A 64763-nucleotide genomic window follows, 5' to 3' on the forward strand; every position below is an offset into this window, starting at 1 on the left:
CAGAGCACTTGTTAGATCTCTGTTTCATGTGGAAACGTGAGGCTGTGTGTCAGCTGCGCGGGGAAAGGTAGGCATTTTTAATCCACTGGCAACCCTCGTGATCCTCTCGTTTGAATAGTAAGCAGATCAATTAATGTTTCATTTAGACACAAGCAAAACATAAGCTTTTCCAGACACAAATTTTAGGTGTTAATATGACAGCGTTAATACCCTTACATAACTGCCAAAAAATGGAACAGGCTGATTTTCTGCAAAATGATGGTTTAAGTTGTCAACTCAGGCCCTGGAGCAGAAGCTAAAACCCTTCCCCTCTTCCCCAGTGTCAAAGCACTGAAACGTTTATGTGCAAGTCCAAACTTATAAGTAGGCATGGGACTGTAAGCCAAGACCTACTGGAATATTCAACAATTATCAGTCTGTCAGCTAAATGCACAAACGTCAGACAGAATCAGACGCTGCTCCCTCACAGCAGAGTCGAGCAGCTGTGAAACAGAAATTAATAGACGTGATCACTTGATTGTACCTGCCTGGTTAAGAATGACTCACACTTTGTCAGGTATATTAAATTAGCTTTAGATTTTTCTTGCCACAAGCCCTCTAGACGCTCACACACTTGCAAACACCCTTTGACCCAGGTCTGGAGGTGAGAAGCATGAAGATGACAGCCGGCAGCCGAATGTGCTCCACTTCTTTCTCTCACTTGCGATATCAGGCCTGATGTGCAACATCAAAGACAAAATCTTATCTGCCCCCTCTGTCCCCTTTTGACGTGGACATTAGTGCATCTGAGACATGTCCCTCCCCACTGTCAGCTTCTTTCTGTTCTGCGTACAAAGATTAGAAAGAAGCTGACGGGGGCAAAGGCAAAGGAGAGCGATGTGGAGAGACAGATTTGTGGAGACATGAATGGCTTGCAGGTGTTTTTTTTACTTTTATTTTGAGAGAGAGAGAGACGGACAGAGTGGGAGATGTGGAGTCGTGACTCCCCCCCCCCCCCAACACGCTGTCATTATGTTTTATGGCAGGCGAAGTGTTTGCGAAACCGGAGCGAGATGGGCCAAGTGAGAATGGGTGATAGTTTTACACCAAGAGTACGTGCAGCAGGAGTGCTGTCTGTTTACATGTAAGCTCACAGCCAACACATCTGAAAGTGGAGTGTGAGAGAAAGAGGCAGAGCATCGCTTTCAAGTAGTGCTCAAGAAAAACAAACAGAAGTGAGTGCAGGGTGAGTGAAGGTGAAGGAGTCGCTGCTGAGATAAAGAAAGGGCAGACAGAGGCGGACAGAGAAGGCTGCACCTTATTTATGTGCAAAGAAGCCTGTTGTGCATCTACAATCAAACACACACAAGTAAATTTGCAAAAAAGAGTTTAATTGCCATTGTTTTAATCATTCTTGGATCAATTTACAGTTTTTTTTTTAATCATTCTTGTCAAAGGTAAACACATTTCTTGTGGTTGTCCTCAACATCGGTAAATGCTTTTCGCCCGCTTTCCAAACCCCGTAACGTAAACTAACATGACAGAAGAGCACATTCTCTCATACACACTTGCATATTCAGATCCTACAAACGACTCCTTAACGGGTACGAAATTTCTAAATGCCACATACTCGAAAAGCGCGGACAAACACATTCTACATACATACGCACACAAATGTGCACACATATGTTATCCCCCCCCCCCCTTGCTCGCTCCCACGCACGCACACACGCAGAAAAGCAGGCAGATAAAGCACACACACGCTCATACACGCTTGTGCACACGCACGCACATTCCATAACCGGCATGTATTATAAATATACATTACAATGCAGACTCCTTCGTTTCGCAAGTGCAGCACTTGAGGAATGCTGCCCTTCCATCAGCATCTGCTCTGTCTGTGCATTCACAGTTGGTTTATGACATGCTCTGGTTAGCAGTATCTGTTACATGAGAGTAGAGTTACTCAGTGTATATCCCTACTGATTAGTCATAACCAAGAACCCTCTCCTTGCGTCAGGCTGAATTACATCTGACTATTTATCTACACAAGCAAAATGCTGCAGTAAAAATTCCACACTTTAAAAAAAAGAATAAAAAAATGGCACAATAGCTTATTGAGCAAAGGCCTACAAATGCACACTAATAAATTAGGTAGATAAATAATATACTTTAATGTTAAAATAAATACATTTGAAAAGTAAATAAATTAAGAAAGCACAACATTGTAATTTGATTAATGCCAGCCTACGTTGTCCTGTATTACAATATAAAAAAAGTGAACTTTATTTGCACATTCACACGTGTTTTCTTTTCTTTTTTCATTTTTTTTTTCTTTTTTTTAACAAAATGGCGGCAGCGTTACTTTGAGACTCAAAGCACAATTTCTCCTCAGGCACCTGCCGCGCTCTGGCGACTGTATGGGGTCGTTTCCATGGTGACCGTGACTGCTATAATGGCCATCAGCACTGATTGGCTGGGACCCTCTGAAGTGGAAAAGGAATAGATGGCGCTGTCTGGGATTAAAAGGGAACTTGCTGCTGAGAGAGGTTTTTAAGAACTGTAAATTAGTGGTGCTCTGAATGACTCTGCTGATTGCTGCGAGGAGAAAGGTTTGACATCCGGAAAATCTACGCGAAGTGCTGAAGGTAAATGCAGCGGAACAAAACACACATCTACCAAGTCTAAGTGCTATCAAATTACTAGTCCAGGGTCTGTATTTTTCTAGGGTTGTTACAGTGTGAAGGCAGGAAATGCAGACAAAGGACTAGTTCTGAGAGGGCACTCGCTATCTTCTAAGAAATGCAGGCTTTGCATCTGTACCTATCACAAAGCCAGGGGAGTTTTTGATGTCTGGCGAAAATGGATTTTTGAAAGGCTGGCGGATATCCTCACAAAGTCCTTCCCTTTTCTTAAGAACCACCTCAGGCTCTTATTACCAGCAGCTCTCACACCAGTGTGAAAACATTCCTCAGTGTCCGGGACAACGGCAGCAGTTCTCATCACTGACTGATTATATAATTATCCTGTATAGCACAGGTAAGATCAAAACAGTTCCAGAGTCCAGCTTGCTCTTTACTACATCTAAGATGAGTTTTATCCATCAGTCTGCTTGGTCCGTGGTCCAAGGCCTAAATATTCCACTGCAAAAGTCCTCCTTTGCCACCTTCTTCAAAGCGTACAGCTTCAAAAACCTTGCTTTCATCAGCTGAAGACGGTGCAGCTTAAATTCCTCAGGTGATTTGATGTCCATGCTACAATACGAGTGTGTAGTACATCCAGCTCATTACAGGTCCACCTTCTCACCCACCTCTCAGGCAAGCACAGAAGTCTGATTCGGAATATAGGTTGTGGTTGTGGTCTCCATATTGTGGCAAACACACCTGCATGAAATGCCGTGGTATTCATATGAGATATATGTCCAACAACACATGGAGCGTCAAAATACACTGGTGTAAATATGACAGCAAAAAGGCCTCTCCTTTTTTTTTTCAAGTCCGGGTAAGTTCAAGAATTTCTTTCTGTGTCTCTTTGATTGTGGTTCTGTTTCACCTCTACTTCTGTGTTTCTGCCAACTCTCACATCAACGACTTGGTGGAAACAAAGCCCTTAGGACGAGGCGGTCCAGCTACGCGTGAAGCGTCGCTCACGATGACAGTCGCTAGGACAAAAGGACGGCGGAGACGAGCAGCATCGCCACGGTGAGAAGAAGGCGGTCGCGTGATGGGCTGCTGCCACTGACGCTTTTCTCCAGTTTGGGAACTTCAGGGTTAAACTCGTCTGGAGAGAGAGAAGCGAGAAAAGAGAAGAACGTGAGTGTGAAAGCGTGTGTGGGAGAGCGCGTGTGCCAGACTGAAGGAAACGAACCATTACTACATTATTAATTCATCAATCTAAAGGCAATATGTGACGCATGCAAATTGTGCTTTAACATATGCAGAGAAAGAGACATGATGCAATTATCAACAAACCACCAATTATCATCAGCTCTGCTACATATGGCCATTCCCCCCTCGGGATGGAAAATTAAAAACACTTTTGTTTCTGATCTGTTTTTTTAATATATTCCTCTTTTCACACTAATGATGTTTTTATCCTAGAGGGATTTCAATCAAACCAAATTACTGTGGCCTTGCCATTGATTAGACACAACAGAACATTCGCTGGAGGGGAAAGACAGAGAAAGAGCTGGGAGAACACATTTTATAATATTCGGTAAAAAGTGGATTACACTGAGTCATTATGCTCTGTCTCGGCATAATTTTGCCTATTATTTCCAGAGGGTTGTTATACACTGAAATAAAGCAAAAGGAAGCAAACAGAGCTCTGGTGCTTACGCATCCATCACAAGTTTAAGGGCAACCTGGGCTTGCTGCATTGTGAGGAAAAAAATCATTTTTTTCTAGCAAGTAATCTAACTAAGTGCAGAAGAAAGCTGCAATTTCTTCCTGACGCTAGTCACATTAGCCCACATCCGACATAAAAGAGAGATGTAGGTGAAGGGGAGCCGTGATGGAAGAGTTTATAGCCTCGTGATGCGACATACTGATATTACGTTGTGTCATTAGGAAATGATTTGGGTCCAACAGGTGAAAATCACAGCGGAGAGATGAAAAATACTTGTTTTGATACAAGAAAGGATACATCCATTTGACAAATTGTAGCCCAAAACTGACAAAAAATGTGTTTGTCTACTAAAATCCCATTACTTTCACTTTATTATGTTGTCATCGTGATGCCTCAGTGTGTAAAAGTTCTAGGCAAATATCATCAAACCAAACAGGCTTTCAATAGGAAATGCATTAAACAAAGGGCGCAAGATGTCTTAAAAAGTGCTGTTTCACTGTGACGTTAGTCTCAAGTTCGCTAAATGAAAATGAGACAGCGATGGCTGCAAGTAAAAACAAGGGAGGTGATATGAGATAACAGACAGAGACAATAATCACATGTCAGCTGATGCCTGATGAATGTACGGAATTTTGTTTTTGCCGTCTGTGTCTGAGAGAAAACCATCCGACCACTCTGGTTCCTCCTGGTTGTGTGTGACGCTTGCCCACGTCAGAGTTGTTTTAAGGAACACAAAGGCGCCTGTCTGTGGCGTTGACACATGACAGCGACGGCGATGAACTCAAATAGAGAATAGGTGGGCGAGGCAGGCGGGAGAGTACACCAGGACTGCCTCAGGTCACAAAAGGTTGCCTCCAAAAGGTTTCACAGAGAGGCTCCAGCAGTAAGATGTAACACTCCAGAAGAAGAGACACCCTGTTCCTCCAGAAGCTAGCTCCCCTTCATCTTTTACATAAACCAGTGCAGGCAGACACAGCTCCGCTTCCACAGCTGCTTGGCGTGTGAACGGATTTAGTTCGCGCGTTCTTCCAGACTTGTTTGTGGGCGCGAGGAGCTTTGGCAATCACAAAGCAGCACAATATGCAGCTCTTCAAAACCCATGCTATTTAGGGAGGCCGCCCTTGGAAGATGAATGTGGGGGACGTCAGGTGCCTCGGGCCATAACAAGTTATCAAAGGTCCACAGTACGACACCTAACATCACAGCACAATGGTGGGATATAGCAATCAATTTCCGAGAGCACAATCTGGTGCGGTCTTGTCTGTGTGGGGTTTAACAACAGACGAGGACGCGGGGCAGCTCTCCTGTCCACGGTAAACCGCCCAAGGCGTTTACAGTGAGATAAGAAACATCAGCTCTAGACTGTCGATGAGCGGAAAAAGGTTGTCTGGTCCAATAAATCATCGCGCCAACTACGCCGCGACGATGGCACACTCGCAGTGGTGCGGAAACAACATGAGGCGATGGACCTTCAGCTCTATAGGTCAGTGGGGGAGGTGTAATAGTGTGGAGGGCATACAACTGGCTTACACTCTATTAATACTTGCAGATCGATGCCTTAATGCCAGAGCACACACGAACACTGTAGCAGCTTCCTGCATTCATAAGCGAGACCAGGACTTGTCCAGAATAACTTGAGGAGCGTTCAGGTGAAAACTGATATTGTTCTCAATAAAACCAGTGGAATGAAAGCAAGGATCCGAAGACAGGGGCACCTTTGTATTCAGCTGTACAAAGCACAGATGCTTTTGTGCTCTCAAAGCTCAAGATTTTAGCTTGAACTCTGCAAGGCAACTAGCTCGGTTTCAGACCTCTGCATCACCGCCCACACTTTTGGTGTCATGCCCACCGATGGCCGTTTCCACCTGTTGGAGGAGCAGAATGATGACGCCATCCTCCCTCATGAAAAAGAGCAGCAGAAAAATGGCAGCAAGCACGTGGATGAGACTGACGCAGCTGTGAGCTCTTGTGAGACCACAGACAGAATTAACAACTCTTTCATCTGCGAATGTCTTCCATCATCGTGAGCTTACTGGATGCATCATTTGACACTGATTGATTAGAAGTGACACAAAATGACGTTTCAGTCTGATTGTGAGGAGAAGAGGCCACATGTCCGTTGTTAAGTGGCTACTAAAGCTACGATCAGCACCAAAGGTGGTCCAACATGTTTCTGAACCAAAGGCTTCAGCTCTTCTGATCGCTGAGGGTTTGCTTGGTGCAACATAACAAGCAGCTCAGAACAGAAGAATCACGTGTGCCATTGCCTGCTGACACATCTTAAAACTGATCTGGTCACGGTTGCACTTTCTGGTCCACCACATAATTTATGCTTCAGCCTTCAGCCCTCTACTGCTGCTGCAGACACTCAATACAGGAGGAAAGTGTTTAAGGGCAAGCGTGTCACAGATGGAAGAATGCATTGTATGTTAAGCTCTGCTGCAGGAGACTATAAAGTTATGTTTAATTCAGGACATAAGCCACAACACTGATGCTGAATCCTTGTATCATGTTAGCAGCAATGAGCCTATAGCTGATCTCTGCGACAGAGATGTGCTGCTTTAGGAAATGAAAATCAGAAAAAAGGTGACTCCAGTCACACTAATTCTGGTTTATCACAACTTTTGTCTTTGCAGTTTGTGTTATGTAAAATTGCCCAGAGCTGGAAACACTTACTAATGTTGCAAGAAAGACAAGCGAGTCAGATGATCAGAGGGCTTGCAAAGCACTACTTACAGATTGCAAATTACAGCATCTTGTTTCACAAATGATAAACTGTGATGAATGTTTACAGCACACAGATTGGGTAATATTTTTACTGCTAGCCTTCATTTTTTCTTCCAAGTTAGTTTGTGTAACCCGTGGATTTGTTTAAAACCGGTATGAACATTTTAATGCTCATGATTCTGACTTTAGCAATTAGCTTGGTGAGAACAATCTCATTACAACCCATAGAAACGATGGCCGAAACTACAAAAAAGAGCCCCAAGTGGTAATAGACTGGAATTATCCTTAAAACACCACGTTAAATAAGGAAAATGTGACGTACAAGCAAAGCTAATAATAAAGTAACGAGGAAGACAGCAAGTCCAAACATATGTGGAGAGGGAGAGAGGGAGAGATGTGTTGATGCTAAGCCAGTCTGTGGGCTGGTCTGGTCCGGAGGGTGAGTCACAGAGTGGGTGTCCAGCGGTCAGCAGGGCCATCAGGGGTACGGGCTGTTTTTAAGTGTGTGTGTGTGTGTGTGTGTGTGTGTGTGTGTGTGCATACATCTGCGTGTCCTGATTTTGTTATTCTGCCAAATGTATTCAGCAAAATGCATCACAAAGCTAGAGGCTATGATTTTTTATGATTCTCTGCCAGTGAGCATTTTTTTATATTAAATTCTACGTAAGCTCGAGCCTGAGTTACTGCTGAGCAATTCGCCCACCACTGAGCTTTTCTTTCTTCCTCTGCCCCCCCCATCTCTGCCCCCACTCTGGTTTTATCTCTTTTCTGCCTGTTTCTCTCTCTCTCTGCCTTATCTGTCCCTCTCTCTGTCAGCTCTCCTGCTGCATTTCTCCTTCCTGACTTTCCCTCTCTCACTTTGTCTCTCTCCAGCCTCCGTCTGTCTCTTCTGTATCTCTCTTTTCTGCCTCCTCTCTCTCTCTGAAGGTACTCATTGCTGATGGCTCAAGAGCTCTTTTCACTCTGTGTCTGCCGGTCTCAGTTTCCATCTCAGGCAGGTCACACTCTCTTAGCCCTCGTCACAGACTGCCCACAGCTCCCAGAAACAAGCATACTAAATGATTCCCGGCAAGAGGCTTTTGTTTGAGATGAGGATGGAGAAAGAGAGAGAAAAATAGAGGGTTTATGTAACCACTCAGCTGCACAATTGACTTGGTCGCTGACATGCTTTTTCCTTAGGTAAACATCGACCTTTCATTCGTTACAAGACCCCTACTGACCCTGTGGATCTTGCTCTAGAGGAAAAGGCCTGTGTGGGGTACATTAGGTTAAGTTTTGTTGTTTTTTATATATATTGCATGTTGAGTTTAAACACATTACCTCTGATTAAACGCTGCCTGAGTCTTCTTTTCATAGTCTTGGCCATCATTCTTATTGGTATTACAGAAATTGTACTAACTTCATGTTAACACAGTGAAGTGGGGTATCACCAGCTGTTAGATGCAGGTTCAGGCTCAGTCGTTCACAAGCAAGGATGCAGCGATGGAGTGATTTCTTGGAACCGGAGCATTTAAGGATGCATCAATCTGACTTTTCTTCTCCTCGTTCTAATGCTAATGCTCGTCTGTTTCAGCGCTCCCCAGATTTGTAATCACTATGACTCACTGTGTGCTACTCATTAAAATAATTTATATGTAAGGCAACATGAGGCCAGAGATTACAGTGGCACTTAAAATGAGTTAGCGTTCTGTCATGACAGAATTAATGTAACTAATGAAACACTGAATTTTATAATGACATTGACAAATTTTCAGCATTTCGGCTCGGTGCTTCTGTATTACTTTGGTGATTATTATGTTATCATAACCGATAGAAATGATGGCCAAAACTATGAAAATAAGATACATTATTATTATCCTTTAATTGCATAATAGATGTCATGCGTCTACTGTTGGGTGAAGTGCGTTCATTGCTTTACATTCATATTTGCTTTCTCACACAGACGCCTGTAAATACAGTAAACAGTGTCACTGCTTGCAGTGTTTCATTGTCTAACCCTGATTACACAACTCTCAAGAGTAGAATCTAAAAGTTTTACTCATCAACCAGCTATGACATGTGGATTTTCTTTTCCCAACCACAGAATAAAAAAACTAACAAATGGTTGGTTCCTTTCCACAATGATCAGTACATAAATGAAGCTTTGCAGGCAGAGCCAAATACTGACCAGCATCTGGCAATCGGCTGCTGTTCATTTTCAGCAACTGAGAGTCACTCACCAATGTTGTGTATTTTGATGTTTGGCCTGACTGTGTAGTCGGGAGGAGTCTGACTGGAGTCATCATCTGCCTGGGAAACTGAGAAACACGCCACATATGTATACACAAGGACAGCGAGAAAGAGAGGAGAGAGAGACATAAAAAAGCAGAAGGGAGAAACAAAGATGGACAGAGGGAGACAGGGAGAGAAAACACACCATTAAAATGACAACACTGAGTAAAATGTGCATTTTAGACACGGCTGAATTGTATACAGATATAGCAGAGCAGTTGGTGTCCCCCTGCCGCTGAGGAAGCACCAAAAAAATCCTGGACCTCGACTCCGTCTTCCATCTGATGATTAAAAGCATTTGGAAGCGACGGACAGAAATCATTTTTACATTTACTGTTCGTCTAGACACAGAATTACATTCAGCCTGCATTGCCAAATTATTCACGAATGAATGATGTGTGGGTTTGTTGGTGTGCATGTGAATATGTCTTTGTTTGTTTTCCTCTTCTTTTTTTCAATGAAATGCGCGTGTCTGTGTGAGCCTGTGATTCTGATGCATGGTTAGGAGGATGAAACAACATTTTAAGACGATTTAAATAGACGCTGGTAGCAATCAATTTGCAGCTTTTCGCAGATGTAAAACATACACCATGAATATTCACATCTCTTTCTTATCTTTAAGGCTTTTAAGGGCGAAGGTGGGAGGCTCGCAGAGGGAATGAAAACGGTCTGGAGGCAGCTGAAATCAACAGCTTTTTGATAGCAAGCTGTTAAAATGACCTTGCTGAGTAAAGGTTGTGGATTGTAAACTGACTAAATGCACCAATGCACACATAGCCATTCATGCTCACACACACACGCACGCGCGCGCGTGTTAAAAAGATTTATGTCTGGCATACACCTATGTGCAGTGGCACACACATGCTCGGACTCTTGTACCCCCAAACACACACACGCAGAAGCAAATGGAGGCGTGGTAGACACATCAATAGATTAGCCGTGACACCGGGATGGGGGGGGTGGGTGTTAAGGTGATGTGTACACAGGGGCTGACACTGGCCTGAGTGTGGGATGTATTAGTGCTGACAAGGTTAGAGGAGAGGGGGAGGCTTTCAGCGCTGGGCTCCCTGATCAAAGGCCTGCAGGGGAGAGAGCAGGCTACCAGGGTAAAAATAACACACACACTATAGAGAGCAGCAGGCATCAGAGAGCCAGAAAAAGAGAAGAAGAGATAGACGGCGAGGGGGGGGTGGATGGTCAAGAGAGCTTGGAGGGGAGAGAGGGATGGAGAGTGACAGAGGGAGAAGGAGGGCAGGGAGCTGGATATTGCAGCTGAAACAGTTTTTTTTCCCTTTAACATCTTTTGTACGGCTTCACGAGAGCATGTCATTCACAGAGAGAGATAGAGCATTACTGTAATAGCACTGAGACAGAGAATAACATTAAGCCATCACTCTCAAAGCGCTGCTTCGAGGGAGAAGACGCCATCATCAAAACCTTGCCAAGACAGCGCGCAGCAGAAAAGCCTCTCTCTGAGACAAGACTGTCAGATCTCAGTTTTTCTCTTTCTCTCTGTCTGCGTCTCTCTGCCTCTTTGTCTCTGTTTCTCTGCGTGTTTGGGAGATAGAAAGACATGGGAGGGGAGAGGAAAGTGGAGATAAAGTGGCGCAGAAAGAGAGGAAATGGTGTAAAACAGGTGGGAGAGGGAGCTGTGGAGGTGAGACAGAAGGGGTCTCACCGGTGGAGCAGCAGACGTAGACCCTCAGTCTCAGGCAGCTGTGGCCGTGGTGGTGGGTGGGCGTGGCTGAAACGGAGAGCAAACACACATGTCAACCTTGTGCCCTCTGCAGGCCGCACCACCCTCGACAATCAGCTGTGCAAACTGCAGCGCTGCAACCGAGCAACCGCCTGTCCTCAGCTGAACTTCCAGAATCTATTAGCAACACCCACGCACCATCAACTCATGTGGGTGACGACAGCTGAAGAGATATTAAAATACTGGATGTGCACCATCCTCGGGCTTTTTCCATCCATCACAATAAACCGGCGCTGGTGTTCAGCGGCCTGACTCACAGATGTAGTAGTACTCTTGGCCCACGTTGAACTCGTAGCCCAGCGAGAAGGCGCTGTAGCGCTGGAACTTCTCGGAGAACTTGATGGGAGCGTGAGGCGCGTGGGGCCGGTTGCACTCCCAGCGCTTGAAGCCCAGCTGGGGGTCGCAGGTGCGGTAGCCGCGGTAGCTGACCATGTAGAGGATGTACTGCTCGGCCACGGTGCGCTCCAGCGTCCCCCGCTGGGTGGTGTTATAGTGTGGGCAGTAGATGTCCAGGTAGTCATTGACGCTGACCTGCACCGTGTATCCCTCCCTCCGTAGCCTGGATAGAAAACAGAGAGAGAGAGAGCAGAAGTGGAACAAAGACAGACAGAAATGTGGATTAGTAATGATGAATTGTGTTCATTATCTGTTAAAGGAATAAAATCTGACATTTGGGGGCTTGTCATCAGCGTCAGGCTGCCAGGCAACCAGACTCCAGAAAATCCCTTCTCCATACGACTACATACTACATACAACTGAAACCTGTCGTTGCTGCCCTTTACAAACAAGAAATAACATGTTGATTAGTGAGCTTCAGAGGTGTCTGAGGCCAGATTTCTGTACAGGTGGACAGAGCCAGGCTAGCTGCTTCCCCCTGTTTCCAGTGTTTATGCTAAGCTAAGCTAAGCTAAGCTAAGCTAAGCTAACCATCTCCTGTCTGTGGCTTCATATTGAACAGATATAAGTGTGTTATCTTCTCATCGAACTCCTGCCAAGAAAGCAAATCAGCATATTTCCCAAAATGCTGAACTAGTCTAGTTGAACTCTTAATTATCTTTATAATCAATCATTGATCGATTCTACACTCCATAAAATATCAGGAAATAGTGAAAAATGAGCCCAAGGCAAGAAACCTCAAGATACCTAATTTACAATGACACCAGAGTAATGCAGCAAATACCCACATCTGAGAAGCTAGTTGCAATAAATATTAAAAATTTTTACTTGATGAATTATTTAAATGATTAATCAAATGTCAAAATCATTGCCTATTGACTAATTGGTTAATCAACTGAACTTGTTAGCACAAAAGTTAATAAAAGCATCACAAAGAGGACAGAGAGCTATAGACTTTTCCCTCAGTGTACATTAACACCCTCTTTTCTTCAAGAGATAAACTATTACACCTATTTCCGCCCTCCCCACATAGAAAAATACACATTTTTTCAGTAAATGCCTCGTGGCGAGTGCTAAGAACAGTGATGAGCATGATAATCTGTACTCCTGTCTTCCCCCCTGAGCCAGCTACAGGCCGGGTCACTGAGGCGGAAGGATATCCTGTCAGTGGCGATGTATGCTCTGGCCGCGGGGGAACCGGCCTGCGCACAGTACATATGATGGACCGAGCTCCTTCTGCAGCCGCTGCTGATGGACGAAGAGGCTGCTAGCAGGTAAGGAAGGCCACTCTAAGGTTGAGCATGTGTGTGCGCGATGTACATGACGGTACAGTAACCCCTCAGTTGATTTAAGGCTCCTCACCAAACAACCGAGACAATGATGTGATATGATTTCACATTCGGCTGCCACGCTGTGATCTTCGCTGTTTATAATACTAAGTATACTTATTATGTAAATTACACAATCTGTAATTAGACAAAGTAGAAGTCATTAGAAGGGCTCCTGCAGGTGAGCTGATGAGATGGGAATTGTCCTTGGCTGCAGTGATGTGTAACCTACAGCTGTAATGACTCCCAGACACCACTAGGTGGAGGTATTGTGCTGTGAGTCCTTTAAGGAGCGAGCCTCCCCTCTTTCTCTGCACTCCTTTTTCTTCTCTGTTTGGTTCTCTCCTCTTTCTTACACATTTTCTGTCACACACATACAAAGGAGCACACACTTACACACACTCACAACCATCCCTCACTGTGTATACATTGTACCTACACACACACACACACACACACACACACACACACACACACACACACACAGCTGTGGACACGCTCACACAAACATGCACACGTGCATATGTTACTAGGTCAGGCCTCCAGAGAGATTATTATTCAATTACAAAATGTGGATCAGAAATGTCATAGCACCTCTCTCCCTCTCCTCTCTCTCTTTCTGCCTCGCCATCTTTTCTCATGGTGGGGTTGCAACTGTTCCTTTTTGTGGATCCTCTCCTCTCCTCCACTCCCATCCTCCTTTTCATCTCCACCCCTTGTCTTTCTTTACGCACACGCTGAGGCAGATGAATATCAATTCTCTTAACCAGTGTTTCTTTTTGGGCCATCAATCTTATCTGTGCTTTCTATCCCTGCTGCTCAGATGTGAGATGACAGACTTTTGTCTTGCGGGAAGAGACAACACAGCTATGCTTCAAAGGGACTATATTTAGAGAGGGGGGCTGGTGGTGGTGGTGGTGGTGGAGGAGGAGGAGGGGGAGAGTTTGAGATGGTGGGAGAGCAGAGGGGTAGAGATAGATAAAGAGGTACAATTGGTGCGGGATGGAGAGAATGGTAAGTAGATAGAGCAAAGATGAAAGTGAGAGAAAGAGAGCGCGCTGAATGTGGAAACATGCGATGAGGAGAATCCTGGATGCGCGCGGCGTGTAAAGAGTGATGCAGTCATTGAGAAACAGGTGAGAGACGGCGGCGTGCCAGAGGAGCTGGATGCAAGGAAGCGAGAGCAGGAGGAAGAGTGTGTGTGTGTCTGTGTTTAAGCGCTCAGTAGTCTTATTGTTTTAAGATTTAGATGAATCTATTGATCTGTTAGTCCATAAAATGTCAAGAAGTCATGAAAAATTACGATTAAAATTGGACAGCGGCCATGAAGACATCTTCAAATTGCTTGTCCGCAGTCCAAAATCCAAAGATATTCACTTTACAGTGACATATAACTGAAACAGTTTAAGAGTTTTTGGTATTTTTTTCTTAGTAAATAACTTAAATAATTGCCAGTAATCGATCATCATAATCATTGCTAATAAATTTTCTGCCATATGACTAATTATTTCAACACTAGATGAACATGTGATGGTGTTACTTTACTGTTTTGGTTCTCACTTAGCCTCACTAGGCATAACCACGCAGCGGGAGGTCCATTTGTTCCAAACGTAGAGACAGCAGCAGAAGAAGAAAGGAAGAGGAGGAGGGAAAAAAATGAGAAGGTAAGGTGGCGCAGAAGGGAAAAAGGAGTCTGAAAGGGTGGAGTGAGAAGAACAGGCTGGCTGGGTGAGAGGAGTCCCTCTAGGTGCACACCGTTATATAAGCAGTCCACTTAGTGGCACAAGACAGAAAGGTTGCAGGGCAGAGAGGAATGGAGGGAGGAGAGGAGAAACAGAAGAAGAGGGTGAGGGGAGATTTAATAACTTAGTGGGGGGGGGGATGCGTGAGGGAGAGAAATGCACAGGATGATGACAACAAAGAGGAAGGCGCAGAAAGGGAGGCAGAGGCCTAGACAGAGACATAGTGCTCCCCGAGGGAGAACATATATGTGGTAAAAGTGCATAAAAGAGACCGATGGCTCTCATTCTCTCGTTGTCTCTCGTCTCCTGCAGCCCGGTCCCTCTCTCCAACTCTCTTCCTCTCTTTCTGCCGTGCATTGTCTCTGTGGTGGTTTTGCTGTCTCATCATCATTTTCCTATGAGTGGGAGTGCGCAGCTAGTTAGTAAAGGCTGCACAAGCTGGGGGGGGGTGGAGGCGAGGAAGATGAGACAAAGATAGCACGACTGCACCTTTCACATCTGCGCTAAAAAGAGTCTTTGGAGAATACTGTCGCTATCAATAAATAACAATGGCGAGGTAGCGCTACAGCTAAAGACACTCAAAAACATACAGTGGACAGAAACAGAGCATCTCCCACAGCTACAGAAAATCTGAAATTCCTGCAGTGGAAAATAAACCAGGCAAACATCATAGAGAATAATGTGTCAGTAACAGAAAATGAGGAGAAATGTGAAACATTATCAGGAAAAATTCCCCTCACTTTCCACATGAGTGATGTCAATCATTTTTTGTTTTGCCTCGCCGAGCTAAAAAACTAAAACAAATCCATGTCCTCTGTCATTTTTTCTGAATAGTAATTTTTGCCAGATTGCATCAAAGTGAGAGCAGCAGCACGAGCGCTGCTGGCTTTCAAGGAAAACGATACCGCTGCCATTGTGTTTTTATTTTTTCTGCTGACATGAATGGATATGAAAAGTCTAAATCCACCAAGGTATTCTTCACAGTCTGAAGTTCGTGCTGTTTGTTGTGCTGCAGGTTCGCCCGACATTACTGCCAGAGGCTCCAACTGTTTCCAAAAATCCATTAAAAACAGCTGGAAGAGACAAGTTGTTGCTTTTGACAAACGTAGTCCAACCTTGCAGGAGAAATGACAGTAATGGCTTCTGAATGTGACAAAAAAAACACTTGTTGGTTTCAGCTCTTCATGGGTATTTATACTGATAGGTACAGTAGGAATAAAATACACGAGCATCAGCCTTTGCAAATGCACGGATCACATAACTGTTTGAGGCTTTTATGGAACATGAAATCTAAATTACAGCAAAGTGCTTTTATTTCTTCCCATACTAAGTTCTCTAAACCACAGTTTCCCTCCTGATTCTCGCAGCGATATCCAAAGATTTCCTCTCCAGCTTGCTTTATGTGCTCGCACTTCTGTGAAGCAATTATGAACAGAGCTTTTCTGAGTTAAAAACAGCAGCATGGGGTCAGTGTGACTCAATTCAAAGAATCGGCTTTTGCATAAAGGCTCTTGTCGCTGCACAGACTATCACACCCTCCACACGAACAGTAAGTAATCTCTGTCTAATTAACAGCACAAAGTTGTTTTTTTGTGACTGCATTGTCATTACTTTTGCTTTCCAATATGGCTGCCATGAAAAATTAGTTCATTAAACTTTTTATTAAAGTAATTATGTATAATCTTGTACTCGCTGTGTACCTCTGCAGCCTCACTGTCTAGCTGTCGTGGAAGCTTCTCTCAGTACAGATGAGGTCAGCGTGTCGTCGTCATTGATGACCTTAAAAACACCCTCTCTGGGGTAATCAACATCAGCCTCATCAGGAGGATAAACTACCGATGCGCGAAATGGCGTGACTTAAATGCCACTCACCGATCGTGTGTTTACCACCGACAAGACTCCTCCAATCGAGTCCCCTGGCAGGGACAAGCTGGGCTCGGCTGTTTTTCCCTGTACCTCAGCACCCAAACTCATTACTCGTGCACGCACACATGTGCACAAAGGACGCAGACAACCATCAGACACGCATGCAGGCGCGCACACGCGCGCACACAAGCCTGATGTCTCTCGTGAGTCGTCACTGATTGAGTTAGCGCCACAATTAACGGCCCGGTTTACAATGTTTCGATCCAAAATGGTGGATTGAGGGTGGAACAAGTGCTGAGCCAGTCTGTGGGAAGAGGCAAACGCTGCAACTCTCTTCTATCACTATTAGGCCACTGGGAGTCATCCAGCAGTTTCCTCCACAACCTCTGTCCACTCTGGCATCAGAGAAATTGAGGAACATTACCTTTTCATATTTACCCATTCCTGTACAAACCTCCCCACGGCTTATTCCCCGGCCTTCCACCTTTGCTTCCCTCATTCCAAAGAGCTCTGCCACATTTCTTTCCTGGCCTTTATTTAATTCAGAGAAGCTTTGCACTAGCGTTTTTTTAACATTTACAGACATCCACACCTTGGACATACACCGTAAAGCTGCAGCGTCGGTCATCACCCGCAGTATATAGCTCTGCTGAAGAAATTACAAGTCTTGCTCAAGGACACCTTGAGGGCAATTACCTTTTCAAGCTGACCACCTTAACAGCAGTTTATCAATTTGAACCAATCGCGGCTCAGCGTTCGTGTTCCCTGACTGACCTCGGTGTTGACGTGGCATGTTTTCTGCTGCTTCCTATACAGCAGCTTCACATCACCGCAAATCAGACTAGCTGTCATTAAATCCACAGTGTGCTCCGCTGCTAGGCGACACTCTGCTGCTGAGAAATGCCGAAGCTTTCAAATGAATTAATCACTTCGGTAATTAATACATTTGTGCTGATGTTTCCTGGTCACGACATTTACGCTGTACGCCAGCAACAATGACGTGGAACAACTTCATGAGTGCAACATTAAATGCTGCTGTGGTTTGGACATGCAGAAAGTTATGAATTTCGGCTTTAAAGTGATGCTTTATTGATCTGCTGTAAGCCAAATCTCTTTGCTTTCCCCTCTCTGTGGGGCATCACAGTGCAGCCTCAGCTAAAGAGCAGCATCCAGCAGCTCGCGGGGCCCATTCTTGCCGACGCAGGGGCTGAAAATGGATGTTTTAGTTAAAGGACACACTCTCTGCTAACTCCACCCTACAGTTCAGCTGCTTGGTGTCTCCGTCTCCCCCGGCCTTGCTCCGAGCATGCTTTTAGTAAAGTGGGTGGAGGCTCGTGGGACACGTTCAGAAATGTGAGGTATTGGCCAACTTAACTGAGGCGAACACACCTATGTGAGAGGGGCATGCAGTGTGTCACATATTAAGGAACACAGAATTTCTGGCAGCACCCGTGGATTTATAGTCCAGGCCGGTGGGGGAGATGATGCAGAGATGAGTCAGGACTCCAGCCCGGTGGTTAAACAACACAGACCAAAAATACACCCAAGCTGGGGGTTAGGGACACTCCAAAGGGGCCACAAGATGATAAACAAGATGGAAATTTAGAAAATCAAAATGCCTGACACAAGAGCTTCAGTTGTTCTTTTTTTTTTTTTTTTTTGAAATTCATGAATGCATCCTTTTGTCTCAAAAACATTAGAAAATGGTGAGAAATCCCTATCACAGTTCACACGATCCAAGGGAATGTCTTCGACAGCCAAAACCCAAATATATTCATTTTACAATGAGACAAAAGAGAAAGGAAAACACTTTCAAAAAATCATATTTGTTATTTATGTATGCACAAATAATTCTCTCAGCTTTTTTCTTGTGGAATACTGCATAGTTTTACCTCTTTAATGTGTTAAAATCTATTACAATGAAGCAGCATAAGAAGTGGTTGAACTGCTCACAACTTGTGCACAAAAGACATTGCTCCGTTTTAAGGAGCCATGAATAAAAAAGGCACGTAGTGAGACACTGGCCTAACGCAAAGGGCACTTCTTGTTTACTAGCTGGCTCAGTGGGCATCCTTATTTGAATTGTGGCAGTGAGGGAAACAAAACATGATCATGATCAACATAATAACGCCATTTCCACAGCTCCAGCCTCTGATTAAATCACTTGCAAAGCATCATGGGTTGCTGCCAGCTCATTCAGAGGAAATATGAAGCGGCATAAATTTCATTGATTAATCTATGTGGCTTAAGCTGCTCTTTACTTTCTAGACATCCACAGAGGAAGTTTAAATATCAAACAGAAATATGGATGACACAGTTGAATATTAAACTGTGGCTCTCCTCCAACTAGACTCTTTGCATAAAATACATGTAATAGAGGACATTGGGCAGCTTTTTTTCCTTTTATTACAGTGAAATGTTTCCAAGGACCACTTGGGAATGTTTTTCAGGCTATAATTGGCCACTCTGCTTTGGGCTTTGCATTGGTGTGGCAACTCGGACTATGGCTTACACTTTAGTGAGCTCTCAAATGCAGCAATAAACTCGCTGTTTTCCTGACTATGGTTTACTTTAATGCAGCTGAGATTTTGAGAGGCTAAGGTAGCAGTGTTGTATTCTGTGTTATATCCAAAATTGTCATGTTGACATTTTAATGATAAGAACATGATGGATGACACACAAAAGGCAAAATGGTGCAGTGGAAAAGCAGAATGGGAAATCCTCCTCTCCTAATAACAGAAAACCTTCAGAGGTACCGCGGGGTGATGTCAGACCGCGGTCCAGTCGTGAAAAGTCATTCATCCCGCTGAGTTCGTGGTGTGATTATATCCTGCGACAAGCCGCGATAACAAGGGTCCATCTCTCTCAAGGTGAGGCTCTAATTGCACCTCACTATTAAAGGCTTGATCGCCCACATCTGCTCTCTCGCTCTCTCCGCCGAGCTCAGTCCTCATTTGCTGTCTCACACCCGACACACTCGCGCCTCTCGTTCGCTTCTCATCCACTTTGCAGAATGATGGCATCAGATGATGAAGAGCACCGATCGCCGTCCCGTTTGCTTTCCCTCGCGTTCACCTGCAAAGGTCCCACATTCACACATGGATAATGGAGCGTGCTAACCCTGTGGAAAACCACTGTGTGTGCGTTCATGAATGTGTTCAGGTAAGGACGCAGGGTGCTCCGAACAAGGTTGAATCTGACGTGTTGTCAGGCCGTTGAATGGGGCGCTGGGTGCAAATAAGAATGATTTGGAGGAGATGGTGCAAGAAATGAATGCACGTAGTGATATTCAAAATAAAGGCAAGACTAGCTGTGACTGACATGAATTCACAGTTAATCATACAGGAGGAGCTGCTTTTTAAAGGGGAGACAGGGGAGGGCATGTTCCCTCACACAGGAGAGAGAACATGTGCATCAATGAAATAGGTTTTTTCTTCCATAATGTGTGCCTTTCATTGAATAAAAGCAGCGATCATTCAAAAATATAATGAAATCAGTGTCATTTCTTTCAAAACAGAACAGGAACATAATTCCAACGCCAGGTTTGATACACTCCGTACGTATACTCTGTTTGCTATCCTGCCAAACATCTGTTAAGTACCTTCACCTAATGGACCTGGTGGCCATATGGTGCCTGCTGCATTATGGAGCAGAAAACAGTCTAAATTCAGAAAACGATGAATCATGTGCAAATTAGACAATGAAATTGTGGGAAACTGACAAAAAAGTGAACATCTAAAATGTGCATTAAAAGAACACAACCTGCTCTGCTGTTGTTATGAAGCTGTTCTAACACATTGGTAGTTAAAATAACACTGAAGCTGTTTTATCAGCATCAACAATCAATACCTTTTCACCGGGAACTGATTGATCTCAGTGCTAAAACTGCTCCGAAGTCAAAATAAGAGCTGGAAAATTCAAGTTCTGACCGTCGGTGCAGGCACGTTGTCACAAAGCTGACGTAACACCCGTGAAAACACACCAATTTCTATTTTGTTTCTAGCATACTGCTGCTTAAATGTAAAGGGTGCTGGCCTTAAAAGGAGAGAGAGTCAGGCAGCCAGGCAGAGGGACAGAAAGCGAGAGAGCAGAGGGGATGTGACACACAAAAGAAGCTCTCATCAAGATGAATTCTCCACAGTACACGGCCTCAGCGAGGGTGCCAGGCAGCTTCCGCTAGCCCGCCGTGGCCATGTCCAAAAACAAAGTGCTTATCTCGCCTGTCTCCGACTGTCTGGCCACTGACGGAGCAGAGGACACGGTTAAGAAAAAGACTAAGAGGGTTCACGGGTTCACACGTCAGCTTATGCATCTAAAAAGCAAACAGGAATTCAGCATCTGAACAAGCGGGCAGGTGAGGCCTAACCGCATATGAGAAAATATGAGTAAAATCTAACACAAGAGTAAATCCGCAGAGAGGCTCATGAGCCATGAGACAACTTCTATTATCTTTATAAAGTGTGGTATGCAAGCTTTGAAGTTCTGTGCGTGAGGGGCTCGGCTGCTCTCGCAGGAAGTCAACCACAGTGGGGTGTTCTCTTTCAAAAACCTCCGTCTTTAAGCCCCTACTCCGGGCTGGCACACATATCCCTCTATCGGCGAGAACGAAGGAGAGGAAAGAGAACAAAGACAGGGGAGAGGGAGCAGGGGAGAGGTGGAGGAGAAGAAAGAAAAGATGAAGGAAAGTAGTTCTGGGTCAGATTTAGACTGGACGATATTCAGGCAGCGCCAACCAAATGGATGCCAAGTAGAATAATCTGGTCTTTTATCTCCGAGCCATGGCAACTGCTGGGTTTTACGAAGGTACGCAGGCACCCCCTAAAGACCACCAAACACACACAAACGCACACAATCATGCACTTTGAAAACTCTGAAAGGAAACGTCAAAGCAAAACGAACACACTCCCTGATGACTGAGGCTAAATACAATTAACTTGCGCACGGCATTCATCAAACAAACAACCTCATGTTACGTCACTTCCAGCTTGCGATATTCCCCAAATGCACCGAACGTACAGAAGCACAAACACATCCGAGCGGGCCTCCATAAATAATTCACCCGTTTTCTTAAAATAACCCATCGCCCTTTTAAAATATACCCTCTTTTCTTTGTGCAAACAACCCTCCAGCTCGCACAGCAGAGTGGTCATGGAGTAATTATTTACACGTTCCACCGGAGAGCACTGATAAGAGCCCGTATAGGAGGAGAGAAAGAGGTAGTGGGTGAGGGGATGGGGGGGTTATGCTCAGGTAGCATGTCAATCTGTGGCCCATTAGCAGGTGATGCCAGGCAGGCATGTTCAAAGCAGCTCCCAAGGTACGACGGACCTCTCTCTTCTGAATAATTGACCACGTTTCCCCGCTCCCCTCCGTCCCTCTCTATCTCCTCTGCGTCACCTGCGCGCTTCCTCTCCTCCTTTTGTCCTCCTCTACTTCCATTCCCTTTGTCTTTCGTGTTTTCTTTCATGCTTTCTCTCCTGCTCTATCCTTCCTCTCCCCCTCCATCACTCTCCCTCTCCCAAGGCTGTGAATTGTGAAGGTTGCCGGTACATATAGGCACTTATGTAAGCAAGGAGATAAAGAGGGGAGCGCTGTGAAAGCGTTCCACGTGAGACATCCTCGGCGAGCCGAGGCATCTTTCAGCATGTTTACTTCTTCAGGACAATTTCTAACACCACAGCTGCTGTTTGCTAATGCGTGCGGACGGTGACAGGAGAAGGGAAACTGGAAGGACTTGCAGGGGGATGAAGAGCTACACGTGTCTCCTGTTTTCTGTTCGAACACTTGCGATACATTGAGAGAAGGTTTGAGAGGACAGTTAAGAGGCTTGAATACTGAGCAGGCTCAGGTGAGGCTTCAGGGATTCAGACCTGGACAGGAGTGAGGGTTGGGCAGGGACGGGAGGGGGGTTGGTAACACCACACAATGATACTCAAGGAAATCCACCTGCTCTCTCAGTGGCCACAATGCCTCCACCTGAATATGGAAACACCCTTTCTGGAACACTTTTGTGATGAGGCACAAAACATTATCCGGAGGAATCGAATCAAATCCTACCCCAGCGCCCCCTCCACCCCGCCCCTCGCCTCCTCCGATATGCAGTGCAGCATCTGGCTGGGGCCACTAATGAATGCCGCCTCATGCCATCTCCTAATGGAATTGCCTTGTCTTGGAGTTCACTGCTGTGACACCGGCTCAGCAGTGGCAAAAAGATTACCAGAAAGATTAAAAGACAGAATAAACCAGAGGCTGCACATGACAGGCAGCCAGGCCCCAAGATCACACATTAGATAATTGGTGCAAAAAAAATCCCCCGTCTCTGTCTCTCCTCTGTTTTCTGCTGAGGTCTGGAAATGGTGGGCAGCAGATCCCCGCCTGGCGTGCTGTCACACCTCCGCAGTGAAAACTGTTTGAAGAGGCTGGAACAAAGCTTGGGTGGTGTATGTTATGTCTGTGTGAAAATGCTGCCTTTGTGGGCCCGGTGACGAGCCTAAATCAATGGCGGATAGTTACGCAGCTGGTTGATGCAGTGTCGATCTTACTGACACACACAGACAGGCAAGAATTCACACAAAAACAAGCACACACTTTCTTCCTCGCTCCAAAACAAACACCCTTTCACTCCACTACACATGCACGCTTTATCTTCCTCTCTTATTGTGCCAGTGCATCTTTCCTCTCTCCTTTATTTTTTCCACTTTGCTTGCTACACTATCTTCCTATCTATCTACAATGTGTAGTTATCTCTCTCTCCATCTCTTCCCCTCGCAGAGCAGCCCAGCGATGGGTTTGTGCCCTTTCATAATTCATGGAGTTGTTCTTATGGCTCAGGCAGCCATGTCGGATGTGAATCTGTGCGCCTCAAAGGCTCTCTCAGCCTGCACCGCCTTAGCCGGGAGGGTTAGTGCTCAGGCTACTGTGCTCAGGTACCATACAACACTAAATCAACACGCTCAATCACACCTGGGTCATACTGCACATGCAAATTCTCTGCCTCCGTTAAAACCTCCGCAGACTACAGCGCCCTTTTTTCAAAGTCAATTTGGTATGCTTTTAGGCAGCCAACCATAGGGCTGCGCTAAAATTCAATATCACCATTTATCAACGTCTAGCCAAATCGTACTGTGATATGACTGTATCACAGGCTGTGAGCAAATACTAAAACAATTAGTAAACTAATTTTAATGTACATGAAGAGTTTATTGCTTGAGCATCAGTTGGATTACCATACATGAGTATTTTAATTGGGATTTTTTTTGCTTTTGCCATATTATGTTACGAAATTGACTGTTAAATATCCATGCATATCCTGCATTAATTTAATTTTTGGCCACTTGGGGGCAGCATAACAAGCCTTAAACACCACAATAGACATATTATCACCTAAAAAATTTGTTGTGTTGGCAAACAGTGGCCTACTGAACGTATAGAGATCAAAATCACTCTTGTTTAACTCTTTTTTAGCTAGTTGCTAATTCTCCACTATATTCACCATCTAGTCACTAACTTTGTCTTTAATTTGCGGTTGGGAGGGTAGCGCGCAGTGGGTCTGTTAGAGGCTTCGAGCTGAAAACAGCCGTTTGCTGCTGCTGGAAACGATGTCATTGAGACACATTAAAGCTGCAAGTCGTAAAACCAAAACAACATGATGAAAGTCGCTAAAACGCTCTGCAGAGCTAAGGGGAGCTGCACAGTCGGGTGATGACTGTCCCCACGAGAGCCCCCTCTGACATCATACTTCATACATTAATATAAAAGGTTGATTAGAGCAGCTTTAAACATCCCTATATTGCCCAACAACTTACCTAACAATGTCTGAAATTATTCTGTATGCAAAACATTTGATCCTGTTGAAACCAAACACTAAGAGAAATAGACAATATTAGCTCGGACTATCAAAAAAAAAAGAAAAATGAAAGTGCAAGGATACACGCACACACCCATGTACAAGAAAAAATCCACACATTTTCAAATAATTTGGTCTGAACTGACAGATCTGATTGTCACTTCAAGCTGAAGCTGAATTAAGCTCCAGGTTCTCACTGTGCAGATCTGTGGGTAAAATGGTCCATGTGGCAGGAAAACAAAGGGTGAGAGTCTCTGCTAAACAAGCTGAATCACTGAGTGTGTTTCATGTGCGCTGTATACTATATACACAGAAGCACACACACACACACACACACACACACACACACACACACACACACACACACACACAGATGAACACATATTTGCCTGTATGAACCCATTAAACACACAGACACCTTCAACTGCTAAGCACTCACAGCTGGGCTTTTCTTTTCTCACACACCCAGCCCAAGATGAGTGACAGCTTTATGGACACACTCACAGAAGCACATACATTAAACACACACTCCACAACCACACACACACGCACACACACACACCCTCACACCAACAGAATGAAAAGGAGACTCGTTAGCCACTTTAATCAATGTTAATCACTGCAGACTCGCCTCACTGTCAAGACTGCGACAATGTCTGTCTGAGGAGGAAGAAAAGGAGAGATGGCGCAAAACAGACGGAGGGGGAGAAACACAGACAGTCTGGGTGGAGCAGGGCGGGGAGAGTGTAAAAATGCGAAATGGTATCCAAAAATATACACTGGCCACAGAGCGGTGGACCCATTGCAGTTTTGATGTACTTTATCTTGTTTTTCAAGGTCTGTTTCTCGAGTCCGTGTGGCTGGGCCTCGGTGGGAGACGCGGTTGGGCCAGACTCACGCCAATGGGGTTTAATTTCAGCTGGGGGGGCGAGCAGGAGGACAGAGAGGGAGGAGGTAGAGGGCACAGAGAGGGTGGATGCGAGAGGTAGCTGGGCAGAAAGATAGAGAGGAAGGATACGAAAAGAAGAGATGAAGGAATATAGAGGGGAAGATAAGAATTGAGTCGAATGGGGGATGGGGGGGTGGGGGGGTGGGAGTGTGCCCAGGCATTGAGATAGCAGAGAGGTGAAACGCTTTAAGCAAGGCAGAAGAAAGGGATGCAGAGACGGAGGGCGGCAAAGGAGGGAAAATTGAAAGATGAGAGGAGAGATTATTAAGAAAAGATGTGTAATGCATAAATAAGTCGTGACAAAGGGAACGGATCCACTGAATGTGGTGAATGTGGGGGGGGGAGAAAAACCACATTGTTTTGAAGTTGGAGCGGGGAGCGGCGGAGGCCAAGGTGAAGGGAGACCGACGGGGGGAGGAGGGAGGGGAGGAAACAGCAGATTGGGGCCAGAAAGCAACAGACAGATTGTGTTTATCAATATGTAATACAAATGTGGGTGTTATGAAATGGGCTTTGGCCTTCACGGTTTAACCAAAACTTTAGTGCAAAGCTTAGCCGTTGCGCAGGCTGCCAGCGGGAGCCCAGGCTGAATAGTAATGTCTGCGAGTGGTGATTAGAATTTCAGATAGAGACAGGCAGGCCGCTTTGCCATGATTCCTGGGCCTAATGCAGCCGGCCTGTGTACCGAGGCATTACAGGAGCTCTGAATGTGACCTTATGTGCGTAAAGATAGAATACTCTAACAGCCTAATGTACTGAGCTCTGTGTGTGTGTGTGTGTCTGTCTGTAGGTTTGCATTCATTGTGCTGAAGCATGACAGAGCAAGGCGATCTGACTGCATTTAACATGCACAAATCAACCTGTAAACATGCGCTGCTCAAGGCAAAGGGTTAAGTGTTGACCCCGTCGGCGGGTCGCTCGAACGGGCGCACACGCTTCACATGCAGTTACTGCGAAGTGTGTCCGGCCATCTGAAATTGACGGCTGTCAGTATGCAGGGATCAGCGGGACGAGAGGAAGGAGGGAGAGGTGAGCGGTGTCAGGGTAGAAATGACAGGAAGAAGCAGATGGAGGGGGCAGAGATCAGGAGAGGAGGGGAAGAAAGAAAAAAGAAAGGGACACGGAGAAAGAGAGAGAGGAAGAGGTGCAGAGATGGAGAAAGAAAGAGAGATAGATAAGAGGATAACCCCCTCCTTCCCTCCCTGTCAGTCTTTATGATCGTCTATTCGTTGTCTTCTCTCTATCAGCGATTCGGTAACCTTCAGCACAAGACCCAAGCTGAGATGATGAATTGAGACGGAGAGCAGAGAAAGGACGGAGATTAGCAAACACGGACAGATGATGAAAAATGACAAACACACAGTGAAAGAGAGACAGAGTAAGGGAGTGTGAGAGAGAGGAGGAGGAGGAAGAGGAGGAGGAGGAGGTGTTAGAGGAGGCGAAAGTAAAACGTGGAGAGAGGAAAGGTGACATTGGGGGAGGAGTGTAGAGGAGAGCGAGCCGCTGGCTTTTAGCTGGAGGACGGCCACAGGATGACATTAGAGGAACACACTTTGGCTGCTCCTGCTGGGAGATTCACACACACACACACACACACACGCACGCACACACACACACACACACACACACACACACACACACACACACACAGACAGACACACACACAGAGACAGGCGGATAAACAGACACATGGACAGACAGGTCTGTAAACACACACACACACACACACACACACACACACACACACACACACACACACACACACACACACGCACACACAGGTAAAATAAGCACCTAACTGGTGCTGCATACTTATGCCTCCTAACCTGTGGGGAGCCCGCCCCGCCTCCCCTCCACCTCTAGTCTAGTTTGTGCGCTGGCCTGATAACCTTCATGGCAACTGGGCTAAACACACACTCGGGGTGACGGGCCTGCCTACCTGTAAAAACAATGACAACTTTGTCTTTGAGGCTGCTGCCAGTCAGTTACGACACTGATACAATTATTAGCACCAAAAACGGACCATTTGACATGTTGTAATTTAAGCCAAATGAACGTTATCGCATTGAAACAGAGTCGTTTTTCAGTTTTTCAAACTCCACGACAGGCCGGATATTACTTACTGCTTGGGTTAGACAGATAAATCAGCTTGCTAATATGTTTGACTGATACTGGCCTTTAATTAAATATCAGATGTCAGACAGTCAGTGTTATAAAATAAAATAATGGGGTTCCATCCCGCCGCACATATTTAAAAACAGACCATAAAACCAGCGATGACTTTTATTCTGTTTTCATTTTTCCTTCGCTCATTTAGTTGCTTAATCCATTTTGGGGAATTCATTCTTTATTTCAAAGCAGTAATGTGTCCCCGGCCTTTCCATGCTCTTACCCGAGCACGTGGACTTCTGCCAATTCTACATTAATTTCATTAGTTGATGGTTTTAAGTGAGCAGCAGAGGTGGAAAGTGGCTACTTGCAATTATCATCATTACCGCAACAAAGTCACTTTTGGCACACCTGCATTTGATGAATTTTAACTTCATTTAAGTAAAACTTTTTCTGAATTCATGAATGAATACATAAAAGCTAATTATCTAGACAAAATATCACTCATCAAAAGTCTTCTAAATGGTTATTGTTCTTACTTAGTTCAACTCTTTAGATTGAACATAATGAAAGTGCACTGACGGTGACATCTTTAAATTACATCTGAGCTGTTTATTGTGCCTGTTCGGTACCTCAGTGTTTCAACATCAGTGGTCGCTTTGGTTTTGCTCAAACCGGTGCTGAAACAGACGTTGATTGTTTAGTTCACAGACAGAAAATGTACTGAAAGCAATTATGAAGCAAAGAGCTGTTCCAGCTCCTCAAATGTGCTTCTTTTCTCTGTTTTATACTGAGTGTTTTGTGGTTTTGGATTGCTGTTTGGCCAAAAAGACTATTTGAAGACTTCCCTTTGAGCTCTGGGTAACAGCGACGGACATTTTCTGACCATTTAGAGTTAAAATAATTATATGTAATTCAACTACGACAGCCTTAAACCAAACCGGTGGTCACCCAGACCTCAAAAACTGTCACCAACCACCATATGGAAGCGCACAAGACTATAAGCAACTACATAAGCTGAAAGGACAGCACAACCTGTATTTGGGAGGGCAGAACAAGGCAAGGGAGAAAAAAGGGTGGTGGAGGGACGAAAAACAACCTAATGAAAGGAAGGGTGACTCATTCGGTGATTACACTCCTTTTCCAAATCGCCCCCATTCTCACATAAGCCACTTCAAACAGACGCACACACACACTCAGCAACGACTCAGCGCCCTTTACCTCTCCCTCGAAGCGAGGCATAAATGAGTGGAGTGACAGACATAGAGAGCCGATGGTCCCCCTCCCCGGAGAGGGGAAACGCACTCATCCGTACTGATCTTAAAACAACAACCTCCCCCCCTTTGCTTGCTCGCCTTTTCCTCTTCCTCTCCATGCTTCCCTCCATCTCTTTTCACCCTGACTCTCAACCTCCCTCTGGCCTCTCTCTCTTAGCCTCCTCACATCTCACGACCCCCCCCCCACCCCCCGCTTCATTTCCTCATTCATTTTCATTTGCCGCTGCTTATTCATCGCCGTTTTTTGTTTGTCTGTTTGATTGCTCAACGTTGGTTTGCTGTTTGCTCTTGTTCTCTCTGATGCTGCAACACCCTACATCAGTTCTCAGACCCTCATCAGTAATTGCTTTCAAACGTTCATCTCTCACTCCGTCTCATCCATTTGATCACATTTTCATGTCACTCTTTATGTCTCATAAATATCCAAGACGGATCCCTGACCCTGCTCTAGTTTCTGGCACAATCAGCTTCTCTTTTCTCCTCGTTCCTTTTCACTTCTTTGCTCTTTGCTCGAGCAGAACAATTTGAAGGAAATATCTAATTGCAGTGCACGCAGGAACATTACAGCACTTTAAATTCAGATTATTTTCTGTTACATTAAATGTTACACGCCAGGCCTGCATTCGTAGTCTATGTACAGGAGGTACATTTGTAACAAGCACATTTACAGAACACACTATATCTTGTAAGCAGTATCAAGGTTATCCATACATTAATAAAGATATTACATTAGTGATCAAATCAGAATCAGCTTTATTTATCATGCATGCACATACGAGGAATGTGAGTCCGGATTAAACATTGCATTCAGTGTAGTTGCACAAGAAGACAGGACATACAGCTTAACACTGACAAAAAGACAACTTAACTCAAACATAATGATGAAAATCCACCATGATGGCGACAGAGTCGGCCTGTTTTGCTAATAATATCAATGTTGTGAGACTGTATCTGACTCCTAACGGTGCTTCTGGCTCTGCACTGTCGCTGCTTGAGTTCATGTCATCTTCAGAGACTGAGAGGATGAGCTGCTTCGCGATCCTCAATCTGAGCGTTTAACGGCACTCTGGTATGCTTTTACTGTACCGCTAACTATGACTGCCTTGATTATGAAAAAGCTCTTCGAAAACATAAAAGATCTGGATCGAGACTGTTGCCGCTACGACGATGCAGACTGATATTAGCTTTTGGATCAAGCGCACACCTGCTTCAATTAGTCTGTGTGTCCACCATTTAATTCAGCATGTTGCATAGAGCATGAATACCTCCTAAATTCCAGAGATTTAAAAAGTCTCACCCAAGTGCCAAAAATTAAATCTAAGTACATTCTTAAATGAACTTTATCCACTCTAAATGTTAGGTGTGCATGCCAGACGTTTTTTCTTATTATCCCTGTACAGACTGTGCTGGACATATTTCCTCCAGCGGGCCTTTGTCAGAGCAGACATTTTGACTTATCTTCAGGCTCTGTTCTATTCAAGTGTCCCAGGAAGCCATGGCTCTGTGACAGTGAGCCAACATACACAATACCAGCAGACTGCAACTGAAGCAGCTGAATGGAATTCAGCCATCATTAATTTTATTATCTGCACCTGTTCTTTTTCTACTGTGACGAGTCAAAATGTCTTCAGCGAAAAGGGCCTATAAATAGATCTGCAGGAAATAAAGAAATCTTAACTGGGAGATTCCACAACTCTGCTCACCAGCTGTCCATCAAGGACACTCATTAACTAACGAGCTGCCGGCTAGCTTCCTGTCTGGAACCTGACGTGGGGTGATCAGCACATTAAAATTAAACCGAGTGGCGTTTCGTCTTTGACAAAACCATCTTTGGACACCAGCGTGCAGGGAGAATAATAAGCAGACAACAGGCAAGAGTGTCTGAAAATTAGCCATCAACAGTTGTCATATTTTGGGAAATCAATGGCAATTAAAACTTTCACCTCCTGCCACTTGTTAAGACTCTGCTATTTATGCGAGGCTGTCATTGAAACTGTGGCTTTTGTATTTTAAAATTTTAAAAACACTTCAATTCTGATACAGAAAAACTTACTAATGGTTCAGCTCTGCTCTCCACCTACAGTATCTTGCAATCTCTTCTCTCTTCACCTCCCTCCCACCTCTTCGCTCATGCTGCCCTATTCCACTTTAGAATCAATTTGGGACAGAGGTGCACTGCCAGTGGCCTTAGTTTTCATTGTTTTCCAGTCCACATTTAAAATGGTACACAGGCAATCTCCACAAGCCTGATTCCCATCTACACTCCAGCTGAGTGAGAGAGCTTTTCTCCGCTCCATGACACCGCTGAGATGCCACTGACGCAGTCCAGCGTTTGACAAATGAGCCAACAAATTGACTTCTCAGAGCATTCCCAACAACAAAGGCAAAACAAAACAAATCTCGCTTAACTAAATGCTGGATGAAATGGCGCAATAGAGCGCGCAGGCTATTACAAATGATTCCACTCCTGCGCCCCATCTCATCTCTCTCGCCCCCTTTTTCTCTTAATCTCCTCTATTCTCTCCCTTCGTCCCCCCACGGCTCGCCTCCCTTTTTCCTGTTTCTTGTGGTTTGTGCCCCAGACACACATTGACCCACACGCTCTGGACCCAGTAGGGGGCCTTGTTCCTCTGCGTCGCTCCACTGCACATGACTGACATTCTCCTTACGGGAGGAGGAGGAGGAGGAGGCGTACGGGAGGAGGGGTGGAAAGAGAGAGAGAGTGAAAGTCAGTCAGTGGAAAACGGAGCAGCCCGGAGTTCAGGGAGGAGGGAGCTGAATGTGATTCATGATCAATGGTGCTTCTCCAATTACATTCCAATTAAAGGCAAGTCTCAAGCGCGGCTCTAGTACACCGCACCGCAGAGGAGCTTTTGACAAGCTTTGCACTGGGTGTGCTTTCCCCATAACAATGGCCATTTATGCTGGGGCCAGCTCTCTGCCTCACACACTCTGGATATCCATCCACAAATATTTATGTGTCCGTGTGTGTGTGTGTGTGTGTGTGTGTGAGGGAAAAAAGCCACCAAAATAAATGTGAGTTTATTACAGTTAGATTAAGGGCGGTTCAAAGGGCTAATGCCCACTATTACATCAATGCTGGTTTAACACCGCCTTACACTCAACAGTCAATAAAGAGCAAGGGAGATGGAGGGAGAGCAGTGGACCAGAACCACTGGGGATAGACGGAGAGAGATAGAGCGAGAGGAAGGAGAGAGGAAGGAGGGTGGAAGAGAAAAAAAGCCAATGTTAGAGGGGACTGAAGCATGGCTAACATGGATTGGAGCATCAAGCTTCGAGTGATTCCAATTATTGTTAAGTGATCAATTAGATTGTTACATTGGTTAGATTAGAGCTGGCAGAATGAAAATCACAATCAGAATCAGTCTATTTGTAATGTGCAGCCAATGTAACGTGGACTGTCTTATCTCGGCAAAGTTAAAATATGAACTCAGGGTCCAATTACTGGTTTTGTTTCCGCAGCTTTCAGCCACAACTCACAGTGTTCGTCAGTGAATCAGGGTTTCAGAAAGACTGTAAGGTGCAGCTGAAAGCTTGGAAAGGTAAGCAGATCTCAAGTTTAGAATAAACGTTCACACACGGCTGCAACTTATGATGACAAAAGCAGTATTTGAGGAGTTGGAACCAGAAAATATTTAACATTTTAGCTCAAATGATTAATCAGTTGTCATCTCCAAATGAACTGTGTTTACTGCCAATGGTTTTATGAAGTCTTCCTGAGCTCATGCAATAATATCCTTCACCCAATCATGTGTTCACAAAGTGGTGAACCTCGCTCCATCCTCGCTTGTGAACGACTGAGCCTTTCCAGGATGCCCCTTTCATATCCAGTCATGATACTCTCACCTGTTACCAATCAACCTGTTTACCTGTGGAATGATCCAAACAGGTGTTTTTGGAGCGTTAACCATCTTCCCCAGACTTTAGTTGTTCCTGTCCCACCTTGTTTGAAATGTTTTGTTTTGCATCAAATTCAGAATAAGCAGAAACTTACAAAAATCAATGAAGCCGATGAGGTAAAACATTAAATATATGGTCTTTGTTTAAAAAGCATCCTAACTGTTTTGGAATCAGGGTTATATATGAAAAGGAGGTACTGTAGACATAAGCACACTATCACTTAGACTGAAAAATGGTCTCAACTAATAAAGAAAGTTCTATTTGCTTATTAATACCTAAATGTTGACATAATGATGACACAAAATGTAAACCATAAAAACAAATAACAAAAACAAGTGTAAAGCCTATAATCATTCACAACAAAGATGGACGGCTGAGTCATCACCCTACGCTTTCTCACGCTCAGCAAACAGCATCCTGGCAGAATGGCACTTTGGACTGAGCTTGTATTTAGCAGCAGAGTTAATTACCCTGTGTTACATGCTATAATGCATTATTAATGTGTGTGAACAACATGAGTCAGTGTTCTCTGGCCCACAGGGGCGTTTGGCTCAATTCAAACTGCTCAGTCATTACTGATGAGAAACGTGGACAATGCCTGAGTTGGGAGGAAATTGCAGCCAGTTTCAGCCGGTTGGCTGCAGTTTAAGGCTCATATTGATTTGTGAGGAAGTTAGGAGACCTCTGACAACCCCGGTGTAACACCAGTTCGATCAGTCTCCTCTCTTGTTGCCCCTGGGCACCACGGCGTGCTGGGCAAAGGGCTTTGAACCACCCAACGCCACAGCTGAGAGAGGGCTGGACGCGTTCCAGTCTGTAGAACGTCACACTTCACAAAACAGGTACCGATCTCCACTAAACCGGACAAACAGCAGGCAACAACCTGTGCTGTTAAAGTCCCGATGAAGCAGCATTTCGAGAGTCTCTAGTTCAGTATTTCTGAGTGAAACAGGATTATAGTGATTCAGAGCTGGATGCTAGCCTCCGTTCAGTCGTAGAGAACTACTCAAAACCTTCAACACCTTCATCACCCCGTTACCAAAGGAGGCAGACAAACCCCTCGAGCTGCAGGAAGGTTAGTTACTGCTATCCTGACAGTGTACACCGATGGGATAGCAGTATCCGTCAGAGAGAGAGAGAAGATCCCATCGAACACTCCACTGTAACATGTCTTGTGCACAATCTGGAGCTGTCACAGATACCACTTTCCACAAAGTGAATGAATTCTAGCCAGCAGGCCTGTAACCAGGATTTGAGCAAGCAGCAATTTGAAAAATGAAGCCACGTCATTAGTGCCAAAAAGTGCAGCTCCTCAAATGGCCACTTGAGGTCGGCTCCAAAAGCAAGTCAATCCCCATAGACCCCCACAGACGGGCGAGGCCACTGTCACTGAGCTCCACAGTGGCTCTTCAGAAACCTGTGGGCGACGTCACAGACTGTGTTCTGACGTCTGTGGGTCTGAGCCGGGGAACACATGCTGTTGCTAGCTAGCCAACTAATGAATCTTTGCTCTTTGCTGCTAAATGCTCAAGATTACATAAGAACATCATATTTTGCTTCACAGGAAGAAAACTTGACAGAATATACGGAAATGTTTTCTGTTTTTTTGGCATATATTGTTCTATAGGTGGATAATATGTAATATAATGTGATCTAAAGGGTCAAAAAAGCATTTTTAATACATTTTTACATTTTACGTGGCACTAATGGCTCTTATATTAGTGATATCCTTTTAGCACTACAGCAGTAGTCATATCAATTTAACACAAAGTTAATGGCATTGTACATTTCATTCATCATAAAGTTGCAGTTCCTTTTTTCCACTGTAACATATCGAGTAATTAAATGCTTTTAGCCGACAAAATAAGTAATATATCTTCTGTTTGGGACTGAAAATTACTGTAACATAATCTTAGCTGCAGTAGCTGAATAGGAGATCCTATCAAGGATTACTGGATCCTGAAGCTTAATCTCAATAGATAAGTGTATAGCATCGACCTGGGATTATCAAACACATCTCTTAAGGCACAAGCACGGGAAGCCAGAAGTGATAGGGCCGCTTTGTTCTTCAGTATTGAATCTCCAGATGAATAGACGACCATAGCAGCCTGATTCATGAATTAAAAACCGGCCTACTTAATATGGTAATTGTGTCCTTTCCATTTCATCATTTTCTGTCTGTATGCTGTTTAAAACATTGTCCGTGTAGCCTGAAAGAGGGACTAAACAGTCTTAATCTTGCATCCCCTTCTTTGCTTTATGCATTCCCCGCGTCTGCAGGTGCCACTTCATTTCTCCATCCCGTCCTCCTGCTCCTGCTCTTCCTCCATTCTCTCCTTAAATTAAATTAAATTCAATTGCCTTGCACACAAATCGCTTGGTTGGCATGACAAAAGAACATTTGTGTTGCCAAAGTGTGAACACAAACAAACAAATTGAGCAAGGAAACAATAAGTGGGAACAATGCGCAGTGATTATAAAGCAGAATTAAACCAGTAATCCTATGAATGTGTGTAGAACAATTAGAGAGAGAAAAGAGTTTTGACAGGCAGGTGGTTTTTTCCTGCCCTACCTGCTGTTTTGAGGGTTATGACAGGTGGCAACAGGCTTTCTGCACACCTCGGTGTCGCTCTCAAGAGGGGTTCAGAATTATTGCTAAACTCATGTTCCCATTTACCGGCAGTTTGTGCACAGCCAGTGTTCTCCAGCAAGGGGCAAATCATCCTCTCTGACAGAGACAAACAAACACACCCACATGCTACAGGTACATGTAAATACAGTGACACTGCCCCCTGCAATTCACCACGGAGAACAATGGATGAGGTGTACATAAAAATGGCAGCCTCTTCAATTGACGTGTCTCTGTCCTGCAGAGCCACACACAATACAATTTGCACCCCACGCACTTGCCCCATTCTTTGCAAATAATTACCTGTTGTACCGAGGCTGCCCGCATTTGTGTTTAAGTACCTCCCCCTTCATGCAAAAAAAACCCCAAAAACAAAACAAAAAAACTACAGAACTCCCAGAAGCAGAGAGAGATGTGTGAGCACACTTTAAGCATAACGCTGAAAGCAGCATAAAATGGGGGAAAAAAGACACTGCACACATAATGAGGGCAGATGGACATTTTGAGTCATATGCAATACTGCAATCTGTTCCACTTGCTAGCAGCCTGCACAGCAGTCACTCTCTACAGACAAAAGCTGCTGAGTGAATTATTGCATTGTAGTGACTTCCTACTAACAAGGAGCTCCTTCTTGGACTTAGAGAGGGTAAGGCTTCAAAAACTGCAGTGAGCTGGACAGAGTTGGGTATTTTATTCAAGTAAGTGTTTCAGACTATTGATTTCTTTCTTGGCCATGCGGTGTTTCCCTGTGTGTCTCCAACTTAGCTGCGTGTAGATTAAGTGGAGGCGCTACTTTGTGGCAGTACTCCACCGCATCACTCATGTTTGCACGCCTTATTTCTTCTGTTTTCTCCAGTATGAGCATATATCCTCATCCCCATCCAGTCCCGAACCCTACAGTTTCAATACACAACCCCTTTGATCGGCCAAGAGACACTCAATAAGGATACAGATGTTGCAGCTGGTGCATTTGTCTCTGTATTGTTTAGCTCAACCTTATTGCCAGAGGGACATTAATCATAAAAAGACTGCAGAATGTCAGATAATTAAATTATTGCCTTTTTACATTCCATTCATGGTCTTTCACTAAATTAGTCAAAAGACACTTAAATTTTCTTTACATGCACACATTAGAGGCAATTTTAGGGTTCAGCATCCTGCTCAAGGACACTTCAACATATAGACAGGAGAAGGTGGGGATCAAGCAGTCAACTCGTATGATTAATGGCCGGCCCTGTCCTCCACCTTATGCAGTGTGTGCGGCAAGTAGTATTACAGTATGTTTAAAGGAACACTGCACCAGCTTCAGACATGCAGATCAGTTTGCCTGTCACGGTTGGTATAATGCTTTATTAGCCTGTGCAATATTTGTCCCTGATGACATCATAGTGATGTCATCCAGGGTGACCACTGTTGGGGCTTGGAGACCACAAATTCGTAACAGAACAGCTGTGTAACAAACTGTGGGTATGGAGTTTTTGAAAGAGAAAAATGCTATCAATTTGCATTACGGGAAATGTAGGATACATAAGAGCTACGATACATCAGTACTGGATATGTCTGTACTGGCAAATAAAGCCACAGCTACGTGGTCATGACGTAAGGCAGCACTTCTCAGGTAGTGGAGGAGTATAAACAGGCAGAAACTGCTTTGATGTACGACAGTGAATGGCTGATAAATTACACTCTATTGCATTTACATTCTGCAAATTGCCTCGACGGAGCTTAAAATGAGAGTGTACCAGGTGGTGTGTCTCTACTGGAGGATGCTGTTGAGTTGCATTACGTGAAATGCTGGATCCGATTGTTTTGCCTCTGCAGCCTCGATACTGTCTCACATGTCCCTCTACTGCTTTATTTAGAGGAACACCCTTTCAAGGTTAGGGAAGGATCGTGAACATCAGTTGTTGGTCTCTGACAGGATGCATCTCCAGTATGAAAGCTGGCTGCACTGCACTCCCGTCCACCCATACCACCCTCGTGTCCATCTACCACTCCTTCCTGCACTGGCAGTGAACGTTGGCACTGGACACAAGCATAATTCCTCCGGATCCTGGGATGTTTTATTTATTTATTCTCCTAACTGTTTGCCTTGATGCCAGCAGGCAAGCCTGAGCTCCATCCACCATGAAAAATTAACCAAACACCCAGACCGTTTATCATAATTTACACCAACAGACAGCTGCAGTGAATACAGATGTCGTGTTTGAACATCTTCATTTGCTGGGATGTAGTTCTGTAATGGTGAGAAGATGGATCAATTAAGTCATTGTATAGCCAGCACACTCCCATGCGCTGCGGTTAAATTCTTTTTTCGGTTGAGCAGCCTTTCAGGAAATGCAGATGACACAACATGTCTGTCTGACAGGTTATGTACCAAACACAGCTTGTATTCATGTATGGTACAGATTGGCCTATAAGCTGTCAACTTGCGGCAGAGCACCGTGTGAGGCCGACAACATGTTCTGTTGCTTTTTCCCCAGCCACCTTCAACTTCCTGAGGCACAGAACATTTTTGAAGGCAGGGCTGAAAGAGGGCAGAGAAATGCAATTACTGGTAAATAGAGACTCCCTGCAACTGCAAATTTATCCAGGGTCCAGAAATCATTCCTCACAAGTCTGCTAGAGGTGCGTGTGTGTGTTTCTGTGCATGTGAGCGCATGCCTGTGTGTGTGTGGGGGGTGTGTGTGTGTGTCTCACATGGTGTGAATCATTGTGGCGGTGCCATTAAAGCTTATCAGACTCCAGTGGAGCTGCCAAGCTGTGGTCGGCTCTCTCCTCTCCCCCCTCCAGGGCATCTCTGAGTGGCTGTGACTGCCGGTCGTTGCCCACTCAGGCGCTCCCGCTGACCCTCGCTGGCTCTCGGGCAGAAAGGCAGAAAAGACTTTGGCAGCTAGATCCTAGGAGCCTTGAAAGACAAGTCAGTCTAATTCAATTCCCCCAATTCAGTGCTAATAACATGTGGATTGGGTGTCCAAGTTGGGGGCTGTGATAATGGTGCTGGTACATTTTGTGCCACGTTCTTCTGCCGCCTCCTTTAACCTTGTGTCCTCTTTTACCAACTAACTTTCCTACAGATCGCCGGCTTCTCTGGTCCAAGTTTCTGCTCAAAAGTCACCGCTTTTCTTTCTGACACTCACGACAGAATGACTTGTAATGTGACTGGTGGCAATTGTGACAACCTTCTCCATCTCAGGAAACGTACACCCCTGACTATAATGTGCTCTGTGACAGTTCATTCAAGGACAGAACAATAGTGGGGGAATTGAAATAGCAGAGAGGCGCACAGGCAGTCAACGGATTCAATAGTCACCGACGGATTCCGAAGCACAGTTGAGGTTTTTCCTTTGACGAATATTAATCAGCTGTCACTTGCTCTGTCTTGTGATTGATTAAAGCTGCTTCTCATTTTCTGCATGCATTTGCGTAAATGTGTGTCACTGCCGACACCAGGGATGCCGGAGAGATTTATTCTGTGTTAGAAATGGTGGCCCTTTATTCTAAATCCCATAAAAAATACATCTACATCAGTTCTGCATTATAACTCGATAATTAATAGCTTCGGTGTCGAGCTCATCCTGAAACACTATTTTCTCTACTTCTCATTCTCACGCTCAGACTCACCTTGTCCACTAATACAATAAATGGACTCTAATTTGTCTCAGTGGCACTGGTGCAGAAACATATCAACAAGTCTCATTACAAAGCAGCATGTTCTCTAACACAAGGCACAAAGGTAGCAGGCTCTCTGAAATACTGAGAAACACGGTGCAGCATGTAACATCACTAAGCAATCAAATCCACATTCAGCATTCGCTCCAATTACCTGATTCCGAATCCAGTGCACATCTATTACCCAGACTGGCAGTCGTAACTAAAATGCACATCTAGTGAGATACCGACTGCAACTTTCTCTGAGCATTTCTGTGTATTTGGAAAGCCAAATCCAACCTGCGTTTCTACATAAAAAAGCAATGAATAAAAGCTTTTTTCCAACGTATAGAAAAACAGCAACTTGCTGCAGTTTCTATTTAAATTTTACGTGACACCTTTCACACATGCAGCCTTCAGGAGGGTGTCTGACACGACATTAGGCAGCGATGAGAGATTTTACATCCGTTTTGCAATCAGAGTGATGCGAGCTGAGCCGAGCAGGCAGCGTGGCTGCCAGTCCTGCTAATGAAAACAGAAATCTGCCTGGTGTTTTCTCCGAGTGCTGAAAAATGGTTTTGTTCAGGTGCAAAACAATCCTGATGCCATCTGTTCTCCATAAATTTCAAATTGATTTTTCCCGTAACAAATACTGAACAACTGCGTGAAATGTGCAAACCAATTTCTTTGAATAGATGTTGGGAATGGTGCTTATTTTATTGAGATTGAGTATTGCTAAAACAACTTAATTTAGTATTATTCAGCATTATGCACTCAAAATCAATGCAGGAAGATTGTCATTCAGAGTATGAAAGTCGAATGTCTATTGTGTTTCATTCAATATACGGGTTACTACTTTAGTTTTTTTTTAAAGGTTTCCTCTTATTCAGGTATAGTTTGAGAAAAACAGCATGCAAAAGGCTTTTACTCTAACAAAATAAAGGTTTCTCTTATTGTCTATATTCTGCAGCCCTCAATGAGACAAAAGTGATACAAAATCAAGGAATATATTTCGGCATATCACTGATGAAATATTTGCCAATCTACTAATGTTGTCTGAGTTTCTTTAACCCAGTAATCTAAGTCATAAAGCGCTTATTTCTGAGTGTTTTCTCGCAAATAGGAGAATTCCCCTTTGAGCCAACAAAACTGATTGTAAGTCTGTCTCGTTGTCAAAGTCATTTTTTTAGCCTGTCAGGCATCGGCTCCTTCCAGGTTAGGTACTGTGCCACCTCCAAAGAACATAGCCTGTTTTAAAGTCTTTGAAAAGACACAAAGCCAAATTTCCCCTTTCATTAGCGAAACCTGGCAGCTGAGCACTCAGCCACCATCACTCTCCGACTGGAGAGTCAAAAATGATGTGTCCCCCTTGGCTCATCACACAGAGACATCAGATGCCTGCCAAAAGTCTGCATGTGTACAAGATGTGCTCCATGCATTATTAATTTGCGAACAGCACTGTGCGTATGTGTGTGTTTGTTTCTCTGTGTGCAAAAATTAATCATTTTTACACGTTCATAGATGGTGATGTTCATCCAGCAGCTGCAACACCTTTGTAAAAACCAGGTTAGGATTTTTTATGAATTTGTTTTGCAAATATTTTCAAATGTATTCAAGGTAGAAGTACAAGCAGGAAAGTACAAACCTTGAACTATTTGTGGACAAATGATGATAAATGATTAATAATTGTAGCAGTAAAACTAAAGAACACAAGAACAAAAGAACATTACCACAGTGACAGCAGGCCTATCACTTTATACTGTAAGAACAGCCCAGTAATGCTACCAATAAAATGCCTTTATCACTTTTTTATGGTATTTCCATATAGGTCCAGGCTGAAACAATAAAAAGACCTGATAAAAAGCTGGAACTGTGTTACAAATGGTGGCTTTTCTTTTCTCAAACTTGGCACTGGTGAAAACATGAAGGCTGGAGAAGGCGTAATTTAGTTCAGAACAGCTATCGATCCAATGGTTTCTCTGATTAATTAATCTTTTCTTGCACGCAGACTTTCTCATTCATTATTTTGAGTGCCACTAGCTGCTGCAGCTCTCCTTGAGTAGCTTCAAATTGCAAAAATACAAGGTTACTTAGAAAGGTAAGATTAGATCTATCTATCTATCTATCTATCTATCTATCTATCTATCTATCTATCTATCTATCTATCTATCTATCTATCTATCTATCTATCTATCTATCTATCTATCTATCTATCTGTTATTCAGTCACTATGATCAATACTCTGAACAGCTGGATTAATACCATGTTAGCGCTTGGTCTGCAACATTATGACAAAGACAAGGCCAAGACAAATGAGAGAGGCCGATGGGTAGGTGCTAATTTTTCATATTACCTTGACTGTCGGCATCAGGCCATACATGCCACACGTCATTGATGGGGTCATGCATTTTTCATAGGGTTGTACATGTTTTTTAATGAGCAGGGCTGATGAGGTGTGCTACATTGGCACCGGTGGAGGGCATTCACCACTCCCTCTCATTCACCGTGTTCCTCACAACCTGTCAGTCAACCACTCCAAGGCCTCCTCACGTCTGTCGCTCGTAGTATCCACGAATATCAATCACAGCAAAATCTTTGCATATTTTCGTGGGATAATTAAGAGGAGATTGCAACGTGGTGCAGACGATCAATCTGCAAATCAGTGGACCAGATTAAATCCAAATTCCGTCTCCGTTTCGCAGATGGCAAACTAAACAGACTAAACTGACAGAGATGCGTTAGGATGGCAAGTCGGATACCCCCCTGCCAGGCGGAGGAGCCCATGTCAGTGCCTGTGTGTAATTTGGAATTAATGGGACGGTAAAACTTTTAATTCAAAATCCCAGCCTTGGGGACAAACACATTTGCATACAAATGAACACAATTTCCTGTTTGTTCGGTATGCAAATACAAAAGAAGGAACTTACAGAGGGGCTGCCAGAGTTGAACAAGCACCACGACTCTCGCCCGAGTGCAGAAAGCGGAGGCATCCAACCGAGCACTTCAAACACAGCTATGTTTGAGATATCAGACTACGGCAGGGGTGAGACCACCCTGAAGGACGGCAAAGTCTTGTGGGGCTTGGGGTAACCTTTCCCTGCTCGTCTCATTTACACCTGGAAATAACAAGTGAGGTGAGGCTTCCTCCAAACACGAGAGGCAATTAAAGTCTACTGATCTGAGGTGCAAGAAGAGAGAAAGACGTCCATCCCAGGGGCAGAATGTGGCTGAAATGCTCACAGCAAGAACTGGAGTCATTTCACAAATAATTAACAAATAATACCTGTTCAGACCTTTCACTGGGAAACACTATGAGATCTCTTCAAGTATTTTTTTGTATTAATTGCAGGTATTTCCACACAATAAGCTGAGATAAGCTTTTCTGAATAATGCAAAGAATCCGCGGCATCTATCCTCTGCGGTTTTTCAATAAAGGTTGGACGAATGCCTTGAATGCCAATGACACCCAGGATATGAGGCGACGATCTGATAGCACATAATTCATCACTGTAAACTTTAAAGAGACAGAAAATGAGGGAACTTGTTTGCATTGACATAAATGACTGGCATGCTGGATGAGGTACAAAGCCCGAGCTTGTCGACCTCGCCAGCCACAGCGATCGGCGTGCCAGCTTGGATCTGGTTCAGACACTAAACAGTGCACTTAATGCCATGGTGTGCTATGTTTGCATTGTGGGAGACGTGGTTAACTGAGGCGGCCGTTACTTATTTACAGTGAGATTTGAGTGACAGCCAGAATTGGTGTTTCTCACAACGATGTGGTCCCACACACACACACACACACACACACACACACACACACACACACACACCGTACACTAAAAAGCAGCATTTATAATTAAGTCTCGGGTCGTAACTGAAATGACCCTGGACATGGGGCTATGTTAAAAAGCAACCCATTTCCCAATGACTTCTCATTAGTAAGCTCTGCAGCAGCTCCCCATGTACAATCCTCCCTTGGAACTCTGAAGGTGACACAGCAGTTACAGTGGACTTTGATGGGGCACTGGGGAGCTGTACTTCATATCACAGGACTGCTTCCTCTGCAGAGTAAAAGGTTTCAACAATCAGCAGCTGCAGCCATTTGGGAGGAAGGAGGAAAAATCTTCCGTCTCAGGCAGGGGGAGGAGTTTTCTCACCGCTTTCTCCGCGACCACTGGCAGACAGGCCAGTAAACCAAAGATTAACCACCTCCAGATCGTTGCAGCCTGCCACAGATATAATCCAGTCGCTAAATCATTAATTAATTTTGTGTTTGCATCAACAGTAAATCTCGCTGATCCTCCGCAGGAGCCTCTGTTGCCGCCTCAGCATCTCACAACACTAAATCAGTGGGTTAAGGGGTCATCGGAGCAAAGGGTTTGTGGACAGAAAAGGCTTCCACATGCCATCAGCGTATTATAAGTGAAAACCGAAGCTGTCTGCGGATGTGCTCAGTTGACAGGTCAGATAGAATCAAGGTGTCTCCTCACCCACGAAGACAATCCTCCAGTCTGTGGATGGAGACCAGCGCCCACGCTGCTGGGCCTCCAGTTACCGACGGCCTGATCAGATTGTGTATTCACTCGCCGACTGCGGGGCTGATTAAATCTGTATTTAATTGGATCAGATCTAGTCGTGATGGAGCACTCCCCCCGGCGTTTAACCCATGGTCCTCTGTCAAGTGAGAGGGGGAAAAAATACTGTGGGGGAATTAGGAGCGGGAAATGAATACCAATGATGGGCTGTGCTAATAGCCAGCGCAGGAGGAGTGGACCACACCTGCAGGGCTTTACTGAGAGAGGAATGAGAGTTACTGGCTTTTCTGTCTGTGCATGTATATAAATGTGTGTGCGCACATGCAGCCTCTTCTTGTTATTCATGCCACACAAAGACTTTTTTGGTTGATTAGCTGTTTTATAAAAGCACACCACTGATAACTAAGAAGCATTCAAAAACTCTCCCCCAATCAAAACTTTAATCAATCTGTCATGATTAGACGACACGTATTTGGAGGGGGAAAAAAGGACGGAACAAGAACATTTGCATAATTTCTCAATAGTCAATATAATTTTGCGATTATGCCTCCATTAAGATTCTTTAGCGGAGTTGAACCACGCTGCGTGTGTGTGTGTGTGGGCATGCGTCTGTTGGCATGCACGGGAGATGTAAAGAATCTTCAAGCGGATTTACAGTGTATCTTGGTATAAATCGCGGGGCTTATGGAGGGAAGATCTGGCGTTTGGGGTTTGCGTGTTGACGTGCGAGGTTACTGCAGAGGCTCTCGCTACATCTCAGTACAAACTGCACGGCGGTTGTAACTGGATGCTGAAGTAGATGAGCGTATGTAAGGGACGCAGAGAACGAGTGCATCCAGGTGGAATTCCTCCCTGACTTTTCAGACCTTTCATGTAGGCCGAAACTCTGTAGACTCTTTTTTTTTAACTCTTTTGTATCACACTCATTTTTACAGCGGTGGCCTAAAATGGCAAGGGAGGAGGGTTACACACACAGTAAAACCAGTCCTGCACCCCCGGCCATTAAACAGCCTTACATGAGCAGTTAAAAGTTTATTGCCTTGCTCAAGGGCACCTTGACGCTAAGTGCTGAAAAAGGGTGAAGCGTCTCACTTTCGGGGGCTCACAATCAGACATTTCAACAGCGGTGGACTATTCTCATACACAAATACATTATGTCTAACTAATAGGGTTTACACATTTTTTGCACTCGTACCAATTTTATTAATTTATTATTTTTGCTTGCCTCGTCTGTTTTCATTTAACAAAAAATAATTTGTGTTTCTTTTAAAGGGGTAAAAAATAATAATACCAAAAAACGGGTGAAAATCGGGTTTCAAAACACCATTTGCAGTTTTACAAACAGATCAAATAATTATAGATTTTAAATTTCATATACTCTGAGTAAAATAAGCAGCTTGGGCGTGTTTAGAGTTTTGGGGATTTAAACTTCAGTGGGTCATTCATACCCTCATCTCAGACTTAAGATTTTTCCCTTTATTCGTCACAATTTACACACAACATGCAGAGTTAGGGGGAAACTGCACATGCCATGCATTTTGTACAATTCTTTCTCCGCATCCACGGTCAATCCTTCCTCTGTGGCAGACCAGGAGCGGTGGGCTGCCAGTCGACCGGCGCCTGGGGACCAAATTTCTTCTGTCACCATTGGTCAGGTGGTGATCTTCTTGCATGTTTTTAGTGGGGGTACATTTTATGGAGGATACCCCAGGTAAACACGAGGAGAACATGCAAACTCCACACAGAAAGGCCCCTTTTTCCTCGAGCAGCAGGCACTGGAGGCGTGGTGGAGGACACGCCACCAGCGCCCACAGCGGGATTCGAACCGGGATCTTCTAGCTGTGAGGCGACAGTGTTACCACTCGTGCCACCTAAGGAGGAATGTGAAGGCAGTCTTGAATGATAAAGGCAACATTTCCGCAAAACACTTTAATTCTGTGGACAATACAACAACTCAGTTTATGTTAAGTTAACTCTGCTCATTTTTAATTGCCTCATTAGTGTTGCTGCATATGTTCTTACAAATATTACAATGGGTGCTCTTACTTATTTTCAGTGAAATGTTGCCTGACCTCAGACTGTTTCTGTGACACCTGGGTGAGTGTTTCCTGCCTGGAGAGAAATTACCTACCGAGGAAGTACCAAACTCTGCCACCTAATGTTTCACCCAGTATTCGGCGGTGCTAACATGACTCAGTCAGTGCCATTACACCACCACCAGCGCCTTCTCTAAATAAAACTCACAGCCAGTTTACTTTCAGTGACCCCCCTCCGTCTCTTTGGAGGCCGCCAACACTGAGTGGAGGTTAGTGATTAGAGGTGTCATTCCACCAGGTGACCCTGGAGGTCAAAGGAATTCTGGGTAAATTACCTTGCAGAAGGCTGCAGCTATATCGAACGCCTCAGAATGAACCACAAGGTTGATTGAAAAATGGGTATTTGCATACAAGGCACTGAATAGGGGCTGGCAGAGCAGCAAACCCTGGCTCTCTGCTCGGGTGGAGGTGGCAGCGCTGGAAGGGAACGAGTCCTCATTAAGCAGAAAAGCATCATTTTCTGAGGCTTAGAGTGCTCGCTCCCTCTCTCTATATATACGCACAATAGGGCTGACACTAGTTTGAAAATATAACTGAAACCTAAATAACTAAAGAAACCTGCTGTGTGTTTAGAATGAAGTGGGCTCTGCTCATAAATAATACATATGATGATAGATTGCTGATGAACTGTCTAATGAAGAGGAGGCAGAGGGGGAGGGGAAGCCGGGTTTTTGCTGACGAACAGCAATTTATTTTTTTTATAGATTTAAAAACAGACCTCGCACACGCAGCACGATGCAGGAATGCTAATGTACCTGGCATTTTTGAAACTGCTGTTATCTTCCTGGCACTGCACATTAGCTAGAGATATGGTTTCCTTGGCACTAATTTACCCCTATACAGCAAGCGCTGGAGGTTAGAATCAAAACTTAATGGAACCTCTAATTTGACCAAAAGTTCATTCCCGTTAGGGAAATTAAAGCCTGCTAATTAGGGATTACAACCTGTTTTATGAATTGCAAATGCCAAGTCAGAAGTTGTTATATGAGATATTAAAAAATCGTGATAATACTTCAAGTAAACTGTCAGCAGACAGTACCAGACAGCTTGATGTTCCAATTTACATTACTCCAGATCAGACGGAAAAAATAACCACCAGAGATGTGAATTTGATTATCTACAGTCTCTCTCTTTTTTCAATCACGAGCCACAATGTTCTTAACGGCAGTCAGGGCTCCCAGGGAATAAACCTCCTGGTATTAGACCAATTTCCACATGAGGAATCCATCTTCTGCAGTCGCCGTGTGTCACACTTGCTTTTCCCATCATAAACAAGGACCCCGGGCTGTATATGTTGTGCTCTTCACGACATCATTTAGCTCTTAACAACGTGCTCAGCTGTTGTTCTCCCTGCCACCATACAGTATGCCTGTACACCCCTTGCATCTCGCTGTCATTTGCTATATGAGGAAAACCATATTCATTTCCTGAGCTTCCTCTTCTCTTTGGTTCCCGTCTCGCTGACAGGCCTGTTCTTGGCCCTGTCAATGACTGTCACCTGTGACACAGCCTTCCACGAAAGACAGTGTGTTTCTTCTTTGCATCATGTGGTAAATGAGCCCCCCCCACCCCCACCCCCCAATTCCTTTCCTCTCATGCATTTACACACATACACACACACACACCTGCAGTTCCCTCTCCTCTTCCTCTTGCTGTAGATCCTGCCGCTGACAGGTGCTGGGAGGGATTTCAGAGGCCTGACACAGATGCAACTCAAAAATCGGTGAGTGTATTTAAGTATGTGCATATAATACACAAAGAAAGATATACAGGCTCCAGACAGGATGGAGAAGAGAATAAAACACATCGATAGATAGATAGATAGATAGATAGATAGATAGATAGATAGATAGATAGATAGATAGATAGATAGATAGATAGATAGATAGATAGATAGATAGATAGATAGATAGATAGATAGATAGATAGATAGATAGATAGATAGAAAGCATGTTTGCTGTATCTAAATCAGCAAATGGAGCAGGTGTTGCGGGCCAGATCTCCGCCTCGAGGCAAACTGATTTTGATAATGAGAGAAAAACAAACAAGTCACCTCTAATAAACATGTTTTATCGAGCCAACAAATGCTGAACTAAATGGGGCAAAAGAAATCCACCAAATGTGTTACTGTAGGTGTTAAGCTTTCTCAGTTACATTTCCTTTCCAGCTGTTGTGGCCGTTACAAGTTGTTTCCTGCAAATACTACGCCGGGTAATGAATGTGTGTGGGTAAAATTCTGCCACTGATGCAGTTCCCCGCTCTGCTCTTTTTCCTGGTTTTTACAGCAGTGCCTCGAAGCTGCTTGTTCCAATACAGTACGCATGAACACCACAAGAAAGGTTGAGGTCTTAAAAGATACTCCACTTCTTGACACACCATTAATATTCTCCATACAGACTCTTCCTCTCCTCTACATACGAATACCCCCTTCCCCCTCCACCTAGCCTACCCCCACTCCCACTCCACTTTGCCTTTACATCTCTGCACTACCATATACCTCCCTCCTCCAGCTCCCCTTTTCTTAAGCTTCCCTCCCCCAACCTTACTTTCTTCCTCTTCCTTTTGGTTATTTTTTGTCACAACTTTCTCTACCGCTTTCTCTTCCTCTTCCTCCTGGGAAGTGGCACAGAATCCCTTTAAGTGCTGCAAAAGCAAATCTATTTATCATAACCATCTATCTACTGTACGTATATCTTATGCTATACTGAAAGATGCACACACAAACACACGGACTGCAGAGGAGCAGAAGACGCAGCTTCTCTCATGTGTACTTACAACGTACTAGAAAGACAAGTGCATGTGCAGTGAGCAAAAGGGTTCCTAAATAATGATTCAATATATGTGATTCACTCTCTCAATAGCAATAGAGCAATAAATTAAAGGGAGGTAAATGGGCGGTAGCGCCCACTCTCTCCTCCCACGCACAGCAATGCGGTTGAGCGAAGCGGTCTTGGGGGACTTCCCATTGACTCCACACAAGGTGAGAACGGAGCAGGAACAGAAGGCTGAGCAAAAACACTTCAAACGACACGGCAGGAAGACAGAGAGGGCTGCTGCTCTGCGAGGCAAATGCAACGAACAGAGAGGAAACACGGGCAGTGAGGGAGGCGCTGACCAGAGGACACGGAGAGGGCCAAGACAAGGAGATACAACACTTTGACCGGCAGTCAATCAAAAAAACATGTATGCACACACACACAGAAAAACCCCAGACAGACAAAGGGACATGAAAACGCCTTAAATGCCACCTAATAGCAGCCAGGCACACAGGCACGCACGCACACACACACAGAGTGAGAGGGCTCAGCAGGACATTGATATTCTATACACCCACACACAGCATGGTGAGGATCTGGGCTCGACTCTGTGTGTCTCCCCATTTTACACACTACGTTGGTCTAGGCACAGTCCCACGCAGCATTATACAGGTCGCTACCATGAGAAAAAAAAAATGATGTAAGGAATTTTCTGACACGTACTGTACACACAAAGTACATGTCATGCAAGAAATGTGGCTTTAACACTATCACGGTCATGAGAACGCCACACACAGATGCCGGCTGCACATAGCCCAAAGCTACCGAAAAGCAGCTGAACCAACCAAATAAATACCTTAACAAACAAAGCACTGCAGCACATTGGTACATAGCCAGGGGAGAATTTGCACAGTTTTAACAAGGGAGTATGGTGAACAGGTAGGCTCCTGGCTCTGCTGTACATTTCCTCTATAATCTAGTCACTAATAGTGAAGCATTCAAAATTTAGAGATAACAAGCAGGGCGCCACCCCTTCTCATCCCTCCTCAAATCCCCCCCAGCTGTAACAAATGCAAATAACAGACTGCACTGTGGAGCCGTTCCTCGTACCAACACAGCGCACTGATCCACAGAGAGAAGGCAGAGGAAAGGAGCAGAAAGGAACACCCCCCCCCCATTGATGGAGGATGCCAGAAGTGCGAGATGAGTCACGTATTGTCCATATAAATCAATGGGTGAGAACATCAGGCAGGAAAAAAAAATGCACGCGTGTGAGTGGAGAGACATGATTATGCGCGTGCCGTAGCTCATGTATTAACCATAACTGAATTTACACATCAAGGCGGCAAATGAATTCCAAATAGATTTTTGATGCAGACCAACACGAGACCTGATTAAACGATGAGGTTGAAGATATGGAAACATGGAAGGAAAGAAACAGTGTGGTACCACTGACTGGAGCTGTACTCTAATCCGCTGGCTTTGTATTGAGGGCTTGAGTCAGAGTTTGCACCAATGACCCCTTTAAAACATAAAACTACCTTCCTGCGCTCAATTGTCCTCCATAAAATCAAGGGCAGAATCAAAGCTGTTAGCCGGCCTGTCATTTTTAGATTTTACAAGTTGCATTAACATTTATTTTATGAGTTACCTACACTACAAAATGAACTTTTTCACTGGTAAACATGTATCACTGTAGCACACTGTAGACACACAGCAGCTAACAGCTAGCAGCTAGCAGGTAGTGACTTATTCTCTCAAAGCAGGTTTTTTTCTGTGTTGATCAATATCGATATTTATCACGATATATATCTTGATAATCCTGCCAGTCTGAAGAGCATCCTGATGATGTCTGGAGCCTGAAGAGAACAGAACTTTAGAATAGCTCCTTAGCATAAAAAACAGAATAACATAACGTAAACATTTAACTGTGCACGTATACTTTATCTGTCTTAACAAAGCAATGCACGTTAGCTTGTAACTTGTTTAAGTAACGGTGTGGTCGCTGGGATGCTGTCTTTTCAGGTTATGGTAAAGATTTGTTGTGGTACAACACTGAGCTCTCTCTGAAAAAAGCGTTTTATTTCACCACTCCGTGTAGCTACCTCGCCAGCCGGAGTATTTAAATATCTGCAAATGAAAAATGTGAGAAGCACAGCCCTCCAGCTTCCTCACAAGAATATAACTTTCATTTTTTTTGCCAGTAGGTAGCTTCCTGTCCAATCCACTTACATCACACTTTCAAGCTCTAAAGACTTCGCTATCATATTTGTAATAGAACAGTTTCGCTTGAAGATGTACCGATTTAAATGTTCCCTCTAACAATATAAGAGGGATACATTAAGGCACTGGAGGTGGTGGCTGCTGCTGCTGAAGGGTCAAATTACTTTTAGTCATTCTGGATGCACAGAGCACTAGAGAGAGATTTCAATTTTCTTCAAATATTCTCATTATAGAGATGACGGCTGCCAAAGCGTCTCAGACCTTCATATAATTACATCTTCAATAGGCAAAATCTCAATTATTACAGAATACCTAATTATTACGCTGCCCATATTCGAAATTGCCCTCACATGAAAGGAAAACGAGAGCTGTATCATCTACTAAGCTGTGAGGACAGTTTCCACTTCTCGTAACACCGCTGTTGTTAAGCACCCAAGAGCATTAGAGGGAAGACCTGTCACAGCTCAAGACCTGAAGGGAATGAACAGAGAACAAGATATGACAGAGCACAAACCTGTGTCCTCACTCGCTGCCTTTTTTATGAAGGGACACTGATAACTCTGAGGGTGCAGGTCGGTGCAAAATACCACCTCAATTGCCATACCTCAGAAGAGGCCTTCTGCTTCAATAACAAAACAAATTATTTTGACCAACTGCTGTGGCTGCCATATCGTTTTCCAGGCGATGTAGCGTAACAAGGCCCATTTCCAAAATAATCAAACTGCAGCCACTGACCGTCCACCTATCAGCAGCTTTGATCTTTTTCCTACATGGCAGCCATTTCCATCATAGCAGCAATGTAATTTCCCAGTGGGTAACGGGCACAGCGGTGCAGACTCCCAGTGTAATGTACTGTGGAGCTACCATTCGGAAGTTGGAAAGCCCTCTTTGTGGAAAGCATTTGCATTCAAATCATTGAGTCTGAAATTGGTTCTACCTGTCTGGGATCAGGACTATCTCCTGTGGGTTCCACTGCCAGTTAAGTGCAGTTTTTATAACCTTGGAGCACAAGGAATGCTAATGGCTTTTGATGAGAGGCCTAACAATGTTTTTCTCTGGACTCATCTTCAGAAAGTAGCGCTACCCCTCACCTGTGGTAGCTCTAGATGAGTCCCAGGGCACTTTCCCATCAGAGCCCATGAACAGGCTATAATAGCCCACCAAACCTGCCAATTCCTCATAATAATGAAGCTTGAGCAGGCCGGGGGTGCCTCAGGCCTCCAGAGGGGCCAGAAAGGATAAAGAAGTAGAAAGACCAAGATGGGAGACTTTATTGTGACAGAGTCGCCAAAGTTTTCACAGCTTCCCTTTGGTTCATATCTATTAAATGCCTCCTCCTGAGGTTTTATCTCTATCCTCACCCACCTCTTAATCTAACTCATATTCACTACGCTGTAGAGTCCAATTAGCGTTAACCAAGAGCAACAGCTCAGGATGAACATTCATGTTTTTGTGCTCTTTTCTTTAGTCTTTGCAATTATTTGAAGTTTTCATCAAGTTTGACTGTGCAAAGAATTCTTAACAACGCACCTCAAATATAAACAACAAATCTCCAGTGACGGGATGCGCTTCTTCTTTTCTTAAACTGAGCTTGTTTTAAGGTGTTAAGCCGATGGGGAGCGAGACATTTGGCAAACATACACTGTGTACTGATGTTCTCACCTAACCTTTGAATCTGTGAAGCAGGTGGAATGTAAATGTGCTCTGTGGTTAAAAAAAAACATTCTTTTTCATCTTGCAGATGAATAACTTACAGTTAGTTTGGGTCTCACACACTTATTCAAACACGTCCTTTTCTTTCATTTTCATCTTATGGAGGAACAAGCTGCATGTTTCACTCTCAGACTGATTTAAACGCAGCTTTTCCCTCCTTCATCTGTGCTCATCCCCATGTGTTTTTTTAACCTTCGCCATCTCTAAAGTGACCACTGCTGCTCTACCAAGGCCTTGTTTGATGTAGACATACTGCAGTTAAGGCCTCCATGGAGCCTGAACCCTAAAGCAGTGACTGACAAGCCCATAATAATCAATTCTCGAGCATGCTGTTCCAAGGCAATACTTGATCTGAGATTCCCAAGGTAAGCTCCAAATACTTCATTGTAATTTATTGACACCATGAAATCCAATTAAAAATGCATTTGGACATTGATCACCCGATGCACGCAGATTGATTGCTACTCAGAAAGCAGCCTTGTCGTGTTTTTGTTCAGCCAGGGTCCATTCACCATCCCATACCATATAAATGTATTGATCTGCACACCCACTCTTGGATCCATGCAAACCATTAAACATCCTTTCAGTGTTTCTCCATTTATGTGACTCACAGCAGCTTCTGCTGAGCTAAAAATGGCCAGCACACCACTTGGCAGACCAGTAAGCATTGAGACACTGCTGCAGATCTACAACATAATGAAGACAGGTGATAATGTCAAGTTAGCAACCCATTTAAGAGCGCTCTTCATCAAACTAATCTTCTGCATGTCTAAGAGAGATAAAGAAAATAAAACGCTCAAATGTTCACAAACAACTTGAATCATTGGAGAGAGGAATACCTCGTTAGAGATGTCGAGACATGTTTAATTCAGAAAGGTATAAAAGGTCAATTTGCACTTTTCAATCAGTGTTATTCACAGATTCTCATTTAACACAAATGCTACAAGGGAAAAAAATCTCAGTGCTTCTCAGATTTCTCCCTTTTTTCCTTTCACAATTGAAAAAAGAAAATTCATGCCCCACCACGCCAAAATTTTCATCAATTATTAACAATGATAGCGGAAGCAACCAATGAAAAGGATCCAAGTTGACTTTTAGCAAAATAAAGGTCAGCACGATAACATCAGCAAACTCCTTTTTGTTTATTTTCCTGACATAAATCAACTTGTTTTCACTCCATATTTTTCCCCTGGTCATCCACACCCCCCCCTGCAGTGGCTGTATGCCCACACAGGGGAGCCTGCACCCCAGCTTGAGTACCACTGTGTTGTGCTGCTTGATGCGCTTGTGTGGTACAATGAATGTGAATGAATAAATTGAATGCCAGTGAATAAGATGCATTTGTATGCAAAATTGCCGAGACAGCCCAGAGACGGCGCTGCAGGCGGACGGACGTGCATGTAATCAGGTATCAAATCCGCTTGTCTCCTGCATGCTCCGCCTGCACTGTGTTGCGCAGGGCAGAGGGGGCAGGTGAATGGCGGGTGCTATTGTCTCTGAGCACTGGTCCACATGAATGACCCAGCCTGTGTCCACATTAGCACGGATCAACTCCTGTGGGTATCATCTCCTCAGAAAACAGCAGCTACAACACATTCAGCCAAATAACCTAACTTCCATATCCGGTAAAACCCACACTCTCTTTCACCCGTCCTGACTTTTGGCCAACTCAATCAATCTTTCCCTCGCTTTCTTCTCCTGACAGACTGCTCCACTTTTCCTCCTTTCCAGCGTGTTCTCCTTCCATTCCGCCACAGTCTCACCATTACACCCACCTCTTCCCTACAGTAATATTCTTCACACTTTGCATCCTTCTCTTTCCCTCCATCTATTTCCAGATTTATGCTCATCCATCACCTTCTCCATCACTCACTCTCTTTTTCTCAGTAATAATTCCCTTTACTGCAACTAAATATCTAAAACTTTTCCCTGTAGGGTGTCAGGGTTCTCCTCTGCCCCGCAGGGAACCACCTCCAACACTAGCTGGGTCTGCACACACCCACGCATGCCGACCCGGCGGTTAATGAGCCTGTTGAGTAAGACGGCACCTCGGCTCAACATTGATCACCAGGCCTCTGTACCTCAAACTCTCAGGAAAGCTATTTGTCAAGGTGATAATTTATTTTGTAGCACCAGATACTGTGTGCCGGGGACTGGGTTGTTTTTTCTTCATGTGGTCTTGGGGCCCGACAGACACCGTTCGAAGTCCAAATCAGGGTCATAATGTGTAGCATGAACCAGGCAGAGCTGTAACTCAGCCGCAAACAGCAAAAGAAGACTTTCATCTTGCTGAGCAGTTGGAATGGTGATTTAGAAAGAAATGTGTGGCACAATTTCAGACTTGGTTCCCTGCTATTCCTTCCCACGCCTGTGCAAAGTCGTCTTTTGCTCTGGTGTCCTGCAAAGTTAGAAGCATTAGTAGCGACACTGTGTGACTGAGGCAAGGAGCGGGAGAGTCAATGAAAGCTGCGCTGTTGTTTTGATCATGCTGACACGGGGTGCCCAATTATGGAGATGCGTCCTGTCTAACCAGTGAGGCCAAACACCTGATGGGAGGAGGTGGCAGGAGCATGGGACGCTGCTTGTGGGTAGGCGAGGCTACCGCAGTGCACCGCTGCTCCCGCGTGCTCTCAAGATGTTCCACATCTCCCCCCTCTAATTGGCAGATGGCCTCAGATGCGAGATGATTTAATGGCCTGCGTGTGTGTTTTTTCCTGCCTCAGTCAGCCATTAGCAGGGACATCTGTAACGAGTTGGCCTGGCGCACTGCTGAGAGCGGAAGCTGAGAGCAACACTTTCTAATGGGGGTAGTGCGATCGTGACGGACTTGAGCGGTAATCAAAGCACTCCGAGCTATTTCTATTGGGTTATAATAATCGAGACATCTCGTTTCAAATTGTCCGCGGCAGAGGGAAAAGCCATAATAAGTTGTCTGATGTTGTTTACCTCAGAAAAGCTGCGAAGAATCAAACAGCACAGTATTACTTGGTATCAACTGTGTGACATTCCCCCTTTTGACTTTCAATACACCAGAGCAAGGCGTTTCTAGCTGTGCGTTATCATAAAAAGCCATTTTCATGGCTTTGGCACAAACAGCTTGGCTTCCAAGTGATCCCATTTTTTGCAGCTGTGCTGTAACCATCTGCACTGAATGCAGAGCTCAAGGGTAAAACATTAAGGCCTCAACCAGACTTTGGCCCTAAAGGCCTCTGGTTTCTGGCTCTCTGTCGCTGCCTTCGTTTCTTACTGCTCCCTCCTGAGCTTGTCTCTATAACCAGAGCTTGGTGAGGGAAGAAGCTGCATCCTTGAACAAGTGAGGCCTTCAGCTGGTTCCCTATGTATGTAGACAGAGTGGTGGTGTGGCCTCGAGCCTAAGGCCTTTTAAAGCTTGATGGCCATCAGTATTCTTGCCATAGCCTCTGAGGATTTGTCTGCTACCTGCAAACTGGGTCAATTTTTGCATTATTTTAGAGATTTGTATCTCACTGAGGAGAAAGGAGAGGTTTTGCACACGCAGGCATGTAGACCCACACCTGCACGTTGTCTCCCTCTCCATTTCCCTCCCTCTCTGCCTCTCTCTCACAAACACGCAGTAATCTGAAATCATTAATATGAACACATATTTGTCATTTTAACACATAAATGCCAATTTAAAGCCGCAAAATGTGCTAACGCTGCAATGAATGAACACACTGAGCAACCTTCCCCATGCTGTGAAAATCATTTTAGACGGAGCACACGCCGAAAGACTAATTAAAATTGATAAATAGGACTTACGCTGATTGTGACACTCAAAAACCTGAGCACTTTTACACATCTTAAACGCAAGTAAGTCTCAGTTAATGCACCCCTTCCCTATTCGTGTCACACTGATGGGATTAACTGCAGTCATAAATCTAAAACAGTTTTGAATGTGACTCTGCCATTCACACATTAACATTAATGAGGAAGTGACAGTGCTGCAGCACCACCTTGACTGTTTCCATCAGCTTTTATAGCGGTTTTCTATGTGTTTGACTCGAGGAAACCTTCAAATGTTTGAATTATCCCACACCCACATACATTCAAATAACTTTCATGCAATTTATAATTCTAATCATCTACTGTATGTGCACTCTCAGCTGAGAGCCTGGGAGGTGAATGAGGGACCAGGAGCAGATGGGGGGGTGGTAATGAGATGCAGGGGAAAAGAAGGGGGATTGAGGGGGACAGGCCGGCTGGTGAGACACAGCAGAAAAATAAGAGAGGGAAGAAAATAACCAAGTATGAGATAGAGAGAGGCGATAGGAGAGACCCGCGTCTGAGGTGAATACAAATGGACAAAAGCAGGAACACAGATAGAGGAGGAGGAGGAGGAGGAGGACTGGGGGGGCAAAGAGGGAGGTTGTGTGAGGAGAGGAGATAAAAGAATGTGAGAAAGATGGATTCAGTGTTGGCTAATGAGAAGACAAAGGCAGTAGAATCCACATCGATCTCTGCCCCACAGCAAGCTGGCTTTATAGCTCACAGGTAGAGAGAGATAGGGGAGCCTGGGGAAGCTTACCTGAGGTAAGCAACCTTATGTTGTAGGAGGAATTGGAGTCCAAGGATATGGCTCAGATATGTGTGTGTGCGCGCGTGTCTGTGTGCGTGACCACATGAATGTGTGTTATGCATTCACAGCCAGCATGCTCAAGCAGATTTCTGGAAGTTTGAGCTGCGTGAGTGATGTATCTGTGGTGCATGGGGGCAGGCGGGATGATGGACACACACGAAACCGAAAGCAGGCTAAATGAAAAGATGACTGCTTAAATGAGTCATTACTGTGAGGCAGTAGATGGATTAAATGTGGGATAGGAATCAAATATTTATATTGTAAGCACTCTGCATGCAGGGCGCAAAGAAGGAACATTGCAGAACAGTTTCCCTGTGGAGATGCATCACTGTACTCCAGCTGATTAAATGAGTGGAAATGGCTCAGAATTTAGAGATGAAAAGAAGCAAATATTTAATGAGGCAGGTGTTGATTACTGCAGACAATCAGGTTAATAATCTGATTTTATCTTTAAACTAATGAATTATTGGTTCATTGCTGGTATTTAACGTATTTCTGTGGTGTTTGAAGGGCTTAACGCTGTAAACAAATGCAACGCGTCGCTGCAGAGGATGACCACTGGCTCGTAAACAAGTTATCAGCGCAGGTGCGCATCAAACAAAGAGCAGCACAAGTTAATTTGCAGTGAACGCGGACGGGTCTGCGTAACGGCTGCAGAAAGCCACTTACAGTAGGTTTGAGCTGTTCCAGTACACCGCATGCCGGTCGCTGGCTCTCGACAGGTGCAAGTGTGTAAGCGCCAGCGTGATGAGGCTGAGAGAAAACGTTGCGAGAGCCATAATCCCTCCGGTGCTTGTCCAGCCCTGGTTCCCCTCTCTGCCTTCTGCGTCCCCGCTCCTTCTGTCCCAGGCGACGTGTCGTTCACACCATCCCAGCGGTCAAAAGCGCCTTTTCAAGTTCCCAGTTACCTCAACAACGGGTTGAATCAGGATGACTTCTGACTGCTTACGTGTTTTTTAACTCAAATCCCATTGCGACGAGACCCATTTGGACATCTTCACTTGTGCCAAATCTACCTGGACTTCTTTCTCGAACCCGCTGCGCACTTTCCAGTCACTCCTTCATTTGTTTGGCAAGTGTGTTTTCATTGGAGAGGAACAGCACAGGTGACGATAAGGCAACAAAGGCTACCACATTCACAACTGCAAGCCGAGCCCGGTGTTTACTGGTCGTTACACAGCTTTGAAGCCGCTGGACCTCCGGTGGAAGGTTTGTGTACCTGCCGCTCCTCTCATCATCATCAGCAGCATCAGCAGCAACACGCTGCGCACACAACGCGACAAGCCCGCCCTCTGATGGAGGAGACGCGCTCACATGTCCATCTACTCTGCTGCCCCGCCCCCTCGAAACATGCACTGTGTGTGCGCGCGTGCACGTGGATCTGTCTTACTCATGTTATGGGGACATAAACCTGTTTACACGGGCACATTGTGGGGACTCGCCGTCTTGATGGGAACAAAACGGACAAGACCCCATGATGTAAAATAATATAAGACATTAAATTTTAGGGTAGAGGCTTGAGTTAAGAGATTAAGGTTAAGGTTAAGGTTAAGGTTAAGGTTAGTTAGGCAAGTACTGGTTATGGTTATGGTTACTGTAAGTCCAGAAAATCAATGCAAGTCTATGTAATGTGCCCAGAAATAATGGAAACAGCTGTGTGTGTGCGTGTGTGTGTGGATCTGTATTACTAATGTTGTGGGGACACAAACATGTTTACACAGTCACATTGTGTTGACGTGTCATCATTATGGGGACAAAACACAAGTCCCCGTGATGTAAAATCATGCTGGGCAAGTAGTGGATATGCTTATGGTTTGGGTACGTCTCCAGGAAATGAATGCAAGTCTATGGGATGTCCCCACAAGTGATGGAAACAGGGATGCCTGTGTCTGTGTGTGTGTGCGTGCCTTTGTGTGTATTTCAGCAATTGTGGAGAAAATGTTATCCTCTTAATTAAAACAGAAGAAAAAGGGGGTTTAGATTAAGATAATAATTGGAAACAGTAGGTTTGGGTTCGAATGAAGATTACAGTTAATGTTTGTTTGAAGTGGACGGATTTAGGAGTATAAATTTAGTTAATGGACATTAACTTTCACAACCCATAAAGGATGTTAAAGATACAGGTCACATGTAGAAGGCTCAGCTGTTTTTATCTGACTGCACTGGTGAGGTTCAGGTTTTACTTTGGGATTAAGCTGGGAACACACTAAAAGACAAACATCCTCACCAGCTGTGAAATGACTCACCGTCACACACTGAATCATTATCATAGTTAGTTACAGGCACACTGTTCAGATTTCTGTCAACAACCAGAAAAAAGGGAAGCTGTGTGATATACAGATGGGCTACCCAACACGATGGTGGCAGAGGATGTCTTCTGATACCGGGATCAGACAAGATGACGGCCCAACCTGAGATCGTGAAGCTATAACTGGCCGAGAGAGGCGCTAGACGTGGTGTAGTCTAGCACGTCTGTTGGCCAAATCACAGCAACGAGACTCTACAATCACCTGATTTGACACTGACCACCGTTCAGCTTTCCGAGGTATTTCCAGTACCAGGCTTTGCTTTCTGTCATCGCGTTTAACGATCAGGCTGCTCTCATACAGACACACAGTCTACATGCACACAAATTGCGTTGATTCCCACACCGCTATGATCGGACTTTAGCATAAAAAATGGTGATGAACAGTAAAAGATTCAGGGTTTAAGCTTCGTGAGTCAATCCTGGTGCCACCTGTGGTGATCTGCAACTGGTCTTAAACTCAATCTGGATCCCAAACAAGAGAAATGTGCTCTCGTCTTTGTGAATGCAGGATTTCGGGGATAAGTTTTTTTGGATTCACTATTCAACAGGGGTTAAAGTTAGAATTAGGATTCAGATTGATATTAGAAAATTAATGCAGGCAGTGGAAGGCCATCACAAGTATAGTAATAACACACGTGTGTGAGTAATTATGTGTGCGTGCATGTGTGTGCATAGGCCTACATGTGTGTGTTTAACAGTGAAATACAGACCGAGGGAGAGTGTATGAAAATTTGAGACTTTAATTAACCTGTTTAATTTCGCCGGTGGTGGTTTAACCACTCTATCTATCCTAACGGCAGCCCACAGTATTAATGGCTCAGTTAATTCCAAATATTAAGCATTAGCCTCGGTTTGATTAACTCTGCCAATTTCATATCTCATAATAGTGTCCTTTTTGGAGGGGATATCAGTGATATTCACACCCATAAACGTGCTGGTGGCTGCTGTTGGTGAAACTTTAGCTTCAGCTCCAAACATTAATCTGAATGACCTCCAATGATGAATGAACGTTCATTACACTTCTTAGCGAGAGTCCCTGAAGGTCAAACTCAGACACCTTTGACGGAGGAGAGGTAGCCGGAGTCAGCTGTAGATCAGCTACCTGCTTCCTCTCTTCAGCTCTCGTTCATACACACTGTGTGTCTAGTTTCCTCTCGTTTGCTCTCACTCACTCTCTGCCTCTCTGTTGTTTTTGTCAGCGATGACACCTCTCTCGAGTGCCCTCCAGGCACGTTGCCGTGGCGACTGGAGTAAAGGGGTGGATGAAAGAGCAAGCACCATCACTTTTTTTTCCCCCCTCCCAACTCTCCCTCTCTCTGTCCCACCACCTATCTGTGCGGCTCCACTGGATCACTCGCCTCCATCCACTCTAACATTTGTCATCCTTTTGTCGCCTCGCACTCAGGAGGGAAGTGCTGCGTATGAGGAGCATATTCTAACATTTCCACATAAACTGATGATCTCTCGCTTCCTGTTGCGTGCACCAACCACGCGGCGCCAATAAAAGTGAGATGGAAATATAGAGAGTGACATTTAATATGTTTCCTGGACCCCGTCTCAACCAGCAGAGGCACAAATGCATATTTATGATGTGCTTTGTGTGCGTGAGTGTGTATTTTGAACATGCGCCTGACTGAAGCTTCCCAGTGTCATAAGTTATTGAACACATTTGTTCCTTCGACTTTGTACCATGTGATACGCTCTTTATGAATGCTTATTGCCTCCTGCAGCCTCTGCAGCAGCTCCACTGTTTGTGTTTCGCTTAAGGCATCCGTGCAGCCTATAGTAACAGTAACCACGGCTCGTTACCTTGATTCTGGGTCTGTTTGTGATTAATTCACGAACAGCAGCTATGGGCATATTGATTATTCTGATAATTTGTTATCATCAATCAGCCTCAACACTTTCATATATCCTTGTTGACTTCGTATTGATTTCTTACCAACTTCATTCTTGGTGTAAGCAATATTCCAGTTGTAAATGTGTTGGTTTCTCCCTCATTGGGGACGCTCTCTCTAATTTCCTGCACCCATCTGTTCCTCTTGTCCCTACGTCTCATTTCGGAGTAATCTCAGTTTTAATGTTAATGGATTAAAATGAGTTTGTCGTGATTGAGTTTAATGTCCAGCGGCGGTGTCAGTAAACAAGGATTTATTTGATTAATCAGTTAATCTAGTGAAATGTCAAACTTTGAATATAAAGTGAATGTGACAAAAATAACAACACTGACAGAAGGCTTTTGAACTGGAGGACACAGACAAATAAACGCCTCTGTGTGAAAGTATGAGTGTGTAAAAATGTATCTCTGGTCCGCCGCCGGCGCTCGGCATTGTGTCAGGAGAGTGTGCTGACACAGTCACCTCACCAACCTTCCTCATCCTGCATCCTGAATCTGCATTTTACTTAACTCCAGTATGCCCATACAAGTGAGGGATGGATAGAAAGAGTGAGGGACAAAAAGGAGTGGGAGAGGAAGAAATAGAGAAAGCCCGGGGGCACGGAGAGATCGAGGTCGGAGGCAGGAATAAATTACAGAGCAGGAATCAAGGGGCAGGTAGAGAAGGTTAAAGACGACTAAAGTATGAACTGAGAAAGCGAGGAGTGTTGAGAGGGAGGACGGAGAGGGAGACATGAGGCATTAGCTAAATGGAAGAAAGGCCAACAGTGTTTTTGGTAATGGCGTGGTGCCGCGGAGAGTCCTGGCCTAAACTCCAGGTGGGCCTCCATCGTTTTGTCCCCTCGAGTGTGGTGCTTAACCTGCCTCGCTTCAGTAAGTACCCAGCTGTGCAAATGGCTAATGTGATTGTGAAGATATAAGCCCAGGATAATGGCATCTGCCAAGCAATCAAGGACAATGTTCCTCAGCGTCGGGCCATGATGAAAAGGGAGCACCGGGAAATGGATGCTGGGATGAGGGCTGAGCCTTTGGGGAAGGGAGCGATGTGTTGGTAAATGGTCGTAAAGGACAGAGGGCTGGAGGAGCAAGGAGATGAACTGCGAGGACAATCTGTTCAGAGGAACAGATAGGAATGAAATAGCGACATAATGTTGGGGGTGAATTGGCATGGATTAAGGGCACATTACTTCTTAATATATCAAAATATGGTCGTGATATGAGGGCTAGGAAAACACGCATGAAAATAACTCCGCAGCAGAGAGCTTGAGCTGGTTTGGGAAGTGTCCTGAGTTGGACACATCCAGCCTGCACATTTTCCAAACTTTTCATGGAAACTGTTATCACCACCAAAGTTTAAGCGCAAAAAATTAACAATAATTATATTAGATGCCAAATTTTGTATGTATACGTGAACATTCAGATGTCTAATTACAGTACAAAGGTGACTTTGATGAGAGAAAACTTACACTACGCTTTCCCCTTAGAAAGTGTATCTGCACTGCTTGAGTCTTAACCGCATAATTTGGATTTTTTAAAGTATGTTATCTTATTATGAAGGACAGATGTGCAGTCCATTGATTTGACAGCTCGGATGTTGATTTGGCTGATTCAGGAACAAACTAATACCATCACAAAAGCAGCAGCGCTCTGTGCTAATGGAGATAAAGGTGTCCAACTCAGGACAAGCCTTGCAAAGACAAAATAAATGGTTCAAATGATATTTGGTGAGAAAGGCAAGAACTTCACTTTCACACCATTAAATTAACTGGAAACATTACGCCATCATTCATACTACTAAAATAACGTTAGCAAAAAACTGGCTGACTTATGATTGTTATGCTAATTTGATCACCATTAGAAATGCTTTTCCTTTATGATGACAGCGGTTTATGAGCCATTAATGAATTACAAGCTGAATATGATCTACCAGGATCATCTAAAGCTTCTATTTGCAGTGTAATTCAGCTATGCAGGCATACAATGTCCCATGGGGATCAGCTGTTCAGATGAGAAATGAGAAAATGTATGATGTATAAATCCTTATTTTTACTTCTGTACAGCTGAATTACCTTTAATTAGTAGCACTGCTTAGTCAAACCACATCAATTTTGGGAGGCAGTTTAAAATTTCTTAGGTCACAAGTGCCAAACTCAGCTCTCAGTTCAGCAGCAGCTAAATATCAGTTAGATGGTCATTTCTTTTTAGGCAACACACACTTTCAGTGTTCAGTAACACAGCAATCCAGAATACTGCACATAAATCTATAAAGCGTGGCCTTAGAGCATCTCGTCTAATTTCATCCACGAGATTAGGTCACACAGTTTACGGCCCTTGCTCTGCTGTGTGAGTGATACTCATGTCATATTCTGCTTTGTTTTCAGTGAGGCCACAGAATTCATGTCAAGCTAAAACTCTTAGCTAAAGCTAAACGTGGCTCAGAATGTGAAGAAAAGCTCATTTAGCACATCTGAGGTCAGCCTAACGCGCACGATGGCCTCCACTCGGAAGACCGAGAGGCGCTGAGAGAGTTAAGAAGGTGGAGGGGTGTCGAATGATAGAAAATTATGTTTTGACAGTCAGTAGGTGGAAGGGCACGGGGAACGCCGAGAATAGATGCACTTTCAATGGCATGAAATATTGAGAAGTGGAGAGGGAAAACAAGAGCCGAGCAGCATGTGTCTGATGAGCAAACAAAAAGGGGAGAAAATTATTAGCATGACTATTACAGGGAAGAGGAACATTTTCCACTGCGCAGAACCAGGAAGCTGAAACAGAACAATGCAGAACACTCACAGCTTCAGTGCAACCCAGCTGAGATTTTGTATTATAAAAGTTGTAAAAGCACCAGAATGTTGACCCTGAAAAATGTGATAAAGCAACCATAATGCCCCATATAAGTAGGCAGCTGAAGCTTGTTTTGCTCTTATTTGTCATTATAGGTAAAATCCATCCATCCATCGTCTATACCCGACTATCCCTTTTCGGGGTTGCGGGGGGGGGCTGGAGCCTTTCCCGGCTGTCAACGGGCAAGAGGCGGGGTACACCAGTCGATCGCAGGGCAACATATACAGACAGACAACCATTCACACTCACACTCACACCTAAGGACAATTTTAAGTCACCAATTAACCTAATGAGCATGTTTTTGGTCTGTGGGAGGAAGCCGGAGTGCCCAGAGAGAACCCACACATGCACAGGAAGAACATGCAAACTTCACACAGAAAGGCCCGACCCGGGCATCGAACTGGCAACCCTCTTGCTGTGAGGTACGCGCACTACCTGCTGCAATAGGTGCAATTCTGGTGGTGCAATTCAGGAAAGTAATCCAATAGTAGTGAAGAAAGTGTCTGTAGTATGCTGTCAATATACAGTGCAGCCTAATTAATGTAGGTTCATGAATTAATAACTACAGAGTTAACTGTGTATCGATCTGAGCAATGTCAGATAGATAGATAGATAGATAGATAGATAGATAGATAGATAGATAGATAGATAGATAGATAGATAGATAGATAGATAGATAGATAGATAGATAGATAGATAGATAGATAGATAGATAGATAGATAGATAGATAGATAATCTCTGCTTCTTCATGATGGACTTCAAATCAATACATGTAATGGAAGAGTGTTTTGTTCACTGTGGCTTTGTCTTGGAAATTAGATGATGCACATTGTTATAGAACCCCAAGCATTAAAAATGGCTACATACGCCTTATGAAATATCATCTCATAAACACAAGCGTGATCAAGTATTGACAAACCTGACGGCATGCTGAGAGCTGCGAGAGGTATAAGAAAACGCTGAGAGAACCAGGCAGAGGTGATATTTATTGTGCGCTAT

General features: G+C 44.5%; 1 protein-coding gene across 1 annotated transcript; it reads right to left on the reverse strand.

The window, feature by feature from the left end:
- Positions 1 to 1349: 1349 nt before the first annotated feature.
- On the reverse strand, positions 1350 to 58008 carry efna3a (ephrin-A3a). The gene is made up of 5 exons (XM_070985249.1): positions 57384 to 58008; positions 11338 to 11639; positions 11003 to 11068; positions 9273 to 9350; positions 1350 to 3759 (listed from the first exon to the last, which is right to left on the reverse strand). Exons 1-5 carry the CDS (start codon positions 57491 to 57493, stop codon positions 3641 to 3643), a joined length of 675 nt encoding a protein of 224 aa, XP_070841350.1. The 5' UTR covers positions 57494 to 58008; the 3' UTR covers positions 1350 to 3640.
- Between the last annotated feature and the right edge of the window lie 6755 nt (positions 58009 to 64763).

This window comes from Chaetodon trifascialis, chromosome 17, assembly GCF_039877785.1.
Source record: "Chaetodon trifascialis isolate fChaTrf1 chromosome 17, fChaTrf1.hap1, whole genome shotgun sequence".
Classification (NCBI taxonomy): domain Eukaryota; kingdom Metazoa; phylum Chordata; class Actinopteri; order Chaetodontiformes; family Chaetodontidae; genus Chaetodon; species Chaetodon trifascialis.

Excerpts from the sequence above, each read along its gene's own strand:
- efna3a (XM_070985249.1), bottom strand. The coding sequence starts at position 57,493 with ATGGCTCTCGCAACGTTTTCTCTCAGCCTCATCACGCTGGCGCTTACA. Across the intron at positions 11,069-11,337 it reads CCAAGAGTACTACTACATCT|CCACGCCCACCCACCACCAC; the intron begins GTGAGTCAGGCC and ends TCTCCGTTTCAG. Across the intron at positions 3,760-9,272 it reads CATCAAAATACACAACATTG|ACGAGTTTAACCCTGAAGTT; the intron begins GTGAGTGACTCT and ends CTCTCTCTCCAG.